The sequence below is a fragment of the Phalacrocorax aristotelis genome, chromosome 2 (genome assembly GCF_949628215.1).
Source record: "Phalacrocorax aristotelis chromosome 2, bGulAri2.1, whole genome shotgun sequence".
NCBI lineage: Eukaryota > Metazoa > Chordata > Aves > Suliformes > Phalacrocoracidae > Phalacrocorax > Phalacrocorax aristotelis.
Genome location: NC_134277.1, coordinates 71,801,870 through 71,862,817, shown reverse-complemented (window position 1 = coordinate 71,862,817; position 60,948 = coordinate 71,801,870). Strand labels below are relative to the sequence as shown.

Sequence of the window (60,948 nt, the reverse complement as noted above, 5' to 3'; positions counted from 1 at the left end):
ACTCAGTATGAGGTATTCACATCACCCACTTCATGCATCTGAAATAAAACCCAAGAGCAAAGGTGGGAGCCTGCGTTGCCTGCAGAGCCACTGTTAAGAAGCAGGACTGTCTGGGAGGGGCAGGGGTGTTCGGTCCACCAAAGACAGGTATCTTGAGCAGAAAGTGTAAACATGCTGTGCCTGCACACTGTAGAAAGCTGTCTCCTATTGGCCTCATTAGTGTGTCTGTGTGCATGAGCATGACATACAGAAATACCACCTGCCCAGTCAATGAGGAGGGCAGAGCACAAGCCAACAGGTGTACAAAAAACACAGGGGAGCTTTACATCGGTGTACGTGGAGGTGGTGTGTGAAGTTGTTTCTCAGTCTGAGGTGAATGCCCTGAGAGCTTTCTGAAAAAGTTTCACAACAAAACTGGCCTTACATAGCTGCTTCCCAGCAATCTGATGCCTTAAATAAAGGGGAGTTGAGGCAGCCTGATAGTAAAATTTGTTTATTTACAGTGTTATGTATTACAGGAAAAATCAGTTTAAAAAGTCAACGCTTCTCTTTCTTCAAAGTTGCAGCATTTTGAAGATGTTAAGACAGATCTGAAGAATTTAAAACATACCTGATTCCAGCCTTCCTGGCCAGTCTGGATCTGCAAGGTGAGACCATCTTGGTTTTTCTTTTTTTTTTTTAATTTTTTTTTTAAATTTTTTTTTTCCCCCAGCCCTTTGAGTTTCAAGTAAGGCATTTATTTATTTCTTTTTCTTTTGAATGAGGTTTCAACAAAACAAAAGACAATATCTGTGGGTTTGGTTGCCATAGTAAACTTCAGCACTTAACATGCCGACACTGTCCACCTTGATAGTCAAATGCATGCTTTGTCATCAAAAGCTTATGGGCTCTGCTCAGCCCAAAATCCGCGCTGGGCCACGCAACTGTTCTGTTGCCTGCCTTAGATGAGCGGCTCAGCTAGTTGCCTTCTGCACGATCTTGTTAAAAGTGTTCGGGTATTGCAGTTACTTTGGTGGCCCAGTTCATGATCATAGAATCTTAGAATGGTTTGGGCTGGAAGGGACCTCTAGAGGTCATCTAGTCAACCCCCCTGCCATGGGCAGGGACATCTTTAGATCAGGTTGCTCAGAGCATGACAATGCAGTTTAGAAGCTAGGCTCCCAAAATGTACTGCCTGTGCTACAGCATTGTGGGGATTTCAGCTTTCTGCTGGAGCAGAAATGTTTTGTCCACATTGTACTGGAGCAGGAACTGCCTGGAGACAGATGGGATCCAACGGGACTTTCAAGCACAAACTTAAACTGAACTCTGTCCTGAGACACTTCTCTGTGCCACTTCCTTCTCTTGCTTTTGCTGGGACAAAACAGTCTGTGCTTCCCCCATCCTGTACCACTTACTCAGCCCATTCCTTTCCTATCCGTGAACCCTCCTGGCTGCAGCCTCTTGGGCTGCTCCCAGCTAGGCTGGCTGTCCTGCGCCCACACCGCTCCCCGGGACAAACTTCTCTGCCTTTATACCTGCAATCTCCAAGACCCCCTGATCACAGATCATCTAGAGGGGATAACTGATGCAGGAGGCGGAGAAGAATTGGAGGAGCAGGTTTTGGGACAGCCTCCTCTCTGTGTGGGCCTTCTGTGGCTGCTGGGGCCCTCTGCGCTAGCTGTGCACGTGTTTAGTCCTCTTCCTGGCCTGGGACCCTGTGGGGTGATGGGAGGGAGAGGACCCAGTCCCTTTACAGAACTGCTTCGGTCCAGGGGCTTGCTGGGCTGGGAAGACTCCGAAAGATATTTTTGTTGAGAAAATTTATGCACACCGGATTGGAAGAGACCAGAACTACTTCACTGTGAAAAAGGGAGAGGAAAAAGGCCGTGCCCACTTTTAGTAGAGATTTTGAAGTGGGCTAAATGAGAAAAGGGCGAGGGCAGATCCCCAAAGCTCACCATGGGTATTCTTCATTTCTAACCGTTTAAGTGGGTGGTAAATCCAGCTAACTGAAGCAGAGAATATGGTGACTGGCTATTGTGAGAGACACCTGTTACAGCTGCAGACGGCAAACGTCTCCTTGCTTTTCCTACAGAGGATTGTGCCTCAGTCCCATCTGTTTCTCCAGCCACAGGTCAGTCAGAGTAAGGCCCACCTAGCACAGAAATTCCTATATAATGTGATTTGCTCATTACTGAATTCACTTTTAAGATTTTCTGTGTCTTCCAGTCTATTAATATGTGGCATGTCAGTTTGCTTCAGATTAGCAGTGATTGTATAGGATTAACTTTGTGCACATTTACACTCAAGGGATTTATCTTCATTAAGTTGTTGAGCTCCTATTTCTTTCAATATCCATTTACTCAGAACTCCTATTGATTTAACATATCCAAAGTGTCTTGTTTTGCTCTGACTAGAGCTCAGAAACCTCATATCATGTGATATCATGTGTGTTGAATACCATACGGGGCACTCCCAGGTGCTACCAGTGCAGCCCCCTGAAGTGGCAAGCCTCTTGCCAGCCTTTGTAGCGTTTGAGTCGTGTTGCTCGTATATAAAACAAGCAAGCACCGTGTTATGTCTGTCTGCAAACTGTGGGATGGTCCACCTGGGCTCTGCCCTCTGTTATGTCCTTTCTCAGGGCTCCCACGGACCAAAGGGATGGCTGCACCTTGCTGGTGTCCGTGGGAGGGAGCGTGCTTTGGAGAACGGCTAGGAAGAAGCAGAGAAGGGGTATGGTGATGCAAAAGGTACAATTCTCACCCCCTTTTTTCTTTTTTTTTTTTTTTTCTTTCCCCCCTTACTTTCCCTGACCTTGACCTCAGTTAGCTGAACGTGTTGGGTACACTGCAAAGCCCAGCCTCAAGACCTCTCACGTGCAAGAATGCGCTCGCTGTGTTAGTCTGAACAGAGTCCTAATCTTTTCAAGGTGTTGATGGATTTATCCATCAAGTGTTTTATAAGGCGTTTTTGTGTCAGCATGAGAGATCAGAAAGGTTTTCTTTTTCATATGAGAAAGATCTTGGCCTTCTTTGTTCTGATGGTGATCTCTGACAGGACAAGTAATTCTACTAGTTTTGTTAAAACCTAAATAGCAGTACATTAACAAGTGTCTGGTACAAAGAACTGATGAATGTAATCAAACAGGTTTTAAGCTAAAGCTTGTAACTCAGTCTTTTTTTTTCTTCTTTTAGAAAAAAAATCATAGGAAATACTATACTTATTGTGCTTTCTTATTATTCAGGAATCCATTGGCAGCAGCAAAGCAGTCCTTATGGAAACCGTTCTTGATTTCTGTTGCGGCAGGGTGTTCCTTTATAGCCATTCTTGAAGGCGCTTTCCGGTATGTCTACAAAAGCAAAATCCAAAGTAAATACTTGGATTTATTTAGTGCCCTCCAAACACTACTTATGGTTAACTGTAAAATGGAGCTGTCTGGTGTTTGTTGATGCAGATGTATATATTTCCTTCAGACTGCATTAAAGAAACTGTATTATTTTCACTGCTGTGGGTGATATTACTTTGCTAGTATTACTGTAATATTTCTTGACCTTAAAAGATTTTTAAGCCCCTTTGCCTAGAAGCTCTATGTATGCAGACAGGCTGGAGCAGTCCCTGCTAAAAAAAGGTTGAAATAAACAATGCAATGACAGATCTGCTTTTTTTCTTTTTCCAAGGAGAGAGGGAGACTCAACATTGCCCAACTCTACTGTGAGTGTGACAGAGCAGTGGAACCGGCTGCCCAGAGAGGTTGTGGAGTCTCCTTCCCTGGAGATATTCAAAACCTGCCAGGAAGCAGTCCGGTGTCCCTGTTCAAGCAGGGGGTTTGGACAAGATGATCTCCAGAGGTCCTTTCCAACCCCTACCATTCTGTGATTCTGTGAACAGAACAAATTCAGACCTCCTAAGTCTGTGGTACCTGACTTGCTATACAAGTGCAGAAGACCTGAGCTGCAATGGGGAGGTCATTATTACTGAATAACTGTTTCTTGAAGATGTTACTGTACGTATCATTCTTAACTGATATACATATTTTAACACAAACATATTTTAAGGGCTGATGCTCATTCTACATGTGAGTTCATCAAGACTGCTGTCCAAAAGCTTCTTTCGTGCCCCCCCCCCCCGCCTTGCCAGAGAGCTCTTGGAGGACTGCTTACCTTAATGTAGAAGTTAATGAAAAGAATGACCAGCGTGGCCATGTAAGAGGACTGGAACATGAGGCAGCCAAATGGGAATCCACATGGCTTCACAGCTGCACTGAGTGTGTGCACAATAGTGAGCAGAAACTGGATCTGTGGAGGAGTGATCATACATGAGTATTTGCTGAGAAAGGGTAAGTTCTAGCTAAATCAGATATAACAGCGTCACCTGGTCCTGCTCGTTGAGAGTTTGAGTACTCTTGAACTATTGAAAACTATCCCTTACTGAACCTGTGAATGTTTTGTGAGGGTTAAGTTAAAATGGGGCTCTTATGAAATTATAAAAAGCCATCAGGGGTCAGAGATTTCTAAAAATGAGTTTATAGATCTAGTTGGCAAAATGAAAGTGCTTTTTCTTTTTCTTAGATAGGGGTTGTTCTCTCTTCCAGACCATGTTGCGCCAGGTACAGCATTGTCTCTGTCACTGGACAGAAACTGGAGAAAGCTCTGAAGACTCCAAGCAACAGCTTTAGAAGTCTGAACAGAATATGGAAATCCCAGGTCAGAGGGAAGTTCAGGTAGGCTGGCATTTACATTAACAGAGTTAAGATGGGAGAAAAATGCAGCAAAAATGAGATGGAGGAGAAATTGCAGAAGGCTGCCTATATTTAGAACTGTGAACCACAGCCCACGCTGGTGCATCTAATTCTCCCCAGGCAGCTGAGCGCGCAGTCAATTCAGTGTGCTGAGGTGCATTTCAAACAGGGCAGCGTGTTTCAACTGCAGGGATGGTCTCAGCTCAGAGAAGCAGCATTTGCTAAATACATTTCTACATGGGCATTTTTAAGCTCACTGCAAACATCTAAACTCCCAAATAATATGAATGGGGCCTGAGATAAAGTGAAAGGAGCTTTACGTCACATCAAGCATTATATCTTGTTGATAGAAGCTTTTGGTGCTCAGCCTTTTGGGTACAGCAACTGCTGAGGTAGACTTCTAGAAGTCACACTGATTCTGTCTTGTCTAAGAGTTCATTTACATAATTTTGTAGTTGTACCATGGTGTAGTGGCTTAACCTTGGTTAGCTGCTGGGTGCCCACCCAGCTGCTCTCTCACTTCCTCTCCTCAGTAGAGTGGATTGAGAAAATAAGAGGAAAAAAACTCATGGGCTGAGATAAGGTAAAACTTACCAACTACTGTAATGGGCAAACCAGACTCAACTTCAGGAAGTTTAGTTTAATTTATTGCCAATTAATAAGAGAAGGATAGTGAAAAAACAAAACTAAACCCACCTTCTCCTAAGCCCCTGTTTCTTCCCAGGCTGAACTTCACTTCTGACTCTTCTATTTCCTTCCCCAAATGGTGCAGGGGGATGGGGAATGGGGGTTGCAGTTCAGTCCATATTGCTTTGGCTCTGCTGCTCCTTCCTCCTCAAGCTCTTCCCCTGCTCCAGTGTGCGGTCCCTCCCATGGGAAACAGCCCTGCACAAAATTCTCTGACATTGGTTCTTCCTATGGGAGACAGTTCTTGAGGAACTGCTATAGTGTGGACCCTTTCCATGGGGCGCAGTCCTTTGGGAATGGACTGTTCCAGCATGGGTCCCCCACAGGCCGTGGGTCCTGCCAGGAGCCTGTTTCTGCATGGGGTCCTCCATGGGCTGTAGCTTCCTTCAGGGCATGTCCACTTGTTGCAGCATGGGGTCCTCCATGGGCTGCAGGTGGATATCTGATCCACCGTTGACCTCCATGGGCTGCAGGGGGACAGCCTGCCTCACCATGGTCTTTACCACGGGCTGCAGGGGAATCTCTGCCCCTCCTCCCCTCCTGCTCTGACCTTGGTGTCTGCAGGGCTGTTTCTCTCACATTTTCTCACTCCTCTCTCTCAGCTGCTGTGCAGCATCTTTTACTCTTTATTAACTATGATATCACAGAGGTGCCCCCAGCCTTGCTGATGGACTCGGCTTTGGCCAGTGGTGGGCCCATCTTGGAACTGGCTGGAGCTGGCTCTGTCAGACGGTTTTTATAACTTTCTAAGCAGTCTATTTGCCATGATTAAACAATGTCCGTTTTCCATCCAAGAGATTTAAAATAATGGAAATTTATGGACTGTAGAGTTTCTGCTGTATTGTAGAAAATATTTCTGAGCATCATTTCCTTTAAGTTATACAAGCCGAACTAGTGACTTAATCTAGATGATAGTTGATGTTTTATATTTGAATTTGAACTGGCTTAATTCTTCAAATGACAATATTTATCTGTCACTCAACTCTCGTATTTTGAAGGATTTCTGGTCATTAAAATCTGGAAATTAAAATAGATACATACCAGTTGTGCCTGAGTGAGGTATTTCTTCCACCAGAGATACTTGCGCATAGAGGGGATGACTGACAGTCCGTAATAAGAATACATGAGCACGTGGATAAAGCTATTCAAAGTAGGTCCAAAGAAACCTATAAAAATCCAAAAAGTGAAACATTTTATATGCCAACTGCTAAGATGTGAGAGAAGATATTATTGTTAGCAATGTCTCCTGCATACAGTAATTCTTCCCTCGGTGCTTATCCTTTGCTAAAGACATTCCTGATGTGAAGAGATGCTTTCTTAGGGACAAGTGACACACCAAATGATACTTCCTACAGGGTTTTTCTCATGCTGAATATTGTATTTTCATCCTGTATTTTCATTTTCTCCACTTGTCTATTCTGTAGCTTACAGGTTATTGCTTTTGTTCCCCTCCCAAATGTTATTTGCATGAGCCTCTCCATTATTGTCCTGGGTGACTCTGCCGCTGATACTGCAGCTTAGTGCCCTGGGAGGCACCTGCTGTTCTGCTCCCTGATATATTAGTAAGGGCTTCACTCTGGATTAAATTAGCCTTGTGTGGCTGTGTTTGAGCAACGCTCTCTCTTCTTCAGTGGCTCTTCTGCTAGATGCGGATTTCCAGAATTTCACCTCAGATAATACCTTGCCAGTCTAATTAGCCATGCTTGACCAATACTACTTCTGGAGCAAATGAATTACCCTCTGTACCTTACAGACTATTGTGAAGTAGCAGCACTACTCTATCTGCTGTACAGGCATGTGTTTGATGGCAGTGCTTGACAGCTACAAGACGGTCTTACTAATTATTTTGATTTTTCCACTGGTTAATTACTTAATAATTACTGATTAATTACTTAGCTACTGATTTTTCCACTCTGTTAATTATAATAGTGCAAAGCTAGTGCAAAATGTGAGGAATATGTTCAGACACAATAGAAAGCACAACCCCCCACTAGTTTGTTTACACCTCTGTAGAAATGACTCATGACTTCTATGAAATCCTTGACCTCTGCTTCTGCCTGTAACAGTGATCTACTTTGATTTTGTGCTGTCCATAGTAAATACCAACAAATGTGAATTCTGCTTTTTGTTTGGAAAAATACCTGCAACCAAGTGCTTTACAAAATATTAGTGGACTGAGGTGACTCCCTTTAATAGCTCAAAGTAAGAAAGTTTGTCGTCTTAACCCTGATAGCAATGCCACAAGAAGCCTCCGGCTGTATGAAGCCCTGGATGTTGAGACACCTGAAGTAGTTCTCTGCTGTTTGGACTTAGCATACAAATGCCAAGTGACCAGCCTGTGGCACGGTACATCTTCCCCACCTTGAGGGGGGAGATAATGACAATTACAACATCCTCCTAAGAGCCAAGTCATTTAGAGATTGCTGTTTTGAAATATATTGAACCTAAAATATAACAAGGCAAAGGATGCTGTACTTCTGCTATTTCAGTATGATATGCAAGATGGTATCAATCAGTTCTGGCTGCCTATTAGTTCTACTGCTTGAATGAGAATACATCTCATTTAAAACTAAACAAACTCAAACTGGTATTTTAATTAGTGATTATGAAGTAACTTGCTAAAGCAGAATGTCAGATTGATGCATACAGGAGTTAAACTTGTACAAATGCTATTGAGTTCATTTGTTGTGATTGACGCTGACTTTTAGGGTCATGATTTCCTCCTATATCTGCTTTTGGAGTAGGTCTTGTATGTGATCACTCTTGTGTACTACTCAGCAGTGTATCCTGTCTAAAAGTGGTTTGAAGAGAAGTAAATATGAGGGGTTGTGGCAGCTAAGTGGAAAGTCTAGGTATATACTCAGGTATTTTTTTTTTGTCCTGAACTTTTAACAATGCTTTTAAATTTACTGCAGTCGGCAGATGTTCATCAGTTCTGAAAGGTTATGAATGCTAATGGTGCTGTCAGTGGTACACTTGCTTTGCATGGTGATGTGATTCTCCTCCAGCTACAGGTGACTTATACCCCAGGTGATGAAGTGAACACAGACTTACTTTGCCCACAAGGTATCCAGTTCAGAACACACCACCAAATGTTAAACATAGAGGCATGGTGATACACATGAAGGAAGGTGATCTGGCTGCTTTTCTTTCTCAGTACAAAGAAGATAGTGTCCATGAACTCAATTACTTTGGAAAAATAATACCACCACAGCACCTTGGCTACCTGTGCAGACAAGAACAGAGGAGATCAATATCTGTCCATAAAAGGGCAAAATATTATACTTGATCAGTCCCTAGGCATGCAACTTCTCAAAGAGCATTAGTGTTCTACTGAAGGAGGAGCACAAGCTCTGGCTTCATTTTTATTTCCCTTTTGATTGAAGCAGCTTAGAAAAAAACATATACTTTGAGGAAGGGTTTTCTAATTTTCTGGGGTTTTTTATCAAACAAAGTTGTGAGGGTGCTTTTTTTAAAGGCTGTTACCATTTATACTTTCTTGGCGATGAGCAGATTTTGCTGCCAGCTTCTTCTTAAATAATCCAAATTTGACACTCAACACAATGGAATATACCCTCCTCAAGTTGAGACACTTTATCAGAGCTCAGGATATGTCCTAGGACAGTTAAAGACAGTTAGTTAAAACAGAAAGAGGGAAAACACCTTGTTGATAGGAAAAGGTATTTAACTGACCTTTTCCTTGACGTAACACAAATTTTGAGGGTTGGTGAAAGTTATGTAAGTTAACCAATCTTTCTGCCCTTGAGCTCTAATGTCATCTGGAAAGTAAGCCTGACATGGGGAATGACAGAGGGTTAATACATGGAATTGCTGTGAGGCAGAAATTAGGGTTGAAACTAGAGATGAGCCAAGCCAGCAAAATGCCTCTGCAGTTTTCCAGAGTTTAGAGCTGGGCTTAAATCCATTCCCAGCTACAGCCTAATGAGTGTTACATTTTTGATGACTGATTTTTATTCCAAGTTTTTAAATGATCCATGTTCTCTGTTTCAATAGTCAGGCAACACTGTTTTGCTCACCGATCTTGATATATCGGCTTTTCAAAATACTCTGTCACACTTTCTACAGCAAGCATGCATCTGTGTTGACTCAAAGATAGTCAAGCTGCAGCAAACAAGAAGTATTAAAACCCGCATGTTAAAGACGTCCTCAGTAACATTCTTATAACTGCTGTGAATGCAGAAGTGTTACACTGAGGACACGGAGGGAAGGACTGCCATAGGTGGTGGGTGCTGAGCTGCTGCTGTTCTCTCACCCGGATGTCGGCCTCCCCTGCGCTGTGGAGGTTCTGGCACTGCAGATTGTAGCCTCCTTCCAATGTGGCAAGGATGAGCTGGAACAGAGAACATAGAAATTATGCTCATGAACAGACATAGCAGTTTGCTTTACCCCTGCAGTTGTCCTGTGCTTATTGAAAAAAGCAGCACAGAAGTACAGTAGGTTCCTACTCCTTCTGTGAACTGATGCTCCTAAACCAGACAGCTTAGTAATATCTTCTGTTTTGAAATGGAAAAGTCATCAGGTTGTGTTGGAGATACGCGCTGAAATGGTATACCTTTTACATTTTTCTAGCTTTAGAGCCTTCAAGGCATCCATTAAAATCTCTCATTACTTAGTGTAGTGATCCTCACTCTAAAGCTCATGCTCGAATATTGTATCTCTGTCCCGAAGCAGTATGAGCAGAGCTTAACATAGCCACTTGTGCAAAATCATCCTTGAGAAAAATTCCCTAATGCCAAGCAAGCAAACAGAAGGCAACTCTGAAGTAGCGCAATGGGAGAAATACACATGCCTCTCTGCCCTACACTGTTAAATGCAGGAGGAAGTAGAGGAGAGCGGGCATAATGCTGAATGGAGACCTGAATAGACACACAAGCAATTTCTTAGATTCAGAGCATGTCATACTGGGAAGCAGACAAAGCAATGAGATGTCAGGCTACCGCACTATGATGGAGCAGAGGGTTTCTAGAAAGACACATGGTACTTTTTGAGGTGGAATAATTTTATGGTAACGACCACCTAAAGCATTCAGCAGCCCTTTTGGAACAGGAAGCATAATCTGTTGTCCATAAATGCTATGTAGAGTCCATTGATTTTGGAAAAAGGTCTTGCTTATTCTTGAATACGTGAAAAGTAGTTTATGAGGGCCAAACTGAGCAATTAATGTTCTGGGGTCTGTCTCCCACTTTAGAGAGGATGCAGTGGGTGATGGTGGGAGAAATACGTTGAAGTGTGTTATGCTGTAAGCAGAATTGCAAGGTGCTGTGAGAAGTGGGTTACTCAGGGAAGGTGTGTATTAGCGTCTGTACAGGCTTTTTCCCTCTGCTTCAAACAGAAAAGTAGTCTCCTGTGTTGCATGTGTGACAGTCTATACAAAAGCGAAGCAGAGGTTTTCTCTGTGATCAAACTGAATTAATTCCTAGAGTAAAAAAATTTGTTATTGCTAATATTATCTGGAGAATTAGTAAATAGCCTAGAATGCTTATTATAAGTTCACATGAAAAAGCAATGAAACTTGGAGACCCAGGGTCTTCTGTTACTTTTCTTCTGAATTGCAATTCTGTGACTGTCCCTGTAATTCCAACATAGCTGGTATATGTGCCAAAATAACCGATAGAGATTGCAGAGAGAGATGAAAAGACAATAAATAAGTATTTTGCTGATAACTGCTATATAAAACTGAAACAAATCCACTCGTTTTTGGAATAGTCTTTGTTTTGGTGGATTTGCCTAAAACGTGTGTCAGAGGTCACCAAACCAAACAGGATGGTACCGGAGTCTAAAAACTGGGGAAACAACAAAAACCCAGCTAGGGTTCCTCATACAAATGCTCAGTGCAGCTGAGATCAGAAGTCTTGCCAATCTGGCTTCTGCCTGGGTGTTGTGCCTACAAGCACGCAGGGCTGGGATATGTGGGCTCTTCTGCTTTCCCTGCTGTGGCAGGCGGGTGGGAAGGGGAGGCATGGATTGCACCTCTCCAACTAACTTAACTTGCAGAAGTGCTGAAGAGAAGGGGGTTAAAACTCCTTGAGAAGAGCATATTATGCCACTTCATTTCCCTATTATCTTTCAAAAAGCAGCTGAGTGGGAAAAGGGTCATTTCTGTTCTCTAAGTAGGAGGCAGAGGGCATGTAGTTCCCCAGCTGTCCCTCCTGTGGCATGTCCCTGGTCCCCAGATCTGTGCCTGTGCTGTAGCTGGCAACAGGTGGAAGCTTCATGAGGGATGGGGAGATGTTACTGTGTGGTTGCTTTTCTGGGTAGCTCCTCTCAGTGCCACCTTTTTGCACACTCCTGCCTTGGATTTTCTCTCCAAATGAGAGGTGACTGAGTCATCCAGGAGAGTGAAAAAACAAGGCACTGAGAAGATCCATGCTGGATTTCTTATGCTGCTGGAGCATCCTCACTAGAAGAATACTGGTTATTCCAGAGCAGAGGAACTAAGTGGTCCCATGCTTTCTTATTTTGAGGTCAGAAAGTTCATATTACAGTGGCAAAATTAAAAGCTCCTTACCAAATGAAGTTTTGATAAATGTCTGAATGTTTTTGTCATCTTTCATATGTAAAGCCATGTTGTTGATAAACTCCCAGCCAGTTTCATTTAATACCTCATAAGTAAGTGGGAGAAGGATTAGTGAACTAATGACTTCAAAATGACTTGAATTTATGAATGATAATTCCTCTGTGTGTTGCTGTTGCCTGGGTAGTAGAATAGGCTGAAAGAAATCCCTTCTAGGCTTGTTTTCCATGAATCTTTGATTATATCTCCTATTCTGAGTAGCTCCCATATGTTACTTTGTGATACTAGTGATGGTGTTGGAAGCTTTGCATGTGTGAAAAATCTCATCACATGAATTTTTACTCTTGATTTCCAATAAAGTTCTACTGAATTCTATATGAATGTGCAGGTGAGATTCAGAGCACTGCCTTTTTGATGAAGAGGCTAAATGTTCTACCTAAATGCAGAGCTCAGAAAGGTCAGTAGGAAAGACATGGAGGGCTCAGAGGATGAAAACTGAGATGCGAGGACGACATGTCCAGCTACAATAGCTGCAGGCAAGGACCGCAAAGTCAGCTCCTCAGCGCTCCAAACAAATGATTTAAGATAGAACACCTAGGAATCTAATTCTATTTAGAAAAAGTTCTTGTTCAAAAAAACTGTTTGCTTTTGTCCTTATATTTTACTGCTTTACACTGCACTCTCAGTGGTCTTTTGCTGCCTAGTTTTTGTTTTGTTTTGTTTTTTTTTCCCCTCACTTCTTCCAAATGATAGAAGAGTGCACCTGATCTCTTCTGGTTTCTCACTTCATTCTTTTCTTCTTGCTCCCCTAAGGGTAAGACAGTCTTTCTGTCCCAATTAAAGAATTACTTCAAAGGAAGCCTTTACCTCAAGCACCATTATGGATCTAGGATCATTCCTTACTTCTCTGCTAAATTTACATTTGCTAACTTCTGAACAATTAATGGAGTAAACAACCATTTATGACAATCTTTAGAAAAAAATCATGTTGAAGTTGGATTTCTATAGTAAAATTCCAGGACAGTTCAAACCAGCTAGGATCTATGTCTTTTTTTTGCCTTTCCTCATCACTTGCACTGTTAAAACTTTACTTAGACCTTCTGCTACTCAAGCTCTATCTTTTTAACACTTGCACAGTTAGGAAGCAAATCTTGCTGATGTCAACCATTATAACGACGGAATAAAAAGAGTTTAAGTACTGCTTTTATTTTGGGTTTGTTCCTTTCATTTTGCCCACTGTTATTTCAAATCCAGGCATTTTACAAGGCTTTCTAGTAATTTGTGAGATGTAATCCTAGTTGCAATGTGTAGGGCTAAAAACAGTGGCTGGTGGCCCTGATTGTGCCAGCCTTGTGCTTCTGACCTTTCCCTGCTATCAGACAATACAGACAAGGCAATTCTGGTACTCCTGGGAATCCTCACATCATCTTGGCACCTATGGATCTGCAAGTCATGACTAAAATTCAGAAGTTGGACTTAATGTGGGGTGAATTTTCATCTCCTAGAAACTGGTGAAGTGAGCTAGTTTACTCCTTCCCTCCCCCCCCTTTTTTTTTTTTTAATCCTGTACAGTAAAAGACTCTTCTTCTGGCTTCACTAAAAAGCTTAATGCACTGGGCTTGCGATACTTGCGCGGTTCTGCTCTTTCTCCTTTCCTCAGAATTGAGGGGTCCTCACATGCAAGTCCTGCTTCCCCACATTGGTTGGTAGGTTGCTTACAAATCCCATGGATTTATAATAAGTTTGTGAAGCTACCTGGGGATACAGGCATCTTAAGACATCACACCTCCCTTATGCTAATGACACATATCTCTAGATCTCCTTTTTAATCTGACCCAGATGGTACCAGTGTCCTGGTTTTCTCAGTGCCTGATCAACAAAAGGACTTGGGTGAGAGCTTGATGACTAGCTGAGATTTAATTTAAATAGGGCAGATGTGATACTTACTGCTGGGAAAAGCAGCCTAAGACCATGGTAGAGATTATGTCTTTTCCTATTAATGAGAGAGAGTATTCTCACCTCAGTAATTTCACAATTTGGAGATCAGCATTGGTTGTCTTTGTTTCCAGTTTTAATTTATCATTGGAGTTGTGACAGTTTTATCCTGCGGTGAACTTCAAAACTTTATCCTGGCCTCTGGTGCCTCACACTGCATCCCTGAAGTGTGGTTTGTGAGTTAACTTGCACATGAAAGAATTTTAAAATATGCAGAGACTTGATTGCTTTTCAAAGTAAGCTGGTTTTCTGTTCATGGTTGGTACTTTTAGGATCTTAGGCAGAAATTTGTGTAGAGGAAGGGCATATTTTTCTTCAGTGAAATTGCTAAAAGTTTTTATTTTTATTAAAATAAAAAGGTGGTGGTTGTTTATGCACATTTTTGGCAACATTACTAGAAATTATTGGAACAGTAGACTTGATCTGGGTCTATGACGGCTTATGGTACAGAACAGTAGACAACCAATAACAAAGCTCTGATGGAGGTTTCACTTGTAGCAGGAAGGGTGGACGAAATTGTCCTCTGGCCCCTCAGCAGTGCACCTGCAGCCTGCCTAATTTAAGCACAGGACTTGTGTCTAAGCTTCAGGTACTTGAAAAAGCCGTGCTCCAAAACTAAGTGCCCCACTTCACCATTATATTTAATGGGGAGAGGTAAGTGCCTTTGACAACTTCAAGAAAATCTATTTGCCTAACTCAGAAGTCTAAATTAAGGTCTAGTAAACTGCCCTTCTGAGGGGCCTTAAAAGACACCTAACTCTTTCTTGACACACAAAAATTGATACATCTCAGTAGGACAAGGACAGCTGGGCAGAGCTGTTCTTCTGTAAACCTTGTCCTTCGGGGATAGTAGGGGTATCTGACCTTATGCTAATGGCACATCTTAGAGTTGTCCTGGAGCTGTTCCTCCAAGTACTTTAGGGATTGGTTGACCTCAAAGTTTGTGATGCTAAAATAGGCTCCTACATACTTCAGACCCATGGTGCAGTGCATGGAGCTCTGGCTCAGAAGAGGAATCTGCCCTTGGAGATTTAAAACCAGACGTTTTGTTATGACTCCCTGCTGTAACCTTTGTCATCTTGTCCTGAGGTTGTACAAATCCACTGTACTCAAGGGACAGCTAAACTAGGTCAGGAGATGAAGGTGAGATGAAGAATTACAGCATGGCTATCCCTATCATCTGGTTTACCATGTTTCTCATTAAAGCCATTACGTGGGACAGTCAGTCTGCATTTGAACATACAGCCTTTCTTTTGAATGAGGTGTTTTTCTTTTGAATATTTAAGCAGCACCCATTTCATTCTGGAGCTAACACAAGAAAAGGTGTGTGGCACCTTATATACAAAACCAAGAAGAGGTAAGAACAATGCCAATTGGTGGTTTTGTTTTTGTTTTTGGTTTTGGTTTTTTTTGTGTGGTTTATGTCTACTATAGAGCTTATTATTTTGTGATTTATCTCTATTACAGAGACCAGAGGGGTTCAGGTGCCATGGGAGGGTGGAGGAATAAAACTACTATTATAGGTGTTTCTAAGTAGGAATTAATCCTGAATCATACTCACTGGAGGGATCAGTTGGGTTTACATAAGAAACCACTGTGCAGAATGCTCTAAATATAGGTAACTCTTGCCTTAAAGAGCTTACTGTCCATAAAAGGCAGAGAGAATAAGGGCCAGAGAGAAGCTTCAGAAATGAGACATTTTGAAACATTGAGTCACCATAACTGTATTCAGTACTGAAAATTACTTCTGCTCTCCCATTTGCCTGCCTGCCTTCAGCAGGGATGTGCAAGCTACCTCAGGCAGGTCTGCAAGTCTTCCATTCTGCTCCTTCACAGGAGAAGCTGTGATAGGAACCAGGCAAGTAGACTATGAAAAAATACAGAGCTACTATTATGGAAGAGTGTTTTGTACAGTGTAAAACCAGCCTGGCTGACAGTCCAAAGCTGAGAGTGAAATCTGCAGTAAAACAGCTGGCAGCGCAGATCAGTTGTGATGTCCCCTAGGTTCCTAAAAAATGTAGAATGTGGAGCTCAAGACACTGCCAGCCATGCCCAGCTGCAGCCTGGGAGGCATAAATCAGTCTCCAGCTACAGAATCAAGCTCTAAAGGGACTAATCTGAAGACTAACACAACTCAGTGATCGTTCGTAGCGAGGTTAGCCTCAGGAAGGACAGGGCAGTGAGGCGCCTGAGTAGGAGCTGGCTCAACAAAATTCCTACAAGGATGTGAAGGTGGCAAAAACTAAGTTTGCTGCATTGAAGTGAGACCTGCTAAAATTCTCTTTATTGATTCATTTACTTGTGACAGCCCAAATCAGCCTGCAAGGGGAAGGGAACAGTATTGTTTTCTGTTCAGCTAATCCTTTTTGCTGAGTCCTGCTACTGAAGACAGTTATCTATATACCTTCAAGCAAATGGGGATTTAAACATCAAAGTGCTAATTTAAATTCAGGAGGACAATCAGCATGGAGTCATCAAGCCTTCCAGCAATTGTGCTGGTTTCTCCTTTGCTCTGACCCTGCACTTTCAAACACTCACAGCAACCACTGAAGACAGCTGGAGCTTTGACCAGGGTGAAGCTCTGTGCAGCACAATCAGTCCTTTGCACAAAGGTGCAAACTTAAACTGCTGTTCAGCCTTTTGACCAGGCTAGTCACCTGGTGCTCAGCTCAAATTAATTTAAAACTTGAAATATCTGGGGTCCTGTTTGGCTTCTGCAAAGTTTCTTGTCCAGCTGATAGAACAGTCGGTCCTTGTTTTTCTCGTGGAAACTGCTGTTGTGGCTGGGAGCCCAAGGGGTAAGCAATGCTGTGAGGCTGTGCAGGCAAGGCTCACACCTCCACAGGTCACATGATGAAATCAAGCACAGCCTTCGGCCAGGGCTTCTCAAGCCCGGGGTCACTTTTTAAGCCAAGTCAGAAAATGTTTTGTGGTTTTTGTTTTTTAGTGTTTGTTTTTTCTAGGGCTGCAGGTGATAGATGTTTACACCTTAATATTAAAAGTACCTCAACTATCACAAGGCTGAGAATGGGGATCGCCCAAATAATATCAAAATAATTACTGTTGGCTTCTGGTCCCCACTGGGGAGTTGAAAATGCACATCTTTGCTGAGGAACACAGAGTCCTCTGTTGTTGCAGAATCACCAGATGCATTAAAATCTCTCTTCTGGTTCTGAATGGATCCTGATTTCTGTGAGCATGTTCCTTCCTGATAAATAGTATGTGTGACCGTGTTCAGACTCACAGCATTTTCTTTTCCTGAAGTGGCAGGTTTTTAACATGTCTCTTAATGTCTGACTACCTGAGGAAAGCTTCTTAGTCAGGAGAACAGAAAAATAACACTGAATTGCCAATACCATAAATCAGTACTTACTCTCATCTATAAATCCATTCACATTTAAGCATGAGCGTTTGTACATAGAACAATCATTCCATAGACACTCATACGAATAAAACCCAACCCATGGGGGTATTCATGGGTGCTGAAGAATGAGGTCTAGGCACATTTGAGATGGCCAATTGCTGCAGGTTCGAACTCATGCTTGTAGACACTGTCCTGGTAGCAGCTGGCTGTGCCCAGGTGTGGACTGTAGCTCAGGAAGGACGGTTAAAACATGTCAAGATCTAAGCTGAGAGGTGTACTATACAACTCACTGTCCAATTACTAAGGAAACTTTCTTGATCTTAAATTTACTTCGCTGCTGTTGATAAATTTTGTAGCAAAATTATCTGTTGCTAAGATATTTCTGCTAAAAAATGTACTTCTCTCGCCTTTCTCAGCCCCGCTGCATGGAAGAATACTTACCTCTATGAGCATGTACAAGGAGAGCAGTGTAATCCCAAGGTTATATACAATGAGGTGAGCCCTGAGAGAGAAGGGAGGCCTGTCCTTCATGAACTTGATGCCCAGCCATATGCAGAGTAGGTATGCTCCAGTGAGGAAAAACGTGGGAAGGTAAGAGTCCAAAAGTAACCATCCTCTAACCCTGGCATCTGAAAAGAAGCACATGCAGCAGGCAATTAAGAAGGCTATAGTAAAGTATTGCTGAAACAAGGCAGGTCACATAATGAAAAAAGTCTGCTAGAAGCGTGAGAGGGAATCTGCCATGCCTTGCTTGCAAGAGCTATCCATTGCTTTCTACCTCCCCAAAACTGCATACTAATTCAGAGAATGTGTGCTGAAAAATGCATGGAGTTCCCTAATGATTTAAGGTCACTTAAATCTTCTGATTTTAACAGAAAAGAGAAAATGAAGAAGGGAACATTCCTATATGCATTTTAAAATTTAATTTAATGTTTTAACTTAATATTTAATTAAATAATATATTAATCTGCTCAATGGACAGTTTGCAGATAGTATTATGTACAAAGTATGCATGTAAAGTTTCCAGTTTATATATAATTTTAATTCTGTATTTGCCATATAAGCATGAAGGTATACAGTATTTGCTAGAAAACATTTACACAGGGAAGATTTTTGAAAAACATTAAATATGAAAAATAAATGGCAAATGTTTGCTTTGACGGTTATTAAAGATATTTGATAAGGCCAGGACTCTCTTACAGTTTCTGTCCCATTTGCCTGGTTCTGAAATGAAATATTGAGGTTAAATCCTGCTTGCCTTCTTCACACAAGTAATCCCATTGGCAGTAATCAGATAGTTCAGTGTATACGAGCAAAGCTTAATCCAATGCCAATCTGGAAGCACCACTTCGTTGTCTTATGAGCAACTGGATGTCATGAGCAAAAGGAGTGTGGGGTTTTTTTTGTTTGTGAGTTGTTTTGTTGTGGGTTTTTTTGTTTGTTTGTTTTTTTTTTTTTTTAAGATGGAGCAAAATTTAGAGTTAATTTTCCACAGCAATGATCTTCAGACATTTATCTATGGAAAGAACAAAGGGCATTATGGCTAGTTTTTTAAAAAGGTTACTCTAAATTTGTTGTTATTTATGAAGTGAATAAATAACCCAATGAGAAACTATTGTGCAGGCCACAGTAGTTTTCTGCTCTTAGAAACTGTTTTAAATTACTTAGTTTATTTTTAACAAAGACCAAGATCATGTTAAAATTGTAAAAGAAGAAAAGGTACTTAGAGTACATGAAAAAAATGTTTTACTATTTTTCCATCTGTATTGAATTTGGAAGGGACTAAGTGATAGATGATGCACAAACCAAATATGCCCAAGCATTTAACGAACTGTTGCTGACCTCAATTTTACTGCATTCTTTCCCACTATTCTTTCCTCAGAAATATATGCATACAGGTATATACAAGGTGAGATTTCTAAGTGAGTTAGCATAACCTGCTTATGAACAGGGTTATGAACATCATTTTTCTTTCTCATTACGGTCTCTCTCTACTTCCCACCTTGCTTCCATTGCAGTGGCTCTAACACTCAGCTGTTGGATTAGGGCTCTGCATGGGATGTTAGCGCTTTTGCAGGAGAGACTTTCAACCAGACCTAAGTTACTGTGGACGTCTAGTGCTTTCCTAGTTTTGACTCTTCTTTCTGGACTCCCAAAACCTCTAGGAGAGGAAAGGTGTAGAATTAAAGCAGCCACAAGAGCACAGCCATCTATGACAAAGCACCATCCTTCCTTTAGGGTGGCCTTGCTTTGCTGTGCATTACCAAGTTAGAACACCTGGTTTTTTTGTCTTCAGATCTCAATGTCTATTTAAGATCACCTCAGTGTGAGAGTAAAACACTTCCAACAGCCCTCTTAAAGTTCACAAGCCACGTGTGAAGCTCTGGAATGGATGTGTTTGAGGGGATTCTGCTCCCTTGTGGGCTCCAGATAGGTGGCTCTCCTATACGGGCTCTAAACAGGGCACAAGAGTCATAGGACAGGTAAAGGTTGGGTGTGTAAGTGTTGATCTAGTGTATGTCTGAGGAGCGTAAGAATTTAATTTATTTAACTGGTATCCTAAATGAAGATGTAGAAAGCAGTCATGTTAGCAAGGCTGCTATGTAAAGAAGGGTCCCCCCCATCTGAGGATTGCAACACTTGGTACATAAAGGTAACTTGCACAAAGGTTAACTGGCATCAGTAGATAATGAAATAGCATGTTTGCTCAAAGTGGAAAAGTAATTGGAAAAGATGAGAATACAAATTAAACTAAACAGCACTAAATGCTGCCCCAGCATGCCTTCAGAAAGTTTTCACTCTGCTTTGAGTGGCCACAAGCATGTGGGCTGATCTGAACAAATCAGACCTCGTGTGCTTGTTCAGGTCAGCATGACGAGTATTTTTAAAATCTATACTATTTCTGTTTCAAGAGAAATTATTAAAACATGTACCCTTACTGATTATTTTCCACCCCAACCTCGGTACCTTGAAGGGTATGACAGCTATTGGCAGAAAGTGGTTTATAAACAGCAGCCAAGGAACGTTACTATTTTGTTTCCACTTACACTTACCCCTGAATGACAAGAAGAGGGAGGTTTTAATGTGTCAGGAAGGGAGAAGAAAGGGAGTGTATTTCAATAAAAGGTTATTGGAAGAAGGAGAGATCAGAAGTATTTCTGTTGACTGATGGTTTGATCTCCATGTTCAAGTACTAAAAAGGTATGCTGTCAATAGGAGAAAGGATTATTTTTACAATGTTGAACCCACACAGCATCTGAACTTGAGACCAAGGCAGTGAATAAAGCAGTAGGAAAGTAGGAAAGCACTGGACTACAGCAGGGGAAGGAACAGGTGCCCAAAGCTCTGATCGCTCCATGAATAAGCTTGTTCATGGTCACTGGCCACGATGTGCCAGGCCTTTGGGGTGAAATCCTGGCTCCTTTGAAATGAGTGGCAGGCATCCCAGGCTCTTTAAAGGTATCAGGCTTTATTGGTGAGGTTTAGAAATGTTTTGATTCAGGTTTCTGTATAGCTTTGGCCAGTTGGTGTCTGAGTAGATTCAGACCTTTTTAGGTGCAGGGGGTAGATGGTTTTGCACCAATGCCTTGCTACTGCTCATACTTAATTGAGGAGAGGAGTGGTGCTTATTACTTTATCATAACTTTATTAAAATATATCTATTCTTGACCACCTCTGTTCCTTTCACAGATAAAGCAAGCAACCAATTAACTAGATTTAGCTCTTGCATTTCAATATTCCTTAATTTTGTGTAACATCAAACCATACTCTGCAGATAAAGGTGACCCTGGATATAGCAGATATAGCCCTTTGACTGTTTCTTATTTTGCCTTGAGCCTAGATAATCTACCCAGAATAATATGGTCCAACACCAAATTGTAAGACCACTTCTTATTAAGAGATAAAACTGATGGGCATGTATATGGCTTCCATTCCCTGATTCAAAGGATTTGGTCTGCTAGTTCAAAAGCAAACACTGAGATAAATTTGTGTACAAAGTCCAGTTGACACAAATGAACAAAGGCACAAAATATGCCTTTATAGAAATCAAATGCAGATTTTTGATAGTACACCCCTTATTCTAGTAGTTCAGTACTGCAGCTTGTGTTAACCTGGTACTACCAATGTGAGCAGAGATTACCTATGGGAACTAGCACGTGGCTTTCTGTCTTTTCTTGTGCCTCAGCCACATCTGGAAATGATGACTAAAACCAGCATGGTGGTACCAATATTTCAGGAGTTACTGCCTAAATATAAACCATAAATATTGAGATAGATTTTTAAAAGAATAGAGCACTGTTATTTGTCTATCCTTTTAAGCCATCTTGCTGCTGAATGAAGCGTGCACTGTGGATGAAAATTGGTGGAGAGAAAGAAGGGTTGCTGGCTTCAGACATTTGGGGAAGCTCTCAAGGATTCATTAGATTTTCATTTGTGGGTCATTCTATCCAATTTAAAACTGTCTGCAGTTTATTGTGAATTATTTATGTGTATAAACACATTAGAGGGAGCTATGTTATTCACAAAATGTATGATACTGTGTCATCATACCACCAGTTAAATTAAAGATTGTAGTGAAGAAGCACGGGCAAACAAATGCTATCTTCAGCATTGATGTCTGGAGAGGGATGGTTATTTACATGGCAAGTAATACAAATAATACTGTTTAACTAAAGTGCTCTCTAAAAGCCCAGAGGGGTCTGTGTGGTATTCTGCATTGGATTAACTGCAATTCATTCCTTCAAACAATTTGTTCTGGACTAATGGGGAAAGAGGAATGAAGGAGAACATCATGTCCATTTGAAAAAAAAAAAATAGTCGTACCTTTATGCTTGTGATCACATTTCTTTGTTAATATTAAAATGCAGTATTGTAGAAGTTACTAATAAAACTTATTCTGTTTTAATCACTTCTGCAGTTCCCAAGCTGTTCAGTGTTTCTTCACCTGAAATCTGTTTTCCAAGCTTCATATCTACTGCACAGATGATAGAAAACATTTTGTAGCTGTCCAGCCAGCTAAGAAAGGTGATAATTTCTTGGTTTTAAGAACGCTACAGCTTTCTTTCCTTTGTCTTCCTAATTAAGCAAGAACTCCTCCTGCGACCTGGAGGATATTATTGCAACAAAATGGAAATGCATAAGTATATGTCCATCCAAGAGGGCAGCAGTTCTCGATTTAACCACGGGGAAAAGTGTGTAAGGCTATTCCTGAAGTTGAGTGTTTAAGCCCAGTCCTATCAGCAGCAAGGTGACCATAGAGGGACCTTCTCTGAAGACTGTCTGCTGTCTAAGCTCCTGTCTTACCCCTTTCCTCTAGCTGCTTGGCTCTCCTAGCCCTGACTTTGATGGTGTATCCTCACCTTACCATAACCTTCCTCTTTGTTTCTGCAGGTCCTATTTCAGGGGTTTGGGTTTGGTTTTTTTCTTTACTATTACTTGTTTCAGTCCTAACAAAGCATGAGGCGCCTCCAAACTACAGTTATTCAAGTTTTCTTGTACAATCTGTTTTAGAAAGTAAGAATAGGAAGTAGAAAGATGCATCTGTTCTCTCACCCTGTCTATTGGCTTACTGAAATTTTGGATGTGATCCCGTAGGGAGCTAAAAGCCCTTTTTTGCTTTTGCTCTGAACATCCTTCTGAATTAGGCTATTTGATAGGTAGCTGGACCAAACAATAACTGGATTATGAATGAGAATCAGTCCTAAAACAGATCTTCCACTTTCAGAAAAATCCAGGGTTTCAATTTTTGAAATCTACATTAGGATGTAATACTGAAATCTTTTGAAAGTCTCAGAAACAAAGGATTCCCAAATGTAGCAATTTTTAAGTTAAAAAAAAAAGTTTCATTTTTTCTTTCACCTTCAGTATAATCCACGATTGGTTTTAATTTGTATTACAGATAATATTATGTCAAACAGGCAAAACAAAAATCTATTGGCTTTCTATAAATGCAGTGCACTGATAGATTTCCTACAATAATGCTGTGTTTCTGCAAGTACTGTGATTCTGCCTAGTCCACATTTTTCAATGAGAAATTATTCAGATAGAAAGTTTTGACTGACTCTGTTTATTATATTTTTGAGTGGTAATCTGGATAGGTATTATTTCCTAAAAGAGCTATGGGTAGAGTAGCTTACCTCGAGGTCCAAACATATAGTCCACAAATGCATTTACTTCCTGGTCAAAAGCTTTCAGGTGCTCCTAAAAAATATAAAAAGGATATGTGACATTATCTGATGGCTCACATAGAGCATACAATTTAAAAAACAAACAAACAAAACACCAACAACTGGTGAAGAGCATGTCATGCTCAAGTATTTCCAAAGTATGAAACATCATCTCTACTGAAAAAACCAAACCTCTTTAAAAATTAATTTAGGACAGATTGTGGTCTAGATAACAACAGAGGCCTCGGTTACTGGAAACTGCCCAAACCAGAACTCTTTAGGAAGGGAAACTAAGGTTTTACAAATGAAAAAGAACAAGTATCACAGCAAGCACATCTGTGATGGATGTCATTTTCACTCTAATAAACATGCCTTTTTGGTTTGTTTTTGTTTTGTTTCCTCAACTAAAATATGTTTTAGAGGGGAGCTGGCGATTCCTTTGGTACGCTTCACAAAGCTGCCTGGCTGCAAACAGCCTAGTGGCAGCGCATCAACTGAATATCTCTATGCTTTATTTTTAAAGGAGGAAACCTTTGGGGTGAGTCAACTGACATTTCTCTAAATCAGGCACTGAGTTCCTTAAAAAAGTCTGCAGGAGAACCCAGACCTCCAGTAATGAAGTTCAGGTGATGTAGGGAGGGAGGAAGAGGAGGGCTGTGTTACAGAGACATTGTGTTTTGAAGTCTAAGTCAACGAAGCTGCTCAGCTGGTAGGCAAGTTTTTGTCTACTTGACTGAGTTGGGAGCTAAGCCATGATCAACATGACCATGGAAGTCCTTCCAGTTGGATGTGGTGGCTTCTCCGAAATACTTCTTCGCAGATTCCAGTTCTGCGCAGTGGCTTCCTACGTGCCAGTGCCTGAACAACTCTGCCACAGCCTGAGGTCAGCCGGGTTCTTTGCTCCATGCTCCAGCACCTCCATATCCTTCTTGTAGTGAAGGCCCCATGACTGAACACACTTTCTGAGGTGCAGCCTGACCAGTGCCGAATACAAGGGCATGATCACTTCCCTGCTCCTGCTGGCCAAGATGATTCTGACACAAGCCAGGATGCTGCTGGCCTTCTTGGCCACCCGGTCACACTGCTGGCTCATGTTCAGCTGGCTGTTGACCAACACCCCCAGGTCCATTTGCACTGAGCAGCTTTCCAGCCACTCTTCCCCAAGCATGTAGTGTTTCATGGGGTTGTTGTGACCCAAGTGCAGGACCCAGCACTAAGCCTCGTTGAATCTCATACAGTCAGGCTTGGCCCTTCAATCCCACCTGTGCAGATCCCTCTGCAGAGCCTTCCTACCCTCCAGCAGATCAACACTCCTGCCCAACTTGGTTTCATCTGCAATATATACCAAGATTGCTTTTTGCATAAGCTTTATTTTCATTAATCCAACTTGTGGCGGTTGACCTCTTACACCTGGTTAGGATGAGCAGACAGCATGCTGAGTAGATGAGCCGGTCTAAAGTTAAATCTACTTCCTTATGAATGTGCTTAAAAGACACAGTGGGCACTTGTACCAACTCCCAGCCCTGCTCTGTTCTATCTTAATTAGCACTAGATCCATTTGGTGCCTGGTTTACTTTCACTGGTAATTTATGAGTAGAAATTTTTCTATGAGGTGCAGCAGAAGAGAGAAATATACTTAATGTCCCAGCATTTGTCTCCCTTTTAGCTTTTTTTACAGATTATCTTAGTTTACAGGACCAAAAATAGAGATTTACAAGATATAGAATTATGATGTTGTTAAAATAAATACCTTTGTATACCTAATACTAGTACTAATAGTTTGGGAAAAAAAATTCTTACTTTAAAAAAGTAGGTCATTTTTTGTGACTAGTCTTGTCACCTTCCTGTCAACACCACTACAAGAGACCATGCTATATTTCTGGGTTTTAGAATGTGTCCTTATATAGTGCCCCTGGGCAGATTAGATGCAAATGTCTTGCTCAACATAATCTGTTGTATTTCTAAAGAAAAGCAAATAAAAACAGCCTGAACAAAACCACATGCTCAGACAACGCTCACTTCTCTCTGGCAAATCACTGTGACAGCCTTTATCAATGAAGACATTTGAGTTACAAGCTAAAGATTAATGTGTATTTCATGTTTTTTCTTTCTGTTTTACAGAGAAATCTCTGGGCATTGGCTATGCTAGCAGTTTGGCAGGATTTCAGACGGATCTGTGAAAGATCTATTTACCTATATCTACTAAAAAGACATTAGGTTATCATCTGAGCAAATCAAACCACCCACATGGAAAGATGGTGAGGGAGTGCAAAGCCAATGATACTAAAGCAACATAGAGCTCTTTAATGAGTTTTAATATTTTTGCAACAGAAATGGAAATAAGTGAATAAGTAGGATGGTGTGCAGATGTGAATTACTGTTTTCATGTAAAACACTATTTAAAGGTCAGCACGTATGGAAAAAAAAGTCACTTCTCATTCTATGTTTATATATCTTTGTTAGTATTAGTCTTTACTGAGAGACCAATGTCTCCTTGTTTCCTAACAGTTTTAGTAAAACAGCTATGCAAAACTTACGTACATGCTATCTAAACAATGCAGGTACCAAAATACCTTTGATTCGTCCAAAATACCTTTGGTTTCTCAAAATACCAATGGTCTGTCTTTAGGCATTATCTACTGCCCACTGAAAACACTGCCTCAAGTGACTCAAGTTTCCCTTTATAAAACTATAAAAACCAGGCTACCTGGATCCAATATAAACATGTAGAAACTGCTTTCTTTTACAGAAGCAAGTGGATGCTATTTTTCCCAGTGACAATCTTAAAAAAAAACCAACCAGCTGCTACTTTAATGAATTAATACCACAGTCTGGAAACAAGGAGTTTATAACCAAAGTAATGGGTTTGGGACCAGGAATGACCACCAACAGCTAGGGAGCCCACCGAAAGTCCTAGGTCCTAGAGGCTGTAGTCACAAACCCTTCAGAGAAGAATTTGCCCACAGGCATGGGATCTCTGTAAACTGTGTTAGTCTAAGGATGGATATTCTAAAACTAAAAGCTTCTTGAAATTCAGAGGCAGCAATACCAGGCTTTTCTGAGCTGGGATGAGGAGCTCATATTCAGTTGTTCTTCATGTGTGTGAAGTATTGTTACAGACAATAGCTGTGATTAAAAGACAAAAGGCAATTATTCAACATATGCATACACGCTGAGGTATGTTTTTGAGGCTTTTTGTTCGATTATGTGGATTTTAAACAGCTTTCTGAAACTTCCTACAGATGAGTAAACTGCATTCAATCTTTCTTATGCTATATGGTAAACCTTTTGTATTAGTGGGGTTTTTTCACGCAAAAGACTTGAATGTCTTTCAGTATCTCAAAAATCCAAGTTAATTTGTTGCTTGTTCTTACAGAGCCACATAGGAATTATAATGCTCTGTATACAAAGAGATCTCATTTCAGGCTTCAAACAAAAACCAGAAATAGGTGCCAGCCCCTGCTCTCCAATACAGCTCCTGGAAGTAAATGTGATAGTTGAAACAACCACGATAGAAAATACATATATTAACTGTATGGTTATTTTCGTTATTTAGATGGCAACTTTTCCTTAATTCCCTGAAGATTTCTGCTCCATAAATAGTTGGTGACTAAGCAGTACTGGAATTAATTTGAATTTATCAGAATGTTTAATTTTAGATGTCTGCACATATTTGAATATACAAATATTAAGGAAGTATTGGAAAACTATAGTGTTGGCTCCAGAATGGCTGAAACAGGGGATGAAATGAAGCAAAGGGAAGTCAAAGTTAAATCCCAGGGTTGTGCCATAACTGCTCGTAAAATTAATTTTTTAGCTTCTTATTGCTCGGAGCATTTAAATTTAATCTGGAACAAAGATGTACAACGAGGGACAATTTTTCATCAATGGATTGTTTCAGACTACCTTTTAGGTTTTTGTCGTCTTTATCTTCTATGATTTGTGTTAGATTTGTAGGGGAAAGCACTTCTTTAGGGATTATTATACACAAACAGCAGAGGAAGACGAAGCTGAAGGCAGAAAGGTGAGCCAGAGGTCGCTATGTATAGTATCACTGTACCAATGAAACTGGGAGACAGGACATCCAGAAGTTGATAATAAACTCTTGCTTTATGTAATTTATAATTAATATATGGAACCAACTGCTAGGTATTCTCACTGAGAGTAGGAACAAGCTGAAGTGAGCTCATGAGAGAAACGGACAACTAGCTGGGTGATGAGATTGTCGCTACGTCCCATGGATGCACAGCGAGGTAGGGAGGGAAGGAAAAAAATAGCTAGAAGGGATGCTATCTCAGATCTTTTTTTAGCATTTCAGATTAATCGTTTCAAGAAACAGAAACTGGACTCCTTATCTGATATGGTAATTTCTGTGTCCCATGTTCTGGGACATTCTTTCAACTGTGATGGCTGACCAAGATTAGGAGCTAGCTACGTTACGAAGCCTTACCCAGCGCAGTTGTATTGCCAGAGCTCCCCATAGATGCACAGCCCTCTGACTGTGGTAAACTGGGCTGGCTAAAGGGCTCTTTTGCCAATGTCAAATGCGTCCACTTGGGATGTTTTTGCTAGCACAGCAATCTCACTGCCTGATCCTTCCTAACGAGCAGCATTGCAAAGCTGGCAGGCTTTTGTAACTGGATCTGTCCTACGAAGGCATGTAATTTTGGTGTGGCAGAAGCAACTGACGCTAGGCAGTACTGCAGCAAGGGAAGTTCCGCTAGTGGTCCGGGTCCAGTGAGGTGCCCATATAATATGTGAATGATGTTTGGTAATGCTCCTGTTTTGTGGAAGATAACCAAGAATAGCTAATACAAAGAACACTGATGACTCCATCTAAAGGTATAGTTATTATGAGTTCAAAGAGAAGAGATCTGTATCTTTGTTTTGGAAATGCAAGTTGTACAATACTTTTTCATTTAATGCAAAAATCTCTGTTTGAAAAATACAGTATGGAGGAGAAGGAACAAAAGAAGGCTGTTCCAACTTTAGCACAGAAAGTAAGAAAAATAATAATCATCTTCATATATTTCTCTTCCTATTTCCTTTCGTCTAAAAGCTTTCACAATAAACCGTTAGCACTCGAGGAGAGAAAGATGTTATTCTGGTCAGTAAATTATTTAAAAGACTTCAAGAACAGCTTTGAAGGTAACAAAGAATAACATTGCTTATACTTGAAAAGCACATCTTTCTAAAAGATTTCAGTAAGAGTATATCTGGCCTGAAAACAATTTATTTGATTTTCAATTTTTTTCAACCAGATTACATTTTATTCCTATTATTTTCCTCACACTATGCAATACATGCTCCATTATGCTGCTAAAGACTGCATGCATACGTGCAAATATCTGGACATTTTTTAGTTGACATCACCAAATTCAGCACTTTTTGTGACAAAAAGGGCAATATCTTTGCAGCTGAGGGTTATTTTTGCATGTATTTGGAAATCACTGACTGCAGGTTGGCATCCTGTGCAAGGGTGGTAGCTTGCAGGCCTGCCTGTTTTCTAACAGACTAAGTCAGTGGGGGAGCTGATTCATCAAATAGGCTGGTTTTCTCTAGAGGGGATTGAGAACAGCTGTTTGAACAGTGATTACAGCCAGAAGCGCTGAACACCACCTCCTCTGCTGATTTAGTCACTGCAGAGAAAGCTGAGTTGAAGATGGTGTTACTGAGGGTGAAAAGGGGAAGGTGGCTGCAAAGGAAAGGGAGGTTCCCAGATTTTCACTGCTCAGCCTACGCCACCTGCAAGAAAATTCTGTGGTTTTGGTGGCTTCCTCAATAAGAAGACCAGCTAGCAATTTCTGATGTGAAAGCTTAATGGAAGGATGTAAAGTTTGGTAAGCATGGAAAGACACAGCTAAATGTAGCCAGAGGTTTTATCTTCAGTAGTTGCTGCATTTGGGCTGTCTATGTGTCTTTACTTTGAACAATAGATATTTTTTTCATGAAACACATAGTTTCTTCTCTGTTCTTGTAATTTTGAAGTGTGAGCTCTTGTGTCTAAAGGTTCTCTTGTTTTATTGCTATTCAGACAAATTCACCATGTGGTTTAGCAATGCCTGCAGTAAAGGTGTAGGCTGCCAGCAATACCTGCACTAAGCCTGAAGCAGAACATTTGACTTGTCTAAGTTACCAGGAGCGTGCTAAAAGATGCTGCTTACACAGGCAAACTGAATTTCTTCAATTTAATTTTTATTTTTAGTTCTGCATTCTCTCTACTCAAATATATTTTTCAAGGAAGAGTTAAATCTTCAAGGAGTTCTGGGGTGTAGTGTTGTGGTGCGTGATGCTGAGGTGTCTTGAGGAGCTCTACGGTCCCAAGTGAGACGTCCAGGCTCCCTACACAAGGCACAAGTCCTGGGTACCTGGGTCCCTGTGCTGTGCAGACAGATGGGCTCGGGGAGGGTACGGGAGCTCCCTTTCTGGAGGGTGGTACCTAAGAAGCTGGTTGCCTGCCCCTTCTTGCAACTTACAGCCAGGGACTGTTCTTGGAGCTGGGTACCTATGCAAGGCTTTGCCCTTGCAAACCCAGCCAAGATTAGCAAGGGGTACCTGTGTACAAGCAGCAGCCAGCACGCCAGGTGCTTCTGTGATACTGGTGTTCACACCTGCCCCGTCTAACCTGTCAGTGGGCTTTTTGGTTGTATTCTCTATCTGCCCTGAGTCTCAGACTAGTAGTTAACTCCGGGATTTATTTTTCTTCATTTCTTTCACTGCAGCTCTTTTCTCCCTAAGAAATGCTTCAGTATATGTCTGAGCAGGGACTGGAATCCAGATGTTGAGATGCATGACTTCAGTTCCAGTTTTTCCCCTTTCTTTGATGCTAGTGATGGCTGACTGTTCAGAAATGTAGGTGAATGTGCCAGGCCAAGTGGTTAGGGAGGTCATAAAAAGATGTGAGATACGAGTTCAAGTTAGGTAGAAAAGCAGTTTGAAACTTGCCCTCTCATACAGCAGACGAGAACGGTACACAGGGAATTAATGGGAATGATAAAGCCGTGGGCTTCACAAGCAGTAGTAGTAGTGTTACTACAGTAGTAGCAGCATCACAAGCACCTAGTTTTGGTCTGTATGTGGCAATCTCAAGTCCAGGCTTAGTAAACCATGTCCCACAGGGAAGGGAAGGCAGGCATGGCTCAGTAATGTTCCCGGGGTTTAGAAGCTCAGACCAGAAATACAGGTGTTTTTACTACTGGAAATGCAAACAACTAGAGAATTTAGGAGCTTCCAACATCATGTGGCAGCTGGGTTCTAAATTTTGGGCATAGGTACCCTGAAAAAGATGATCAATGATTGAAGGAATAAAGCCAACAAACAGCCCTGTGCAGCCTCTAGCTCTCCCTTCTCCACCCCTGCTTTGCCATCATTTTTGTAGGGCTCAGTAATTCCCTAACATATGTGCTTCATCCAAGCAAAACTCTAGTGTCATGATGCTGACATGTCAGATTTAAACTGCAGTTCTGAAAAGGAATCCAGAAAAATGGCATTTCAAAGCATAAATGCTAGCCTGTTTGGTTTTTTTTCGTGGTTTGTTTGACTTTGTTAGCTATTTGCTCTATTTTTATTTTCAAAGCCATTCTGCTTTCTGCTTTACCTCTAGAAACAAAAGAATCACTCAAACTGTCGCTTCTGCAGTTCCAGTCAGTACCCCCTAAAAAAAGGCAACACAAACAAAAAAAGAAAAAAACACCAACCCCCTACCCACCCCCACCCCCCAAAAAAACCCCAAACCCAAACTACTTTGTATTTTGTTCATTTACCACATTTACCACTGTCTTTATTAGGCCTGGGCTTGTAGAAAAATCTTAAAATGTACCAGAATCTCTCTGTGAGACTCCCTGAAGAGGACTCAAGGAAAAAATATTCCTTGCTCCAGTCTCGATTGAGGACCACAGCATTTGTGCTGGTTAGTATTTGAAAATAAGAACAATATTATGTTGTCTTGTGCTGTAAAATTGCATCCTCAGCAAGCCAGCACTCTGTAGCAGCCTCCGAGGACTGATATTAGGGATCTGCTGTACAGGGAACCCCTACTATCCCTTTTTTCCTCCCACTAATTTCTACCCAAATGGGGGGTAGTGCTGAGTTCCAGACACATTGCATAGTGTCTTCAGTGGCATTAAGTAGACTACTGATTCTCAGGCTAATTTTATAGGGAAAGGCAATTTGCTCTCAGATCTCCTCTTATCATGCAGCCAGAATAGCGTTCTACGTGCTGCCTCCTATAGCTTGTGTGTGAGTCCCAGCATGCTGAAGTCTGTGGAAGGTATCTGCATGTCTCTCTAAAGGGAAAGGATGTTTTTGGGGCCTGAAGGCCTAGAGGTGTGGCCACTTTATATTTAAGCAGTGGCAGTCTTGAAATCTTCTACTTTTTCCTTGGAGTACAGGCAAGCAGTCCTGAACATCCTCTGTTGTAAGGAAGGGTGAGGTGAGGCTCTTCAATTAGTTTCTCCCACCAGAAATAGTACTTCAGAGTGCCTCTGTCTTCTGTATTGGTTTCCTTCATTATTTCACATAATCCCAAGCTCATATTCAATATTAAAATAGTCTCTGCCTGCCAGTTGATCGCAACAGTTCAGCAGAAATCCTTCCTCATGATAATATACCTCTGTTCTTTGGGGAGTTAGAAACTGGTCATTTGGATAGTGTGCACATAAGCCGAGTTTCCCTGTGGTCTCCATTGGTACCTCTGGTGAATAATGCAGTTCCACTTGTGCTGATGGTACTTTCTGTGGATTTTCTCTGCCAAACAAGACTGGAATACTAAAGCAATAGGAACTATGGACCCAGAAAACATCCCTCCTTATTGCCCAGGGTGCAGAAACAGCAGGGTCTTGCACCAACAGTTCCTGTGGGCAGGTTTAGAGGCTTCCACAGAAAAAAGTAAGGCTAGAAGGGACTTAACCTGCCCTGAGTTAATTCCTACTTTCTGCTAAATCAGCTAGTAGCAGAAAGTCAACCCCATCCTTCAGTATCTGTCCCAGTGTTACCTTCAGTATTTTAAAAGTGTTTTCCTTCAGGTAAAAGGGAAGTAGATGACTTTGAGGCTTGAAGGTTGAGAAACTTTAATGTCCTCCTCTGTGAAGTGTGAGTTTGGGTGGCCTGCATAAGAGTCAGAGGAGACAGCTCTCTTAACAACCCCCTGCTTAGGCATCTTATGGCTCTCAGGGTATTATTCATGGAGAGCATTGAGAGAAACAGTGGTCTACTAAAGGCAGAGCCTTTGCTGTGCTGCCCACGTGGCACTCATACCCGCTCACACTGAGGAAGCAGAGCCCTTTCGTAAGCTTGCTCATTACCCCCTCAAATCAGCGTGTGATGTGCAAGGGGCTCTCTGTTGTCTTGTAGACTGAAATGGGTGTCTGATGCAATCTGCTGTTAGTAGTGATGCACTTTCATCACTGAGTTTAATACAAATGAGTGGAGGGGGGTGCTAGGAGCAGAAGAGGGATTAGTGATGGGAGAAGCGATGTGTTTCCCTGTCTCCCTTCTGCATCTCGGCCCAGTTTCCAGCCACGCTTATGTCAGTCATAGTGAAAAAATACCCACGCAGAGCTGTGGAGCTAGGCGACGGAGTTTGAAATACAGCAACAACCACAAACTCCAGGTTAATGTGCTGAATGCTACCAGAAAGCTAGCAGAACATATCAAAAACAAGGTGAGTGCACATTTCTCTCAGAGGTTCAACACCTTTGACTTCTGTGCCGAGACCTGTTGTTACCGATGTTTATCAGTGAAAATGCCCCGATAGAGCAGGAAGACACCTCCTGGGCTTGGCTTCCCTGCCTGCAGCGGCTGGTCCTGGAGCAGAACAGGGCACACACCTGCTTCAGGTTTCTGAGCTCCAAGCAGGGCTTAAGCTGGTCATCTCAGGATGGGAGACCGACCCAAGGAGACCAACTGTACTTGGTCTTCCACACAACATCCCTGCACTCCATCCCGCTCACAGTTGTTACCACAGTGCAGACACACACCCCACATCAGCTGTAATCCATCTCATCCTTACCTATAGCTACAATATCCGCCCTCAGTGCTGACTGTTTTTCTTGGTTTTTACAGGCATAAATCTATAGGAAACCCCTGCTGCTGCTGCGATGCTTCTCTAAAACAAAAGCTTATGAAATGACAAAATTTTCATGTTCATGAGGTGGTTTTGGGAAATGCAGTGGATGATAATCCAATGCAATGAAAGGAAAAAAAAAAGTAAATTTACTTTTGGGCTTTCTTAACATTCGCCTTTCTAAAAAATGTCATATAAAATGAAGATCAAACTGTAAAAGCTTAGGATGTGTGTTTTCATTCTCTCTTCCTAACTAACAAAAAACACCCTGATTTTTTTTTCCTTCCCCCTCCAAAAGACTGGGCTTTAACTCTTGATACTGTAAAGCTTCACAAACCATCGGAGTTCTTAGGTCTCCCTGAAAATGCTAGGTTCTAGATACAGTGAATAGAATAGCAAGATCTGCCTTGTACTGCTAAATTTATAGTAATACATGAAGAGAAACCAAAACCAGCATGTACTGCTTAGTGCAGTCGTATTTGCAGAGTGAGTTGTGCAGCATTTTACTCAGTATAGAACTCCTGAAACCGGGTTGCCTGACTGTGGGGGGTGCCACCAGAAGCGGGCATCTTGTGAGCACCTCAGTCCTGTGTGACAGGCCTCCACAGCCAGGAAGCTCTGGAGAAACACTCTTCTCAGGCTTTGCCTGTTGATGTTTGGTTTGCTCCCATAGGAAATAGGAGTTTGAGCTGGTTTCAGCTGAGGAGCCAGCATGCTCTAGGCTTTTTACTTCTAGAGAAATTGCACTAATATTTAGGCTCCTTCTGCTTTGGGATTCTTAGTTTTGTTTAACAAGAGGTCTCTTTTCACTTGTTTTTTTCAGTCCTGCTCAGTGCTATGTGTGCTCATCCCACACATGGGAATAAGGGCCTAGGTGGAGAAATATCTGCTTTATGGCTTCTGTCAGGACTCAAAATAGGCTGAAGCACCATCAACACCAAAGGAGAGTGAGCCCTAAGAGGGAGAACAATTTTTCAAAAAACATTGTAACTAATTGAGCTATTTCAGAATCAGTGCCATTTTCTGGACTATTCAACCAGCTCAGAGTCATAGAAAATATTAATTTCTCACATAAAATAAGGTAAGCCTTATTTCACCAGCCATGGTACTGTCAGACCATATATTGGTCCATATATCGTTGTGAAATAAATTGTTCTTACAAAATTAATCAGCTATTTATTAAGCTTGAGGAAAAGAAATTTGGAAGGTTTTTTGCACTACAATTGCATGGGATAGTATGAAAGTGACTTAAGAACAATTTAAAAAAATTTTTTGGTTTCAAAAAATCTATTAATAATTTAACTACTTGAAAGCATTCAGCTATTGCACTTTTTTTCATTGTTTTATCTTGTAAAAGGTTGAGTGGTTGCATTGTCTCCAGGATGAAAAAATCCCTTTCTAGAATAACTTCTTGTAGGATTTTCCTTCTACAATTTCCAAACTTTTTTTGCTCTGTTCTTTATAGTCATATTAAGTAACCGCTACAATAAAATATGGCAATGACAGTGCTCAAAATAGAACTCAGCTGGCCTTAAAAGAAGAGTGGAAAGGAAGGGTGGCTGCTGTGGCCCAATTTGTGGTATGTGTCAGTCATGTACACTCCTGAGAACTGTATCTTTATAATCCATCCTCTTGCTTGTTATCAGAATTTCAAGATGAAACTGTCACCAAAGCAGATCAGTGCAATCCTTTTAAAAGTAATCCTGCTCAACTCTACCTTCTACACAGGGGAACATCAGCTTAACTTGTAATTAAAGGAGATTTCTCTAGGGAGACCTTAGATGTGGCCTGTCAGTTCCCAAGAAAACGGTAGCAATTATTGACCTCGTTTTTGCTTTGCTCTAACAATCAGATTTAAAATGACGGTATGACCTAAGACAGAGCATAATTGCTGTCAGTGACAGTGTGACAAGACTGTATGACTGTGAGGGAATAAACAAAAAGGAAATGAGTCAAAAATTAAAGGGTATATAAAAATTCTGCCTCCTTCTAATAGCCTGAGTGAATAAATCACTTTCTCAGGCAAAGCAACAATCATTGGGAACCAGTCCTGGCTTGAATAAAAGAAAGTTTCCTTTGGAGCAGGAAGGCCCTTCAGTTACATGCAAAGGGATGTTTCTACAGGGAGGTTAATTCTGTTACGGTTGCTTCCTTAATGGTCTGTTCAGCTCTTGTTGACATTACAAAGGAGTGGGAAGACAGATCAATATCAGAATTAATTTTGCATCAGCAATACGAAAGCCTGCACAGCCTAACATACGTGCTTCCAAACACCTAGACTTGGTAAAGGACATCTAACCAAACTATGTAATGAAGAAGCAGTGAATCACTTCTCGTTATATAAAGAGCAAGACAGCCAGCTGCACCTTGACAAGCATGGGAAGATAAGTCTACCAGATCAAAGTGGGGTAATTACCCTTCTAAGGCTTTGGATTTACCAGATGATTTTGTTCTGGAACATAATATTCCCTAAAGATATACCTGCATGTACAGCGTCTGCCCAACATGTATGCAACTACACAGGTTTTGCAGCAAAAAGTTTGCGCTGTACATTTAGACCCATACAATGAATAAACAAGACAGGGACACGGAGCAAATGAAATCATAGGGGAGAATTACAGCAACAAGTTTACAAGTGTGCTGGTTTTGACTGGGGTAGAGTTAATTCTCTCCATAGCAGCTAGCATGGGGCTGTGTTTTGGATTTGTGCTGGAAACAGTGTTGATAATGCGGAGACATTTTAGTTACTGCTGAGCAGGGCTTACGTAGAGTCAGGGCCTTTTCTGCCTCTCACCCCACCCCACCAGCAGGCTGGGGGTGCAAAAGAAACTGGGAGGGGACACAGCTGGGACAGCTGGGACAGCTGACCAAAGAGGTATCCCATACCATATGACATCATGCTCAGCATATAAAGCTGGGGAAGAAGGAGAAAGGGGGGATGTTCAGAGCGATGGCATTTGTTTTCCCAAGTAACAGTTACGCATGATGGAGCCCTGCTTTCCTGGAGATGGCTGAACACCTGCCTGCCTGTGGGAAGCAGCAAATGAATTCCTTGTTTTGCTTTGCTTGCGCACGTGGCTTTGGCTTTACCTATTAAACTGTCTTTATCTCAACCCATGACTTTTCTCACTTTTACTCTTCTGATTTTTCTCCCCCATCCCACTGGGGTGTAGCAAATGTGCGGCTGTGTGGTGCTTAGCTGCCAGCTGGGGTAAAACCACAAACAAGGCAGCTCAGATTTCTCAGTGTATCGTATCTTGATAATTTTGTTTTTCTCACTATTTGCAGACAGATTTTGTCGCTGCTGAGAAGCTGATTTTGTAAGTTAGTATAATGCATGCAGGGCTTTATTTTGTACCTAATGTACATGTTTGGCCATTTTTCTGGAGAAAGCAATAGAGACAGACAACATATCCTTTCTAGTACTGTGAAAATCTCTTCATTTTCTACTGTAACAAACTTCAAGATCTAAGATGAATAGAAGATCCTAAGCCTCTGCACAGGATTTCATGGCTTGTTGGACAATGAACGTTAAAAAAAAAACCAACCCCAAAAGCAAGAGCTCTGGTTTTCCCACAATCCTGGCAGCGCAGTAAGACAAAGGGCACTCTATGCTGGAGAAGTAGGTTTCTTGGTTGCGGTCCCAGATCTCTGCAACGTAACACTGTGTCCCCATGGCGGGGATTAATGTGCAAGGGACTGCCTGCCCTTCCTGTTACAGGCAGGGAGGATCAAAAATGATTTTCTAAAATGTATTCCCTGACCAGGGCTCTCCCTGGCTGAAAGGTTTTGCCTGACTTTCTTAAACAGCTCGTACTAGTGCTGCGGGGCACGCGCCTGCTGGGGGTTGACAAGGCAGGAGCGCTTGAAAAACCACGTGGGTGGCACTTCTAGTTCCTCTGGGCAGACATAGAAGTAGGGCTGTGGGGCTCTGTCTTTAAAATACAATAAATTAAAATAAAATATAAAACCATACACGTGTAAAATCCAAAAGAAAACCTTAGGATTTTCTTTATATCTTATACTCTTTGACAGACAATTGTCCGCAGCCCTTCAGAAAACTGTAAGTCAGAAACTCAACTTGTAAAATATTAACTAATTAATTGCTTAATTAAGACTTTTCCCTGCAATGGTAATTCCCTTTATAGACACACTTTTACTAAGGACAATAGTAGTAGAAGACTGAATACAGCCTGCGGAGCACATAACACAGATGAAAGATGTTGAGAGCTGTTGGCAAAACTGACAGCTATATACATATGTGTAATTAATACCTGCTTTTGTACCAAAGCAATAACTGATTCACCTAGTCAGGATGCAGGGGATAAAATAAGCTTCTAATATATATAATGCAAAAGGTACAGTACATAAGAAAATTAAATGTGGCACACTTTTTTTGCGTCATCTGTGTACTGTATGTACAGTCAATGTATTACGAATTTCTGAAGTTCACTACTAGTAATTTCATGCTTCTAATGTATTTTAAAATTGCCGTAGCAACTGAATGTGTTCAGAGAATATTTTAGCATAAAAACGTCTAGAGGCAAACAGACAATTATAGGATACCTTAGTTTTTTAGAAAAAATAACAGTCCTGAAAATACTTTCACCCTCAGGAGCAAAACTATCTCCAGTTGATGCAGATATTAAGCTGCACTGAGCTCCTTGTTAACCATAAATATGACCCACGTCAGAGCTAGAGAGCTGTTGTGTTTTAGGCACCATGAGAGTCACTGTGCTGACTGTAGAGTTGGGTTCCTGTGCACCAGCTTCTCAGCTGTGCTTCCTTTGGGCTGGGAACACCACCTCAGACCTCTTGGCAGTGATGGTTGTATGGCTGCTACGTATTTCTGTTAAAGTGACTCTGGTTATTTGAAACTATGCAAATAGGTGCTCTTAAAATAAGTTATGCAAAGCTCATGTGAGGAGGAGCTTTGCAGGACAGTGGCCTGCAACAAAGGGATGGCGCTGTGTGACTGGGGGCTGTAATCTCAGCTATTGGCACAGCTGGAACTGGAGCAGACAGATGTTCACATCCTTGGCTGGCTTTTGTAGTAAATTCTTTAGTAGAGATCCCCCAAACCAAACTCCCTCCATCCTGCGTTTTTACCGAGCTAAAACACTAACTTCTTGTTTTCATAAATTTACATGCTCTAGAGGTTACAGTCACAGTTTCAAGTTTTTCACTGCCACAGTAAAACTAGAATTATATTTAAAAGCAATACCTGTAAGCTAAGATTATTACTGACCTCTGTAATGTCAGAAAACCCAGAAAGGAACAAAGTGGGATTAAAAATTACAAAAACATATCTATAATAATGCCTATGTGTTTGCTTTGTTTCCCAAATGCTCCACTGAATGTCTTAGTCCTCATGTAAAACTACTGAGATGAATTCTGCCCAGCCGTATTTCCAGCTATGTGGAAAATAGTACTTGTAAACACATAGTTGAACCGGGTTAATTACCTTCCCAAAGGCAGAATGCATAAAAATCTACCCTGAGATATACCTTGTATAACTTGCTCAAGTTATTGAATTATACAAGGGATATACCAGGACATACTCCCATTGCCTTGCCTCATGGGAATGGACCTGGAAGAAGCAGGAGATTTACGAGGGGGAATGTTCATCGCAGAATTATAACCCAACGCGTATGGGTAAATGCTGTGCTGGCTGCTGAAGAGACCAGCAAAGCTCCATATGGGTGTCATGGTCCACTTGGCCAGACTCACTGGACCCACTACCAGGAGTGGAGCCTTTGTATTTTAATTTATCTTCAAAACTTGGAATGAAGGAATCTGGCAAAGTAGCATGGCACTCCAGGTTAATGTATGTGTGTGCGTGTTTTCCTTCCATTGCTCTCCATTCAGAGATGGGTAAGATAGGTTATGTTGTAGCCTGCTTTAGCCACAGCTTTAGAAGTAATGACACTCAAATTTACAGATATGTTCTTGTTCCTACAGTTTGGGTGAAGCAAATCCACCTGTGTTTATTTGCCTGTTAGAGAAAACAGTTGTTCTTGTTTTGCAGTCATTTGCTACACCTTTTCTTGCCTAATTGCTGTCCAAACACATAGACCCTTCCTGAACTATTTGTAGGGATAGAAGTAGAAAAAGGGTAAGGAAAAGAATGGAAGAGGAGGAGGTGTTTGTAGTATGTTCCTGTGGATTACAGTCCAGATCCCAGCTTCTAAGGTTTTGGCCTTAATCTCCCAAAACATGCAAAGCCTTTCAATCCCGTGGAAAAATCTTGGTTCCTTCAATGGTTAAGTCAATGGACAGACAGAGAACAGGAGGAAAACTGAGTTTCTGGTGAGGTCAGCTGGAACTGCCTGAGACCTGGTATACATCACAGGCACCGATCAAGTACCTCTTTCCAGAAAATGAATATCCTCATGAGCTCAAGTTTCCAACAAGTGAAGCAGATGCTCCAGGTCTCTTTAGTCTTACTACTGTTTCAATGAAGGAGAAGCATCGTGACTTAAATTTGTGTTAAACGTGTGTTGTTGTTGGGAATAACTATTTGAAGAGATGATAATTTCTTACAAGTAAATGTAATAAATACATTTGTTTTACAGGACAAGTTAGAAGTAGCACTGATGGCACCTACAGGTGATATAAGTATCACTACAGATATCCTTAAAGATGGATAAAATGGGAAGCTTTTTTCCTCAAAAAAAAAAAATTTAAAAAATTAAAGACAAACTAAGTAGCAGACACAGAATAATTATTTGGCAGCAAAACATGTTGTCTGACATAAATGGCAAAGGTAGCGATGGTAAATCTAGTTATTAAATATCATAGACAATTAGAGGGTTACAGAAAAAAGCAACACAAGACCTACATTTCCCCTAGAAAACAGGCTGTAGCAAGAAATACACGTCTCTCTTTAAGTCTGTGTGATTTGTAAAAGCGGTGAGGGAGCCAATGTGCAATAGCCATGAGAGTTAAGTAAGCAAGTAAAATAAAAGAAATGCAAGTATTCCTAGTTTTTAAGAAAATTCATCTACTTGAAATTATTTCTTTTAGCAAGATGCTAAGAAAGAAACCAGGAAGGAGGTGTCTAAAGACATCCTCTGTTAATTTTCACTGCTAGGTCTAAGCACAGTGTTATTTGAGGGCTCTAATTGAATTTAACACCTACTTCATTAAGACTGTACACATTTCTCCTACATAATTTAGATTCATTTACCTGCCGTATTAACCTGCAGGTCTGATCAACTGAACGTTGGTCAAAATATATCCCAAACTGGCTTATTGAGTCAAGTCAATTCTCAAACCTCTTCTAATTCTGGGCTGATGAATAAATTAATCACAGATGTCTCATGATCTTGCTTTGCTTTCTGAAACACAGATATCCATGTTGCAGTGAGTACTTTCATTGTTAACCTATATGACATACTTATTTCAACAATATTATGTCCTCTTCACTTAGAAAACCACCTTATTGCATCCAATGAGAACTGCTGAGAATCGCATTTGCATCAGCATCTATAAATGCCCTTCATGCTTGGAGGAGGAGCAGTGAGGGGTGAAGGGGATGACTTTGTAAAAGAAACAAGAGTGCATGAACCCCCAAATTTGCTGAAGGTATGGGTTTCTTGTTTTCCGCTGATCAGGGTGTTCCTTATCCTACCGAGTGCTCAGGACTTGATGAGTATTTTTGAGTGCTTGCAGCATGCATACCAAGTTTCAGCAAGACCTAAGGTTTAATGAGCCAGAATTTTGAAATACTTACATTCCTTTAAACTCATGAAAACACACCTGGAGGCAAAATAGGATAGTGCTGTGTTGTTTCTCCCTTCTACACCTGTCCTCGTGACGTTGTCCTCTGGTTTGGCTTTCAACTCTGAACCTTTTTATCAAAACACTATCCGATCTGAATTCTGCCATCTCCCAAAGCTGTCTGGCAAACAGAAGGAAATTGCTTCCTGTTTGATGAAAAATAAATTATTTTGTGAAAAAAACCTGTATTAAATGTAGTCCTGAGGGGACATTTCAGAGCTACCTGATTTGAAATAAAATTATGCTGGTAATTTAGTAAACGTAGAAGGGGGAAAAAGTGGTGCTTTTTCCCTCCAGGGTAGGCTCTGGGGGATATTTCAGAGTTTTTCTTTAAGTTATTGTAAGCAAAATAACTCTCATCTGGTCTTTCATCTTTCAAGGTTTTTTGCAGAGGCTATTATAATGCGGGCTTACAAAGTCTCCAGCAGTAAGGAAGAAATAACTGCCTTAAAACCAAAAGGTTCTCAATATCACTTTTCACTGAAATGGAAAACTACTGCTATTTTACAGAGGAATAAAGCTAAATGCTACCTTTTCTATTTGTCTGCACAAATTGCCTATTTCTGAGCCAAGCTTCAAATGTGTTTCAGCACCAAGAAATCACAAGCTGTATCTCAGCTTTCAAAGGGGAGCATGAACATCCTCTGATGCTTTTGACAGGAAAATAAAAAATAAAAATCTTAGAGAGGATATGTAACTAACATTCTGCCAGAAAAGAGAGCTCTGAAAATTGAAGAAAAGAGAGCTCTGGAAATTTAAGAAAATGCCATAGAACCAGAGATGTCGTATACTTCGACTTCTCTGGTTTTGGGGGTGGACCGATTCAGTACTGTCTTCTCATGGCTCTTAATCATCAAGCTCCAGATAAAAGCAGTAGCTCCAGTATTTGAAGAGGCAAAATTTCCAAGGGTGATTTTGAGGGTGGATCCAGTGTCTTCGAATACCTTTTTCAATGGAAGAACCTGATTTTTGGGGGGACATTTGGATTTCCTAAGTAGCTTGTATAAAATAAGGTGTCTACTATTTGGATAGTGATGATAACTGCTGAAATTGAAGCCACCTGCATACTGGCAGGTTGGAAGACATCTCTGATTTCTGCTTTCAGCAGTAATAGAGGGTGGGAAGAAGAATGGCATTTATAAACACTTTGCTAATCTGAACTATTTTTTTATATACTTGTTTTCTGATGTCTTTGATTTTTCTTTTTCCTCCATAAATTTGAAATGATGAGGCTTTTGCCTGGCTTCATGCATAGCTTTCTGTCAACAGTAAAAGCTACATCTCAGAAAGAAGACTCTAAAGACTGCTAGATAAGAAGGGCTGATTTTAAGCACAGTTCATTCTCTGATGTAACAGCAAAGTGACTCTGTAATGCCACTCCAGTAAAGTGCATAATCCTAACAGCTGAGAGGAGGGATGCAGCTGTTCCTATAAGCATTGCACAGATTATTTTTATATACTAGAAAAGCCCCTGAATTTGGAGAGTAGGGTAATTTTGAGTAGCCAGTCAATAGTGCAAACTGATTAAACTACTTTGTACATACGGATATTTGAATAATGAATTGACAGACAAGTAAATGTGAAAACAGCCTTCATGGTTTTCCCCCTGGAATTGCACGGACTATTAATAAACACTGAGAAAACTAAACTGTGTGCATTATAAAATACTCTTCTGCCACAAATACCAACTTCTACCAGATGCAGAACTCGCACAGCCTCACACCTAACCTTTTAAACTGCAATAGAAGTAACTTGTCTGGCTTCAGGCAGCAATTGGAGAGAAAGTGGGTGTGGATGGTATTATTCAGAACCGCCTTACCAAAAGATGTGCCAATTCCCTGACAGGGAAATCACCCTCGACACCTTTGCCAACCATTTATTCCCTGCCAGTTTGAAGGCACATTGCTTTTTGGAACAGTTTTATCCATGCTTACAGCAAAATGCAAGAAACAAAGTTTTTTTTTACTTCAAGCTGGCTGTGAAATTGCATCTGTAATACAGGGAAATGAAGAAACAGAATCTGATGCCTGTTTTCCAAAGTGTCACTTGAGAACACAAAATAACATTTGAAGAGGAAAATATCTTCTTGTTCTGTTAACTGGTCCTTATTTTATTTCTTCCTTTTCTCCTTTAGACCCTTGAGGGCAAAAACCTGGACTTCAAATGCTAATTCATGTTTTGGACTTCAATCATAATTAAAGAAAACTGGGTGAGGAGAGGAAAGCAAATCACGGTTTTCCAGTTTAATAAGGAAGACAAAAGGAGAGTGTAGAAATTCTCTTATGCCTCCTCCTCCAAACAGCTCTACATTTATCTCTTTTAAAACCTTAAATCAGGCCAATGGACTCCAAAGACACCTCTTCTTAAAAGTGTATGGAACCCCAATAATAAAGCACAGTCCACTGGCATGGGTGCATAAACTAATTTGTTCCCTTCCTCCGTTAACCCCCACAGTAGGTATCCTAGAGTTTAATCTGCATATAACTGGAATTTGACACTTTTCTCAAACCAAAATAAAAATGCTAATGACCGTGCTGCATGGTAAGGCCCTAATGACACGAAAATGTCTGTAAACTGCATCAGTTATTGTCACACAGGGGAAATAAAAACAACCGTAAGCTTTTCTTCATGTGTAGAAGTTAATCCCCCTGTTAGGTTGCTGTACCACATTGTCTTTGCTAGCTGCGAAGTGTCATGAATGCTAATTAAGCCACTAGCATACTTTAGGGGGCCTTTAAGAACTAGGGAAAGAATGGTTCTGTTGAGCCTCCTTATGCTTGGATTTAGGATATTTATTTAAATCTTGGCCACCCAGCTTCCAGCTTCCACTTCTTGCTGTGTTTGGCTTTCAAATAATGACACAGGACACAAAGTAATTCTTGTTTCATTCCCATATCTGTCCTCCTTAGAGGAAAAAATCAGAATGTCTCCCAACAGTGATGAAAACAATCTTAATATTTTATTCTCTAATTATGCATCTTTATATAGCAATTTCTGCCACATAGGGTGTGATTTCCTTCAGTTTGGGACATCTGACCTTTACTATTTTATCATGGTCAGTTTGGAGTAAGGCAGAGGAGATCCAATGCAGTTTAAAGTCATTAGCTGGAAAAACAGAATACTTTTTTAAAATCACTCAGTTGTTAAATTGACATCTAATCAGAGTACTTCCAGTATTAATGCCAATATAATCTTAATTATTATATTCTTGAAGATGTAGGATGTAGTCTTGCCTCTTACCCTCCTAGATCTGAGCATAACTAGCCCTCAAAAACTAAAGTAGTTTTTGCTGCTACTTAGGCAGATAAGAAGCCCCACAAAGACATAAGGATTCATTTATTTCGTATTGATCTCTACTTGTCAGCTGTGCAGCAGTCCTGTGGGTAAAGATGCAGTCACTCAGATATTGCAGCCCATGTATATAGCATATGATAAGGCAAGCCATGGGAGGTGTATGCAGATAATGGATTTATAAGCTCAGCTGTTGCCAGGCGCTTACAAATTGACTAATAAATTTTATATGCTTGAAGTTGAAGCATGGCATTTATAATGCGACAGAGCTGCTTGCCCCAGTCCCGCAAGGTGTTTCTTCTCTGTTGTAGCTGGGCAATCCTTCTTGTGCCCTAACAGCGTTCTGGCTCTGAACAACCAGTGGTACTCTTAGTTTCATCCTCCTAATTTCCCTCCCTTCTCCTTTATTTTCTTTAATTACAAGTCAGGCTGCACTTGTGACATATTTATCATCGATTATGGACTTCAGACTCAATTTGTATGAGGTTTGTTTCTAAATGTCTGTCAAAGCCTCAGCTTCTAAATCAGTTTTACAGGCAGCGATTAACAAAAGCTCTCATATAGCCATGGCATGCAAACATCAGGCAAAATTCCTGCCTGATGTAATTCTGTTAATTTACACTTGAAGCTGGCTTAAATCAGGTAATAAACCAGCCCTTTATACTTACATTAATCTGGAGTTTAGTAATACCTGAGGAAAATACTACTGCAGGTTTTTGTTTATTTTTTTCTCCCCCAACTTCTAACCGAGTCAGAGGTTCAATTTTAAAGTGTTTGTATCTGGTTAAGTTTTTGCTTTAATAAAATCAAACTAAATGAACGTTGAATCAAGTGCCAGATGAACAACAGGAGTCTGTTTCTTCTTACAGGTCAGAGTGCCTGCAATGAAGATACGATGATCAGTCTTAAAGAATCAAAGAATTTTTCGAGAGATGAAAGGAATCAACACCAAGTCCAGCATGCCAGTTTTTATAAGCAGGTATCCATAAGTAACTATGCAAACGAAACACTGGACTCTTACTTGAGATCCTGGAGGTTTTTTCTAACCAACCCCTTGTCACTGCATCATGTGCGAATAGCTTCAGCGCATCTCGAGTTGCTGTGCAAGTACTTATGTCCCTTTGCCTGTTCTATATGCAGTCTCTGAGCATGTTTTCTCATAGTTTATTAATTCTCTATCAGCTGGCACAACCCTGGCTTGCTCCCATGTTTCTGGATGGCAGGGCTGCTGAAGTCTGCTACCTTTTCACTCTGATGGAGCTGGAGAGATCTTGTTGGCAGTGGGTGCTGTATCACTGGCTCCTGTATCAGTCATAGATTTGTGCTGGACTGATCTCTGCCTAGAGAAAATCTTCCAGTTTGTGTGTCGGTGTCCAGGGACTCCAAAGGAAGGGGCTGGAACATTGTCTTTGCAATATTCTTTTTCAGAAGGTGCTCAGGGCAATTAACAAATACCGATGGATAATAATTCAGGGTTTTCTTTTGGTTACCGCCAACAAAGAAGAGAGATTTGTTGCTGTCTAGGGCCCTTTCTGTATGTCCTGCAATCAATGTATGCCCACATCAAGCATCACATCCTGATATGGTGGCCATGATGCTTATGAATGCTTAAAAGAGTTAGGTGTCTTTCTTCATTGATTTCAGATTACACCAGTTATCAAAGCCTCTTAAGGAATTTAAAAAATATTCTAGCTCCTGTCTCTACACCCCCTCTGCAACTGGATTATTGTAGAGGTACAGATACTTGAACTTATTAAATACAGCTTCGTGCAGTCCTCATGTTTATGCTTACCTTAGTGTTACCTAGCCTCTTTGTAAGCTTTAGTTGCCAAGTTGCAAGGTTATACACACTCTTACTCTGTAAAAGTGGGAATTGACCCCATGGAAAATACACTGACAAATCAAAATTTATAATCGGTTTAAAGTTCAAGGGTGCAGCCAAATCCTGAGCCAGTGTAATTTGACCTAGATTTGCTGAAGTAAGTAGAGCTGCAATGCACTACATAAACAGAAGAAGCATCCCACTGTGGTTGCCCTCATATGGTGGGGATGACAAGGAAATGCTTAAAGCCTCATGAAGGCCACGGTTTGCTGCTTCAGCAAAATGAAGTTTCAAAAAACATGTTTCTTTATGCTTAATTCTACAAATAACAGTCGTTTAACACCCAGGATGCTGAGGAAACTCTCAGCTGAGTTGAAGGGACACTAGCAACACACACCTGCTTATTTCTATGCTACTAGAGAAGGGAGCGCTAAAATACTCTTCCCACTACTTGGCCCAAAAATCTATGTTTGTCATTAACTTGCTTCCGATATCTTTGGTAGTATCCTCCTGTGTCCGTGTGTCCCCCTGCCCCCAAGCTCCAGGTCCACCTAGATATTGATGTGCCGTAACTTTTAACCCTGCATTAGTGTCATTGCAGCAGTTTTCATCAGAAGTGCAATTTTATTTTCAGTAGCTAACGCTCCAAGGACACTCTTTAAAACTTTGAGAGCCAAAGCAAACTTCAGCCTTTATACCACTTTAAGGATTTTCCCAAATCGGCCATTCTCCCCCAGAGTATGCCTGTATGTGTGAAGAACGAGGTTTGTGAAATCTCAGCAACTTTTCAACACTAAGGTTACTGGAGAGACAGAAGAGCAAAACTTGCTAATAGAAACCCCTGCATAGCTCTGAATGGTGATTTCTGGATATTGCTGCCAGCTGGTTCAAGAATAATTTCAGATCAGTTAAACAGCGCTAAGAATCAGAAATAACAGGTAAAGGATAGGTCTCAGCTATCATTTCCATGAGTACAAATACAGAGTTGCCAACGCTCATATTACCAATGAATTATTTCCTTGATTTGCACCAGTACAGCTGACTTCATCTTAGTCCTGGAAAGAGTCAGAATGAAATATTTTAACTGGTTCAGGCAATTTTAACTTTCCAGTTGGCTCAGCACTTCTGAGCTCCTGGATGTTAGCCGTACCAGTTATTGACAAATAATGCACATTACCTTCTGTAACAGCTGGTGTCTTTGTAACTGCCTTCACTATACCATAAGGAAGGTTTTATCAATGACTGGCATTAATTTAGGCTTTGTGCAGTTATGGTAATTTAGTCATACATTTTGTATTGATGTCTCACCCTACATGATAAGAAATAGGAATTCAGTAACATAGTGGAAAGTCATTCTGGGGGTCCCAGACAGCATAAACTGCTGCACCATTTCTGGTCTTTTTCAACAGGGTCTTTTCCTATTTATCATCCTGAGTCTGAGTTGATTGCAGACACATTAAATAGGAGAAATAGATTCAAACTGACAACAGATGGATACATGACTGTTAGGAAGAGAACTCATGTTAATTCATGGAAAGACTGTTTTAATATTATTGATGTCTGAATTGGGGCAGGGAGATTTCAAACTGATTTTTATGCAAGGAAGGCAGAATTTACTGTATATGATTCAAAGACATTTGAAAAAAGAGTATTTTTGTTGTTAAATCGTATGAAAGAAAAACTAGGTTCTGTTGTTAGTCATGTCCCAAGCTTCTGATATGACAAGCTCGTATATGTTATTCAGCCCCACTGTACCTCAGACTTTAAGGCTGCAAAATACCTGTATGATACTGTCCTACTTTGTAAGGCCAGTGTCACACTTAATATATTACTGTTTGTAAACAAGATGAGCTCCTTTGGGGAAGTTACTACGACTGCAAAGACACGACGGGCTATGGGGAAACGGTCCTGGTCGCTAAATAGGAGACTGCATTGTTCCTCTCCAACTCTTTTAAATGCTAAACTGGAATCTAAAGCTCTATTGTTCATTCACTACGTGGAAAAAAGAGAAAGCGTTCCGCTACAAGTTGTACGCCTAACACAAACCCTTCTATACTAACATATCGCCAGGAATAATCTGTTTATGTAACGTGCTCAAGCGCACCTCAAAATAGAGGAAAACCACACCTGCTCGGAGCGGGGAAGGGCCGGGGGTGCCCCGCATGGGGGCCCTGGGCACGGGGGCTGCTCACCACTTACCCCCTCCACCCAGGACCCCCTTCCCCGCAGGCCCCTCGCCTTCCACGGGGCTGCGCGGAGCTCCCCCTGCCACCCCCGACGGGTGCCTCGCCGTGGGGTGTGGGGGGCAGCAGAGGGCATGCCCCAAGCCCCCCTCAAAAGAAAAAAGGACGCCCCAAATCTGACCCGTAAGAGCGGGGGGGCGCAGTGCCCGAGAGGGAGGGCAGTGGGCCTCCCCCCCCACCCCCCACGCTGGCAGCCGGCCCCCGAGGAGCGGGGCGAGGGAGGCGGGAAGAGCGGCGGCGGTCGGCCCCGGGAGGAGGCCGCGGGGCTGCCATCGGCCCCGGGAGGGAGCGAAGGGGAGCGGAGGGGAGGCTCCCCGGGGGCGGCCGGGGGACACTCACCATGGCGGCAGGGCTGCGGCGAGGCGCTGTCCAGGGTATCAGCCGGCTGGGCTCCGCCGGCCCTTCCCGCCGCGCCCCCCCGTCAGGCGCCGCCTCCTCCTCCCCGGCCCGGCCCCGCCGGCTGCCGGCGGCCAACGGGGCGGGAGGAGCGGGAGGGAGGGCCGGAGGGCCGGCTGCCGGTGGCGGGGCTGCGGCGGGCGCCGGGGTGCGCTGACCTCCTCTGGGTCCCCGCCGCGCCGCGGGAGCGGGGCGGGGGAGCGCAGAGAGCGTCGGCGGGTGGCGGTGGACAGCGGCGGGGCGGCAGGAACGCCGCAGCCTGGCGGGGAAACAGGTTAAAGCCGCTGTTCATAGAATCATAGAATCACAGAATCATTAAGGTTGGAAAAGACCTGTAGGATCATCAAGTCCAACAATAACCCAACACCCCCATGCCTTCTAAACTATGCCCTGGAGGGCCACGTCTACATGTTTTTTGAACACCTCCAGGGCTGGCAACTCCAACACCTCTCTGGGCAGCCTGTTCCAATGCCTGACCACTCTTTCAGTAAAGAAATTGTTCCTAATATCCAACCTAAACCTCCCCTGACACAGCTCAAGGCCATTTCCTCTCATCCTATCACTTGTTACTTGGAAGAAGAGACCAACACCTGCCTTGCTACAACCTCCTTTCAAGTAGTTGTAGAGAGCGATAAGGTCTCCCCTCAGCCTCCTCTTCTCCTGGCTAAACAGTCCCAGCTCCCTCAGCCGCTCCTCGTAAGACTTGTTCTCCAGACACTTCACCAGCTTCGTTGCCCTTCTCTGGACATGCTCCAGCACCTCAATGTCCTTCCTGTACTGAGGGGCCCAAAACTACACAGTCTTCGAGGTGCGGCCTCACCAGTGCTGAGTACAGAGGCACGATCACTTCCCTACTCCTGCTGGCCACACTATTCCTGACACAAGCCAGGATGCTGTTGGCCGCCTTGTCCACCTGGGCACACTGCTGGCCCATGTTCAGCCAGTAGACTCATATTCCCCCACCTCAGGCCTCGCTGTTGAGAGTGGCCATAAGCCTTTGGCAAAACCATTTGGAAGACGCAATTCGGAGGGGCATCCGTTTACAGCCCAGCTGGGGAGCTGATGGGACTGCTGGCTGGCTACCATGACCCTGACATGTCTCTGCTGTATTTAACAGAGGGTTGGGTCAGTAGCAGAGCACTTGTATTTGCAGTTGAAGTTCTCTGACATGAAGCCCTCAATCTTTCACGCAGCGTGCCAAAGTGAGACCAGTGTCACCCTGCCACCTAACTGTGGCATCTCCCTGGAGATCTGTCTATTTAGGAGGAATTGATAAGCAAATGTTTATTTAGGTTGGCTAGGGAAGAGGCAAAAATAACATGGAGCGGGAGCTGCTGACCCCGTCACAACTCTGCCACTGATAAAATAGAGAAAAAGATCAGGGAAGAAGAAAGGCTTTGTGCTCGGTGGAAAAAGCACAAAATTTCATGCCTTCAGAACCGATTTTTGTTCTAAATGCTGACAAAGCCTTGTATATCCTATAAAACATTTATTGAACTTATCAAAGCTCATTGAAAATGTCCTGCTTCTTTTCCCCTGTTTTTAATATAGCAGTCTTTGGCATGTGAACTCAAAATAACTTTTCTTAAAATATTAAAATTCTTCATTTTTATTTTATTTTCTAAATGAAAACTTGTCAAAAAGGACGTCTTCCTACATGCATTCCCATTGCTGCCCTCTCAATTCTGTCTGTTCATAGTTTTGTTAACTGGGGCTCAGAGAACAGTCTTTCCTGATTTCAGTGGCACAAGCAGTGGAAATAAGCAAAGGAGACCACATGTGGTGTAGGACAGGTAACAGCTTCACAAACTAAAGTGTACTTGATGGGCTATGTTTGTCCAAAATATAGCACTGATGTTCTAAACCTCAGGCCTTCCTTCCTGGTAGGCTCTTTTTCTATGTACTACTCCACGCCTTGCTTTCTCTTGGATCTAGATGCAGAGATACTCCAAAGGCTGTGAGGATGGCCACCTTCCCAGGGTTGCCTGCCTGCCCAGAAATCATCCTGCCAGAAGCTTCACGTGAAAGCATGTCCTCATGTAGCTTCTAGCCCACTTTTATAGATGCAGACTTGTTTGCTCGAGCTTCCCAATTCTGGTGTGTTACACTGAATTGCCATAATTCCTGAGGTTGACCTGCCAGCCTTTCCTCTAGTTAATCTTTTTGATAGACTATTCATTTAATTCGTTCTGTGTTACTACAGACCATCGTGAAATATTGAAGAGAAATACTTTTTGATAACCATTCTGTCCCCAGAGAAGTTGTTCCCCAAGCAGAAAGCTGTCCACTTTGTCCAAGAGATTACTCTTTAGGGGCTGTAGAGCAAGGAGTAGTTTTGAAGCTGACTGACAGAGAATCATGGTGGTGACTCAGTGCATTGGAATGCTTCAGCCTCACAATTTTTATTCCAACTTCTTTCTAGTCCAAACAGGCTGGAGTTAGTCTGTTAAGCCAAATCCAGACCTACGACCATGGCAATACAAAATATTTTTTTCTTTATGCTTGCTTTACTTTGTTTAAAACAGAAACATATCTTCAAGTTTGATAATTATATAACATTTCTAATTTCTTGAATTCCTTGTACCTGAAACATGATATTTATACTAATTAGAGTAGTTCCCTTCTGTAGTAGCAATTTTGTTTTTTTATGAAAACAATAATATCTCTAACAAAGTCATACATAGGAAGCAAACAGGATTCTGGTGGTGTTGTGGTTTAGCCCCAGTCAGCAACCAAGCACCACGCAGCCACTCGCTCACTCCCCCCTGGTGGGACGGGGGAGAGAATCGGAAGAGTAAAAGTGAGGTAACTCATGGTTTGAGATAAAGACAGTTTAATAGGTAAAGCAGAAACTGCGCGCGGAAGCAAAGCAAAACAAGGAATTCATTCACTGCTTCCCATGGGCAGGCAGGTGTTCAGCCATCTCTAGGAAAGCAGGGCTCCATCACACGTAATGGTTACTTGGGAAGACAAACACCACCACTCCAAATGTCCCCCCTTCCTTCTTCTTCCCCAGCTTTATATGCTGAGCATGATGTTGTATGGTGTGAGATATCCTGTTGGTCAGCTGGGGTCAGCTGTCCCGGCTGTGCCCCCTCTCAGCTCCTTGTGCACCCGGCAGAGCACGGGGAGCTGAAAAAGTCCTTGACTAGTGTAGCTGCTACTTAGCAACAACTAAAACATCTCCGCGTTATCACCACTGTTTCCAGCAAAACTCCAAAACGTAGCCCCATACTAGCTACTACAAAAACATTTAACTCTATCCCAGCTGAAACCAGGACAGGTGGTATCTGAAAGAAGCCGTAGTAGTATTACAGATACTTTTAACACCTATCTAATGACCTGAATTTGGAGATTTAAGGGCTGTGGCAGGATTTGGGTTCATCTGTTTCTTATGGACGGTGATGCCATGTATTTAGTTGGATCCTGGTCACTGAGCATAGCAGATCTCTGCCATGCACATTAGCTCTGAGTGGTTGCTGAACAGCATGTTCTGCTGGAAGGAAAGGCAGAAAAATAAGTCAACACATGGAAAAATGGAATTGCTTAGCCCCAGCTCAAATTCCCTGGAAAAAAGAAGAGTAAGTAGAGGCAGTTAAAACAGGACTTCATTCTGGGGTGATGCTGTTACACAACAACTACTGTTCATGGTGAGATAACACAGGGAGTTAGCTTGAGCCCTGCTGGTGTAGGGGTTGTTGTAGGTTGGACTTCATCACAAGCTACCTAACTTACAGCATCACGGACTGGTTGAGTTTGGCAGGGACCTCTGGAGGTCATCTGGTCCAACCCATCAGCTCAAGCAGGGCTACCTACGGCCAGTTGCCCAGGCCTGTGTCCAGCCAGGTTTTGAATATCTCTCCATCTTAGGACAAGCACCTTTGAGTTGCAGTGATCTCAGAGCTGCCAGGTCCGCTGTGTTGGTAGCTCAACAGTGAACAGGCTGGATGAGGTACCACTGATCATCCAACTATGGGCAACTCTCAGCTTCTGCTAAGTTTTAACCAGGATAAAGATTTAGTCTGGGAAAGAAGAGTGAAATCAGCCATGTCTCCCATTACCAGTCACTGCTCTCGACCACGAACTCCTCCAAAACTTGTAACTTCAACTCAGGATCTGCCTGTTTCACTAAACAGTCATGTCAGTACCATCTGTCCAACTCACTGGTAAAATGTCTCTTCTTTCCCCGAGCAGCTAGCTCACATGAAAGAGGTTATCTTTCCTCTGTTATCCATTCATTTTCTAATGTCACTGGCACATAACAATGGTTATGTGCCTAAAGATCTCAGTTCTGCTAGTGACATCACAGGGAGTTATGAGGTTAATGTGACAGAATTTTCGTTACCTCTCAGTGAGTGCTTAAGGACTGTCAGTAATAAAACTGCGTTGAATCAAATCCGAGTAATCAGGCTAAAATGAAAAGATTCTGTAAATTATCAAAACACATTTGAAAGTTTGTCCTCTTGTTTTTCTCTGGTATGGTTAGGTCTTTCTATAATGTCATTATTTCTATGTGTTTCGGTTTTGCAACTATAGCTAGTATAATATGTCGGTACAGCTAAAGCTAAAACTTGTACTAAATTGCCAGCTGCGAGCATGTGAAATAAAAAACTAAGCCACAATAAGCTTACGCTGGAGGAGGTATCGAGTTGAACGATTGCACAGCTTTGCAGTTTTTGTAATAAATATTATGTTTTAGCACCCTCTTTTGGAACAAAGTAATAGTGCCGGTATTTACTCTTAAAGGCTTTGCTAAAACTGGAACACAATTGCAATGTGTCCCAGAAAAGCCCTTGGCTGCAGTCACAGATACAGTTTAGTTGTGTAGTTTGGAATTTTCTCATCCCTCTTACACTTATCATCTTGATGTAAATAGTCCTTAATAGTTAATTTAAGTCAGCCAAGAACTGGGAGAAAATTGATGGCTCCCAACCGAAAATTGAGGCCGAGCTGTTACAAAAGATCACATTTAGGTGTGCTGTTCCTCACTGTCTGCACATGTCCTCAGAGGAGTCTGCTGGCATTAACTTGCTGTGAGTTGTAGATGGACCTGAACGATCTCTCTCATTCCTGCCAGTATTTAGAGTTCGGGTAACATACGGAGGTCCCAGCCTGGGATCATGGTCTTGCTATGTTGAGACCTACCCCTGAGTCCTTCCCCAAAGAGTTCACAGTGTGATGCATAGTGCGTAACACAGAAGGAAGGGGTGGAAGGAAGCTGTTCTCTGTACTCCTGCCCTGGGAAACAGTTGTGTATTAATGCCAAAAGAAAGGTACTAGGAGGGAGGTCCCAAGTGTATTCTGAATAGAAGAAAGGGCTACATTTTGCACCTTCTGTGTGAACTATCGCTACCTGGCTAGCTTCTGGGGTACAAGCGATCAGCAGTCAACTCCTATATGTTGTTTTGGCTCCAGTAGTTGGTATGGTTGCCAGTTACCTTCAAAGGTATTGTATGGGCCAAGAGAAGGATTAAAAAATGAGGACACCATAGAACAAAATCTGCCTGGCTTACTTTAACTTGCTCTTCTTGTGCATACTCATTTTAATAAGCCTTATTTTCAAAAAGAGCCTTCGGCAAGACTCTTGTTTCATCAGTGCCTGGTGTGGATGATAATAAATAAGCAGGAGGCCATGAATGATGCAAGGGTCTGGAGAAAGAGAAATTACAATGTTGTTGAAGTGGCTGAAATGCCTTTTCAGGACTAGAATACAAACTTTATATAACAAAATTTCCATGTGCTTATAGGGAGATCATTTAAATCTCTTTTTTCAACAGCTAGCCAATGATTTTAGTCTTCCTTCTGCTGTCTCCCTCAGGGTAACTGAATGTAGATTTTTCAAAGTGCTGAGCACTTACAGCTGCACCTGACATTGGCAAAAGCTGTGCTACAAATAAATTAAATGCAAGGGAAATATGAGATTTTCCCCCATATACCAGCTGAAAAGGAGGCCAAAAAGGGCACATCCAAAAGCAGTTGATACAAATGTATATTTCAGCCTCAGTCCGCTCCCTGGTGAAGGAGGGATAATAACATCCCTCGCCTTGTCTTTGTATGCAAACGCAAACACTAGTTCACTGTGAAACAACTGGTTAGTCTAGATGCATCGGCTCTCACACTCTGAAAATGAGGCTTGTGCCCTCAGCACCTGAATCTCTCTTCTTGTCACTTGTCTTTAGCTCACCTATTCGCAGCATCGCATGGCCTTGATGCTCCGTGGGACTATGTCAAATGCTGCTGCTTTGTCCTGACCCATGGCCTGGCGCACTGTTTGGCAGCGGCCCTCTCAGCGCCAGCTCACCAGTCTTGCGCTGCCGTCCCTTTGTTGCTTGATGACCCGACCATCCTCTTTCCTCCATGCCCAAAACATATCTCAATGCACAGGTGGTCATACACACTGAGAGAGAAGATGTGAAAAGTTTGATCAGTGCTGAGCATCCCAGGGAAAATATTAAATGTAGAATATTGATAGTACGCAGTGAGCAAGTATTGCAAGATAATGGATAAAAGACCATAATGACATCATCAGTGGGTTTTTTCCATCCTCTTCAGGGAATCGATGACCTGTATTCAATTCTGTAACTCCATATTGCACATATACACATAAGGAACTGGATAGAACAAGCTTAGATGTGTATAAACAACCTTATCTCTGAACTTCAGTTATTAGAAAACCTCACCTTTCCAACACTAATCTTTTTTTCTTCTGTGGGATTTCACAGATTTTTGGAAAAGGAAAATACCCATATTGTAGCTCACTTATGCCAAACGCATCGTCACTGGTATTGGTATGTATTTCTGGCATGTCGGCACATGAAATGATATCTAGCGGGATGGATGTGTATGTGTTCACATAATTTAACTTTGGTCTGAAGAAATTCTTAGATAAAATATATGCAATATTATGTTTGGGTTTTTCATTCAGATGGAAATCTGTATGTATGTTTCATTTGACACAACATATTCCAAGTGGCACAAATAAAAGCATTTATTTCATGTATTAGGAAAAACAGGATAACAAAGATTGTATTCACCAAATAGTTGGAGGAGGAAGTGTTTCTCCTTTTATCTCATGGCTTGGTTAGAGTGTAACACCCACAGCTACCCCTGGCCTATGCTTGCAGGGTCTGAACTTCTACCTGCTATTTAAGTGCTCCAGCCATTATGCTAGAAAGTCTTTTTTACCTGCTTGTTGTCTGTCCTGAGGACAATTTCAGTAGTTCATCCATACCGACCTTCAGCGGTCTTAGGCCCCCAAGACCAGAAGAAAGTCTGGAGCAAGGACGACTTACCCTCAGCAGAGGAGGACCAGGTTAGGGAATACTTAAACAAACTGGAAATACATAGGTCCCTGAGGCCTGACAGGTTGTGCCCATGAGTGCTGAGGGAGCTGGCTGATGTCATAGCAGTTACCTTTGAGACACAGTGGTAACTGGGAGATGTTCCTGAAGACTGGACGAGAGCAAGCGTCACTCCCATCTTCAAGGGCAAGAAGGAAGATCTAGAGAACTATAGGATAGTCAGCCTCACCTCAATCCTGGTGATGGAGAAATTCCTCCTGGAAATTGTCTGTGAACAGATGAAAGACAAGAAAGTGATTATGAGTAGTCAACATAGATTTATAAATGGGAAATCATGCCTAACTGACCTGACGGTCTTCTGCAACAAGGTGACTAGCTCGGTGTATGAGCTAGAGAAATGGACACTTTCTTTACGTCCTAGAGAAAAGGGCACTTAAATAAACAAAATTAAGGTTTTCCAAACTGAACATACAGTGATTAAAAGACCTCCTACCTGTGCAGTGTAATATCAGAAATCTAATTGCTATCTGTTTTCATCTTTATTTCCTAGAATATTGCCTTGGATGGTATCATGTATATTTGATCATGTATATTTATCACTCCAAAACTACTTCATTCCAAGATAATTTTTCCTTCAGTTACGGATGCTGGGTGGTTCTGCAATGCTTGGGGATGTGATGTGAAATAATTAAGTACTATCACTAAAACAGTTTGGAACCATAGGGTGACGTACATGAAATATTTTAACAGCCTTAAAATGCGACAGCTATTTTACAGGAAACAGAAAGTGATGGTCCCATATATATATATATATATATATATATGCAAAAAATCAGAGAAACAGAACAGTGTAGTTAGGAAGGAGCTTAAATGTTTTTCAGAAGTGAATATGGTAGTAAATGTTACGGGTTTGTTGTTTGTTTGCAATACAGAGGAAACCTTGCTCAAGTATGTGTAACAACTGCTTAGGCTAGAATTAGTGTGACATTTAAAGATCAGGAGACGTGTCAAAGTTACTGAGAAATGACAGAGAAAGTGTTTCAAGTGAAACGATACTTGCAAATGACCCATGCTGGGCAGAGTATTAAACAAGGCTGGGAATGTTGGGAGAAAAGGCTAGGTATGGAAAGACAGAACTCTGGTTTGACTTGGTGAAGTGGCAGCAAATTTAAGGCTGTGAATGGGGGAGTGCATGTGCAGGCAATTCTGTTTTACAGGTATCTTGAAAGGAGAAGGCATGTGGCATGCTCAGTCTGCAGGAAAAACAGTAAGAATTTAAAAAAACTCCTCTTTTAAGTGAAGCTACATAATCCATAAAATAAACATGAAGGCGAACTTGATTAGCTTTCTCTGATGTCTCACTGCAGTGGCGACATCTTCATGGGAAACTAGGCTTCTGTAGTAGTGGATTTAAACACACATTTTTCAGTAGTTTTAGAAACATTAACCAGCGTCTCCTATGCAACAAAGGAAACTTGTAACGTTTTTCCAGTGCTAAAGGCAAAGTCCGTACCAGAATCAAGATTATCTCACCCTTATCTCATGATTCCTGGAAGATACTGTTTCCTCAGATTTCTCTTAAGGGGAAGAGAGCACCTTTGACGTATTGCTACAGTGTCAGCTGAGGGCAAGACCCAAGGTCATGTGGAATCTGAACCCCACTGGGGTGGCGTAGATGCAAAAAGGGTGCCTTAGCTAAGGCCTGGCGGCCCTGCCGCCCCCTTACCTAGCCAAGAGCGGGGAGCAAGGGCAGCAATGACAGGAGGGAGAAAGAGGAACCAGAGGCCGGGTTGCCCCATCGTTACAGTGACCCAAAGCCCTGCGCAGGAAGCAATCTGTCCTGCAGAGCTTCTCTTCTCCTCAGGGCTTCAGCCACGGCCCCACTCGTGTTTTACCACCGGCGCTGCCCCTTTCTTCTCCCCCTCTGCCTCATCCAGCCCCTACAGGCCGCGGCACCCGGCCGGGGTCCCACCCGGCCGGCCCTCCCCTCGTTGCTCTCAGCCGGACCCGCCGTGCTGAGGGAGCCCCGGCACCCACCCGGGTGGGGTGCAGGGGCCGCCCCGGCCGCCGTTCGGCGCCGGGAGGGGGCGGCGGGGAGCACGCCGGGAATTGTTGTCCCCGCTGGCGGCGGCGCCCGCCCGCTCCGGTCGCTGCGGCGAGGGTGGACAAACTACAACTCCCAGCATGCACCGCTCCCCGCCCCGCCTCACCGTAGCGCGCCTCAAGGCCCGCCCCGTCTCGCCGCCACCGCCGCTCTTCACGCCGGTTGTGAAGCGGCGGGAGGAGACGGGGCCGGTGCCGGCGCCGGCTCGGGTCCTCCCGGCGGGGCTGTGGAGCTGCCGTTTCCCTCCCTTCCCCGGGGGGTAGCGGGGCGGTGCGCGGCCTCCTCCCCGTAGCCGCCGGCGGGTTTTTGCCCTCACCTCAGCCCCGAGGCGGCCTGCCGAGGGGTGACCCGCCGCGGGGCCGGCCGTGCCCCGGTGCCCCTCCCGCGGGGCTGAGCGGGCCCCGACAGCCGCCGGCGGGGCTCGGCTCGGCCTGAGCGGTTGCCGGGGGGGTACAGCGTCGCCGAGGAGGGGCCCCCGCCGCCGGCCGGGGTGGGGGGAGAAGGCGGGCGGCCGGCGCCATGTGGCAGAGCATCGGGCTGACCTTGCTGGTGATCGTGGCCACCCTGGCCTGCGTGCTGCTCTTCATGCTGTGCGGTGAGTCCCGCCCGCTCCCCCTGGGGGGCGAGGGGGGGGGGCAGGAGGTACGGGAGGACTGGCCTGGCTTCGGGGTGCAGTGCCCGTGTCACCGCCCCCCCGCCCTCACCCCCACTTTCTCAATCTCTGGTAGTTCCTCTTTGCTCAGATTGACTTGAAGGAAACTAAAGAGCATCGTGCCCCGGGGTGTGGGGGAGCGTGCGGGGTTCGCAGCGCCCCCTTCTCGTTGTTTTCAAATAATTTTAAACCTTGAAATGCTTCCAGAGCTTAATTCGGTGACTAATCTGTAGCTAACAGCCTTTTTAGTGGACGGACTACCGCGGGGTCACTCTGTGCGACTTGTACGTGGGTCTGAAATGCCAGTGAACAGAAGTTGTTAATTTCCTACTGATCCTCTTCAGCTCCTGACGCCTGTTTGCTGGAGTAGATTGAGAGCAGCTCTCGGGAGGCTTTTTTCTTACGTTCATCCAAAACTTGTATTGTTTTTCAATGCAGAGAGAAGGGTTATTTCAATGGGAGGCACGACGTACAGATCTTTTGGAGTTCTTGGAAGGAATCAGCAGCGTAGTGGGTGTGGGTGTTGTGATCAATATCCTGAACTTAGAGCTCTAATAAAAAAAACCCCAGCCCAAAAATCACCACCACCAAATTCGAACTATGCCATAGCTTGTGAAAGGCTAGTGAAATAAAAAGCAAATGCCATGTGGGTTTATAAGTGATTTTTTTTGAAAACCAAGGGAGCAAAGCGAAGAGTCAGCTAACATTTAATACTGAAAAGAAATTGTTAATTGTGGTCAAAATGGCAGAGCATTGTGAAAAGAATTTGCAATATCAAGGGACCGCGTAATAGGAGGTGAAATCCAGTATTAACATGTATGGAGTAACACACAAGTGTGAAATATGTGCATGAATAACTTATGTGGGGAAACAGAATGGCTTTGAACTGAGCTGTTAGTATCTTAAAGAAAGGATTAGCTGAAGTAATTGCAAGCATTTCTCCAAAGTATCCGTTTAATGCTTTCTAGCAAACAAATAGGCAAATCAAACATTAGAAGCTTAAAATAAAATAGCAGATGTCATATATTGCTACAGGAATCTACCATGTGCCTGTGTCTGAAACAGTGTATTACTTTATTTAAAAAAAAAATAAATGCTAGTTTCTTTTTACAAGATAGGATGATGACAGCTATGTAACGATTTCTGCGTGAAGAAATTCTAAATAGGTTAGATCTGTCTAGCCTGGAAAATGGATGACTGGAGGAAGGGTGATGATTATAAGACTGAGTAGAATGCAAAAGGTAAACTGAGAGTGGTTGTGAAATTTCATCATTACAGAGGAATTGGAGTACATAAAGTTAAATGATCAAGCAACAGGCTTAAACCAAAAAGTTTTCTTTTACAAAACAGGGAAATAAACCGCAAGGTCATTAACAAAGAGTATTTTGAATACTGAAACTTTTATCATTTGAAGTTCATGGAAGAAAGGTCAACATCTTTAAGCCATAGTATTAATACTCAGGTAAGGAAACTTCTGAAATACAGATAACTGGGACTGCGAGGGTACGTGAGGGTGTACCTGGTATACTTTCCCTGGTCTTGTGCTCTCTTCTGTGTCCTGTACTGTCTGTTGTTTACAGACTAAGCTGTGACTTAAGTGGATATTTATTCTGAGTTGGTTTTTATTAAAGTTTCTATGTGCTCGTTAGGTGTTGTCTGGCCACTTTTTGTCTTTTAGAAGATGTAACATGGTACTTAGTGGGGTTTTTATGTTTTCAGAGTATGCATATCAGATCTTTACTTACTGCCTTGCAGAAAGATTAAAATTACTTTAGAATAGACTGTTTTAGCTGGACAGGATCTACAATGCTCGTTTAGTCCAACTG

General features: G+C 42.3%; 2 protein-coding genes across 2 annotated transcripts in view; one reads left to right on the top strand and one right to left on the bottom strand.

Moving 5' to 3' along the window:
• Window positions 1-477: 477 nt before the first annotated feature.
• ELOVL2 (ELOVL fatty acid elongase 2) lies at window positions 478-49,068 on the bottom strand. Its single transcript, XM_075084061.1, has 8 exons — window positions 49,009-49,068; window positions 23,439-23,502; window positions 17,743-17,930; window positions 9,681-9,758; window positions 8,462-8,633; window positions 6,449-6,573; window positions 4,143-4,277; window positions 478-3,331 (listed from the first exon to the last, which is right to left on the bottom strand). Exons 1-8 carry the CDS (start codon window positions 49,009-49,011, stop codon window positions 3,203-3,205), a joined length of 894 nt encoding a protein of 297 aa, XP_074940162.1. The 5' UTR covers window positions 49,012-49,068; the 3' UTR covers window positions 478-3,202.
• Window positions 49,069-58,589: 9,521 nt separating this feature from the next.
• SMIM13 (small integral membrane protein 13) overlaps window positions 58,590-60,948 on the top strand; it is a 13,446-nt gene continuing 11,087 nt past the window's right edge. Inside the window, exon 1 of the mRNA XM_075084060.1 lies at window positions 58,590-59,065. Within this exon, the coding sequence (XP_074940161.1) occupies window positions 58,990-59,065 (76 nt within the window). The 5' untranslated portion in view covers window positions 58,590-58,989. The remainder of the gene's footprint in view (window positions 59,066-60,948) is intronic.

What these genes read in the sequence shown, in the direction of transcription:
- ELOVL2 (XM_075084061.1), bottom strand. An exon ending in CTATATGTTTGGACCTCGAG is followed by an intron (nt 17,931 to 23,438) that starts GTAAGCTACTCT and finishes GCTTCTTTTCAG; the next exon opens with ATGCCAGGGTTAGAGGATGG. An exon ending in TCATTAACTTCTACATTAAG is followed by an intron (nt 3,332 to 4,142) that starts GTAAGCAGTCCT and finishes TTGCTTTTGTAG; the next exon opens with ACATACCGGAAAGCGCCTTC.